The sequence below is a fragment of the Scatophagus argus genome, chromosome 21 (genome assembly GCF_020382885.2).
Source record: "Scatophagus argus isolate fScaArg1 chromosome 21, fScaArg1.pri, whole genome shotgun sequence".
Classification (NCBI taxonomy): Eukaryota; Metazoa; Chordata; class Actinopteri; family Scatophagidae; genus Scatophagus; species Scatophagus argus.
In genome coordinates, this window is record NC_058513.1 from 1,050,617 (window position 1) to 1,122,705 (window position 72,089).

General features: G+C 40.1%; 3 protein-coding genes across 3 annotated transcripts; 2 read left to right on the forward strand and 1 right to left on the reverse strand.

Annotated features, from left to right (window-relative positions):
• The first annotated feature begins 395 nt into the window (after positions 1-395).
• reep3b (receptor accessory protein 3b) lies at positions 396-36,740 on the forward strand. The gene is made up of 8 exons (XM_046377916.1): positions 396-776; positions 11,992-12,064; positions 18,937-19,013; positions 20,106-20,226; positions 20,361-20,474; positions 27,067-27,232; positions 33,888-34,021; positions 34,183-36,740. The coding sequence occupies exons 1-8, from the start codon at positions 745-747 to the stop codon at positions 34,252-34,254; spliced, it is 789 nt and encodes a 262-aa protein (XP_046233872.1). The 5' UTR covers positions 396-744; the 3' UTR covers positions 34,255-36,740.
• Positions 36,741-38,232: 1,492 nt separating this feature from the next.
• nrbf2b (nuclear receptor binding factor 2b) lies at positions 38,233-51,352 on the reverse strand. Its single transcript, XM_046377915.1, has 4 exons — positions 51,135-51,352; positions 49,619-49,703; positions 49,244-49,284; positions 38,233-47,036 (listed from the first exon to the last, which is right to left on the reverse strand). Exons 1-4 carry the CDS (start codon positions 51,225-51,227, stop codon positions 46,323-46,325), a joined length of 933 nt encoding a protein of 310 aa, XP_046233871.1. The 5' UTR covers positions 51,228-51,352; the 3' UTR covers positions 38,233-46,322.
• A 248-nt stretch (positions 51,353-51,600) lies between these two features.
• Positions 51,601-55,112, forward strand: LOC124053011 (NHL repeat-containing protein 3-like). The gene is made up of 3 exons (XM_046377914.1): positions 51,601-52,164; positions 52,853-53,055; positions 53,214-55,112. Exons 1-3 carry the CDS (start codon positions 51,906-51,908, stop codon positions 53,811-53,813), a joined length of 1,062 nt encoding a protein of 353 aa, XP_046233870.1. The 5' UTR covers positions 51,601-51,905; the 3' UTR covers positions 53,814-55,112.
• The last annotated feature ends 16,977 nt before the right edge of the window (positions 55,113-72,089 follow it).

Consider the following 72,089-nt stretch of genomic DNA (forward strand, 5'->3'; position numbering starts at 1 on the left):
CATGTAACAAAGGTGACTACTAAAAGGCTGGACTACTAAAGGTTGGACTACTGCGGCTGACAATGACTCAATGGATCATCTGTTTTGTCCGTCAAACATTGTAAGACCGAACTGGCCCGTAGTAAGTGACCTGGAACTTCCATTCCATTTCCGTGGTACAGGAAAATGCTCCCGTAACAACAACGCCTGGAAAATACATTGAATCCCTCCCGTTGGTTGGGACTCGCCACGAATTGAAAACAGACCAATTGGAGTTTAGATCGCTGAGTTTTAAATTCCACCGCTACCAGCGCCGTTAACGCAAAGGTCACATGGGCAAAGGCGGCCAATGAATGATAGTTTGAGTTTATTGTAAACACACCGAACTGGCCAATAGTAGCTTCGGGAAGTTGTTCTTTTCCTGTCGACGTCACAGGGTAAAGAAGCAACGTTCCAATGCCAGGAACTGAGTAAAGTAGAAAGCGAAGGAGGAAATCAGCAGGGAATAAGATTGCTACAAAACAATAGGCATAATTTTGAATATAAATTTCATGGCTTAGTTATGTTTACAAGGAGAGAACAGTGAGACATTTTTCAGACATGTTGCATGGCCGATGTACAGCGAGATAGCTAACATAGCTGTTGCTGGATTCGCTCATCGAAGTTTTGCCTAAAGAAGTTTATAGCGGCACGGCTAACCATTAACGTTGTCCCCGGGGCTGTCTTCTACTTCTCATACAGCCCTACACATCAAAAGAGAGAAACATGGTGTCCTGGATAATTTCGAGAAGCGTTGTGTAAGTATAAAGACAGTTGAGAGGAATGGATGTGAATTGAAATGGTATTTTTACCTCATGGAGAAAATTAGGGCATCTGATCGGATTGAGCTTTGTTAGCTTTCTTGGCTAACTCGTTGCTGTCCTTTGACTAAATTGCGACCTTAACGTTAATCCTTTGATTTTAACAATTAGAACATTTTCAACAAATAAAGACACCATTTGGGTTAGCGAATAGTTAGCAGGCGGACCAAATACACGGTATTGTCTCTTTTGTAGTATAAATAGTTGTTGGGCCTCAAACTAGCTTGGCTCGTGGCTTGTGATTTGCTCTTGAGTTTAATGCTAACTTGTTTATGAATCATTGTCATGCACAAGCCTGTGAGTCAACCGTTAGGTGAGGTGGAACTTTTTATGCCTCTACATGTTTGTCTGCTAAGGAGTGTCAGGTACAGATGTCATCTTGAAGATATTATTAGCTAGCCCTGCTCAATTTAACCTCAGCGCAACCACAACATACCAGGAAAACCTCCTGAAACGAATCTGGTGAATTTGTTTTTTTTTTATTAGATACCCACTTTGCCATTGCAGTGTTCTGAAATCCTGAAACTGAAATCCTTTCTGACTAAAGCCAAAGTAAGACGCTCGGATTTAATACACTGGAATTGTCACTTTTGGTAAAAATAACTGAACAGCATGCCTTTTTCTCATGCTCGCTCTTTTTCTCTCTATATACATTCAGGAACTGTAGTTGCATAACTCGGTGTAATGGAGGATAGGAATGTAGTGGAAAGGAGGGAGAAGGGAGTGGTGGAAAAATACAAAACTTGTGGTGTTTTTCTTAAACACAACTTCAAACCAAAAGCCCTCCAGCTGTGTGATCATAAACATTATTTTGTTAATTGTCACAGGTCAGTACATAGTTTACCGCTGTTCAGTTAAGACCAGGTTCTGAGTAAAGACGGCATTTGAGCATTTTTGGCTTTCATAGTTGTGGGCACTTCATCTCATAACCTCTCCAAAAATTTGTACACACCACCTCTACTTCAAAATGTTGCATTTTGCATAATACATACGAAGCGCAGAATGTACCACATTAACAAGGCATTTTAGAATTAAGAATAAAGTCATTGACAAATATAATCCCATTACTCCCTTGTGTGTCTGAGTGAGGGTGTGGTGTTTCATTCTTTTGTTAGTGCTGTCATTGTGTTTGTGTGTTTGAGAGTGTTAGTATAGAAAGCCGCCCTTGTTGTGTTCAGTAGGTGCTGTACAATAGCCATAAACATCGATGGTCTTACTCTGTCCTCTGTTTGTAGTTGTGATGATTAGAATCAGACTCAAAATACTACATTGATCCCTGGTAATAACTGGTGATTATCACACCGCTGAGATAAAGACTGCAATAATAATATCTCTGCATATGGACGTAGTGTTTCATATTGTCCCATTGTTGTTCCTGAAGTTCGCTGGTAGTCAGCCTAATGTTAGGGGGGCAGCCAGAGCAGGAGTGTTTGAGAGGAGTTGCTGAACAGCTCACCACTGAAATGCCAACATCGATCTTATGGGTTTCACCCAGATGTCAGTGGTGAATATACATAGTTTAATGTGTTTAATGCTTAAAGAAAAGCAGCAGCAGCTCAGGAGACAATCACTCCATTGAATCAGGTGTCTTTTCTTTCTAGTGTATCTCCTTTTCAGTGACCATCTGAACTGTCTGTTGACTTTAAATTGTCACAGATGATTTTCAACTCAGCACTTCATGACCAACAAAGTTTAGGCTGCAGCCTGTAGGGAATGGTTTCAGCTTCTATAAATCTCCCCTAGTCTGTATCTGTCCAGCTCTTTCCTACATCCTCCCATATGGTGTTGACAAAGACATTAGAATTTTCTGCCTAAGAGCTGAAGAGTCATAAAGAACCCCAATATTGTTACAATATAGATTGTCAATCTCAATGGAGGGACTTATCATTTTATAGGAGCAGAACTGTATTATCTTAACAACCCATCATCAATAGAACTTTATTGACATTGGAAACCACGCTGGTTGCATTTTCCAAAGTTGGAATGTTGTTTGCTGTCTGTTTGCTCTGGTTTGCTTGTATCTGTCAGCAGAGTGAAGAACAAGCCCTTCAGGTGGTTTTTGGTTTGCTTTCACTGCCTGTGGCACGTAGAAGCTGTTATTTATATTACTCTGTCTTTGAAAGGCCCTGATAACAGATAGTTATTATGAGTGATGCTCTCACACATCTTTTACCAAGTTAGAAACATTTCGGTTATTTTCTTTGACAGATTATGAATATGATTTGAGCATGACGACTGATCCAACCGAATTGACCAAGTCTATTCCAATCTGGGTCAACTGGTTTTGACAATCAGCAGATGGATTCATATAGCACTCAGTCGCTGCCAGTTGTTATCATTTTAAAAAGTTTGATATTTGTGGCTGACATCACTGATTAATGTCACTTGCCCAGGAAAGGCAATTAACAGCTATGTTATCCATGCCTCTCCATCAAGGATCTCATCCCAACCCTTGTTCCTCCTTCTTTTGCCTACTCAGCAGCAGCTTTTGGTTGTCATCCATGTTATTTTTGGTACAACTACATGCAACAGCTGCATCAGTTTGCACAATTTTCATGTGCAGTTGTGGATTATTAGCATCTTTCCATATGTGCTGGGTTTTCAGTTCAGTTCTGTTTTCAGTCTAAGCTCCAAATAAAATGGTTTAGATAATCTGCATAAACTGTTGGGTTGTTTTCAACTTGTGTGCTTGTCTGATGGCTTGTTTTTCTTGGCCCGTTTTGTATCTGTTAACATGTTGAGTACAAAGTTTTCCTGAGTGTTGGCAAACCAGAATGACCAGAATTAATGGAAAATTAAATTGACTTGAGCTTTCTGCAAGTCAGTTGCTCCGTTGATATTATTAAAAAGATACACTAGGATATCTAATTTTTTAGATATCCTAGTGATATCCTCCAGAACTGTGCAAAACCATTGAGCTAAAGTTCAAACTTGTTTATGATGTGTTCAGTGTTTTAATATAGGGAGAATCAGAAAACTGTGGGACCAGTCTTAATGATATATGTCATTTATTTCCAGTGAGGAAATACTCAGGGGACGTACAGACCTGGAGTATAACCAGTCTCATTTGCTGTAGCAGCAGTTCTCTCAACAATCCTGCCTCTGTGTTTGTAGGGGAAAAGTCATGTAATCAAATTCTTATTCCTGAAGCTCAAACCAGATGGTGAAAGCTCAAATCTTGGAGATCTCAGGTTTTTTCCTCTCTCCTCTGTTTCTCCCTCTCGGTATGTCTCCTGTGTTTTATTGCTCTTGTTCTCTCTTTTTCTCTGCTCCCTCTCATGTCATCCAGTCGTCCCCCCTCCCTCCATCTGGTTGTTGGTGGTGTATGGTGTCAGGAAACCAGGGAAATTGACCTGGAGCCCAGAGTCAAGGCCCATCTAAAAGCAACAGGGCTATTTTCTCAGCTGCAAGCAGAGAGAGGGGGAGAAGGTGCTGAAATAGGAAGAAGGGGAATGAGGAGGGAGAGAAGGGAAACAGAGATGGTAGTTCTGGTATGAAGAAGGGGCCCTGCTTTTCACTTAATTGTTTCAAGAACATTTCCGTGCTCGTACAATGTCTTTTGTGTGTGCTTGCTTCATCGAGAGACTTGTGTCTCTGACATTACTCTTAGAGAAGTCATTGTACATTTAAGACAATTAAAATGTCTTTGATACAGCAATTTGAAAGGAAGATTAGCCAAAGTTTAGACTTTTTTGGCAGGATTTTTTGTTAATAGATAGCACCTAGCGGGCCACAATCCTTCATGTGAATGGTAGAGGTTGTGATATTTAATGTCTTCTTATATCTGTTTCCACTTCACACAACCTTGTTGACCAGCAGGTCTGCAGTAAATTAGCATACCAGCAGAGTGATTTAGCCAGCTAAATGGCTTTGCAGACTGGACAGATCAATTCACATGGTCTATCCTTGGCTGACGCATTGTAAGTAATGCAGCATAGCTAGCATCATGGCAAATATTGTGTATCATTGTATTTTTTTTTTTTTTTTTTTAAAGCTATTATTTCCAGCCTGTGCCCATACAATGCTTTAAATTTGTAGATAAAATTAAGTTCTGAAATAACAGCAATAGATCTGGCCTATCCAGGAGAATACTGAACCTGAATGGTCTAACTTGATTGAAAACATACACCTCTTATTTTAAAGTTATAACTCAGTTTGACAGACATCACACATACTGCAGGAATTGACAGCAGTTCTTCATTAATACGGGGGGGGGGCTTAACTCGATCAGCGCTCTGGGTGGGTGGCGTGCCGTGGCGGGTGGAGCGGCCACCCGATCGAAACATTGTTTCCCAGCGTTACGCCACGCAATCTTTCTAATGTAAAAGATGTGCCGTGGCAAAAGAAAGCTTGGGAAACACTGCTCTAGTCAGGCCCGCAAGATATAAACATAGTCTGCTATGCGTGATAATATTTTTTAGTATTTCGATAACAATATGACTTGTGATAAATAAGTATTTAAGTGTGCATATTAGCCATACAGCTCCTGTGTCTTGCTGCTTTAATAGATACAGTGCATCCGGAAAGTATTCACACCGCTTCGCTTTTTCCGCATTTTGTTATGTTACAGTCTCATTCCAAAATGGATTCAATTAAATTTCTCCCTCAAAATTCTACACAAAATACCTCATAATGACAAAGTGAAACAAGTTTGCTTGAAGTTTTTGCAAATTTGTTAAAAATGAAAAACAAATGTAACAATGTAACACAAGCATAAGTATTCACACCTTTTGCCATGATACTCAAAATTGAGCTCAGGTGCATCCTGTTTAGTTTACACAACTGATGCACTGTATATTGTCATTATCAAGACTCCATCATTATGGTTGTTATATCCCTGGAACACTGGAAGTCTGCTCTAACCATTCATTTACAGACAGTGGTGGTGTATGGGACACCTGTGGGCCTAAAGCCAAAAATCAGTTTCTAATGTTTTTTATTTTTTTTACACAAAAGCTGTTCTTTTGGCGCATATGATCAAGTATATTGCAGAATGTGCACATTTGCATTGAGTGCAGCCCATGAAATGACTGTCAGATGATTTGTCCACTCCAGAGGGTTATTATTGCTGTCCTTGATTGTCCTGCTGTTCCAGAGGAACCCGCCACACCCACACACCCCCCATTTCCTGTATAACAAAACATCCTGCAAGTAGACTAGACTGACTAGACTCTCACTGCAGTCAAAGCAAATTAGAAGCAACTGAGACACAAATACCTGCTATTATCACAGCATCAGCAATTGCCCCTCATTAGCATAACTAAGATCTGCTAGCCAAACACAAGGCCTTCACATTATACTGCAAGAGAAGAACTGCTTGAATGTGATTGTTCTACAGTGCTGTTTGTTCTGGAATACTGAGTGACATTTAGAGACAGTCCTGACACTCATGTTTCTATGACAGCATGTTAACACCCCCCCCCACCAGACTGCTGTTCGTGTGTGCTTGGACAGGACAGTGGAGGGTCTGGATTGTTGTGCAACCAGTTTTTCCACTACAAAAATGCACACACACAAACACACACATACCAATATAAGAGATGAAAGGGATGCACTTAAAAATGTTTCATTTTCTGGACAGATGTTTGAGCAGTATTGTTCTCTGCCTTCCTGCAAATAAAGCAGTTAGTTAAAATTACAGAGTGTGACAGAGATGTAGAAGTGAAGAGCGAGTATAGAAGCTTTGGCAGCCTGGCTGTTTCTATGGCAACAGCAGGAAAAATAAACTGCTGTGGTTGTTGGCGGCTCTCTTGTTGCCAAGACTGTAGACAGTCTGTCAGTATGTATTTGTAGGTTGATGTTGTTGTGAAATTCTCCACACTTGTATCATTTAACTTCAGCTGTTAAATTCTGTGTTCTTTTACAATCTAAAGTACTCATTTTTAAGTTCTCATTCATTCATCTCATATATAGGTTCAAGGCGAGGGTGTGAGTGCCTCACCAGGTGCTCGGCGTCCTTTGAGGTTTCTACCACCATTGGAAATTGAAATCAAAACCATATGGTGGCCAGGCTAAGGCTGTCTTTGTTCCTCAACCAGACAGGGTATTCCTGACTGTTCAAATGGCCACTGTTGCAGATAAGATGATGATAGAACCTTAGATTCCTGCTGTGACATGGCAGATTACACTCTGGGCAGTCATCGAGAAGCAGACACATCTGTACATTTTTTTGGAGGAACTAGATAACACAAAACGTTTTCCCAGTTCTTTAATTTTGCATGGACTTGACCACAAACGTCTTCTCTTGACTAAACTTGGAAATTGTCAAACAGGATAACAAAAATCTGACATGACTCTTTTCGTCATGATGTCATCAGCTGTCTAAGACGATGTCTAGATTGTCCTACAATTTGACACACTAGATGTGTCACATTTGTCTCATTGGGCTGCTGTTGATATTGTCAAGTGTGAAGCAGGATTTATTCATGGAAAGGATGTAAGTAAGAGGAAGAATGAAAGAGAGATGACTGGAAAGAGAGTGAAAAAGATCATATTGCATGAACTGTGCAATCGCACGAAAAGTTCTATGAGCAGCAAAACTGGCCAGTAGTCATTCATTTTTATTAAAAGTTGATGACCTTTGACAGCTGTTGTCTTGCCAGAACTGGTGTCATTTCTTTGATCATGTATCAGCGCTATGGATTTTATGCATTTAAGTGTGTTTCCACTTTATTGGTGAGTGCTTGGTTGTATAAAGCCTTTTGTGTCTGCAGAAGCGACTGTGTGCTGTCTACTGTATGTCCTCTAGTCAGAGTCCATTGGGTCTGAACACTACAAGTTTGAAAATGGAAAAAAAAATAGGAAGAATTGAGCTTCCCTAAGCTGTATAGTGCATTATTCCTCTATGCTTAAGGCTCCAGCCTACATGGGCCACTACTAACATCAAACATTAAGTCTCTGGCTGCATTGTCTGTTTTTTATTTTTATTTTTTGTGTTTGTGTTGAGGGCAGAAAGGTTTTCACAAGGAAGAAAGTGTGAAGTGAAAAATAACACCTGATTATGCAGTATTTTTTTTTCTTTTAAACTGTCCATTGTGAGTCCAATAATGTTGTGGGAGTGCATGACAAAAGTCTATGTTATCTAGGTTGCTGTGTTTGGTATCTAAGAGCAGATCATAAACAGTTATGATTTATTGTTTTGGGTCAGCACCACCACCAAAAATTAAAAGAAATCACTATTTGATGTGGGACAACAGCGCCATGACAGTATGTCACTTGAAATTAGATCACACATTGTTCCAGAAATGTGTCACTGGACATCAGTAGTGAGAGATCCGTTCCGTTGAAACCAACCTTATTTGTCTCTATATCCCAGACCTCACGGACAATAAACTGAGCAAAGATAAAATAGGAGCATCTGAAGCGCTGGAAAAGCTATAAAGCATTGATAACAAAGGGGACTTGGAACTTTTATAAGCCGGTAAGGTGCCCTGATAATGGCAGCAGTGGACTTTTATGCAGTAGGTCGTATGAAGACTGACTCTGTTTGCTTCTTGATTTCCCTTCTGATCTGTTGGTAACATACCAGGCTGAAACCCTGGTGTAATCTTTTGAACAGAACTTGACATGAACAGTAGTTCAAGCTGTTCCTGTCTTTCACTGATAAGTTGTGAAATCCTAAAAAAAGAAAAGAAAAACTGAAGTTACTCACTGAACAAGAATTGAGTTCCTGCACAAGATGCACTCATTCTTCTGTCCTGGTCTGCGGCTGGCCACACATCCCCGCTTTTTGCAGTCATCATTGCCATCGTTGTTGGCACGAGCTGGTGGCCAAGTGACTGTTGGATCATGTTGAATATCGAACCATGTTCAGCCAAGTAAATCAGTGTTTCAGCTGCTGTTGTTTCCACTGATTTTTGTGTTTGTGCTTACTGTTTCAACAAGCTTAAGACCTTGGAGTGGTAGCGACTGTGCAGAGCTACACAGAATTTTCCAGCGCCTGTTTTTGCATCTGTTTGGTGGGTCAGGGCCCTTTACAGGAGCAGTCATGGTTCTTCTCTTCTTCCTTATGCCTATTTAAATACTGGGTCGGTTTAAATTCAGCAGCTCACGTCTGCCAGTCCATGTTGCCAGCCAAGTAAAATCATGCCTCCTTCGATTTCTTTTTTTTTTTCTTTCCCTCTCTCCCTCAGTCCTTTTTCTCTTGACCCTGTTCACAATGACAATGTTATTACCAGCTGAAACGTTTAAGGTTTAATCTGATTTTACCATCGTGCAGTTTTTCAGTCAGTTAAGTTATTTTTAACAGAAACTGTTGTAGTTTAAATCTCTCTCTCTCTTTCTCCCTCTCGATATCTGGTAGATGGATAGGTACATATGTAAACTGTGTATTTCTTCACCACAGCTTTTAGCTTTGTGTATGTACATATGTACCAGGCTTTTATAAGGAGCAGGCTTGTATTAGAAGCAGACCTTTATTTCTGATTCCCTCTGTTGGTATCATATAATTAGTTCAAAGCCTGATTTTGATTCCTGTTACTCTGTTAGTACAAATGCTACACCTCCCGTATCTATTTCAAATTAAAAGTCATCCATGCCACTATTATGTCTGTTTGAACTCTGTAAAACAACAAAAAAATTGTGAACCTGTAAATTTGTAACAAATCAAGGTACTAAAAACTCAGTTTTTCAAAACAGTTTTGCCCTTCTATTTGCAAACTTATCCACAATGGCCTCCCACAAGCAGAGGTGAATGGATAGCTATCACAGTATCAATGGAATGGCACAATGTCTGACAGAAGGCAAATTTATATTGTCTTGCAGTGTCTTGTCATATCGCACACTTCAAGCCTCGCCTGCATTGAGTCTTACCATTCTTTTTTAAAATTATTTCTCTCCTGGTTTCCTGATAACTGATTAGCCTCTAAACTTGACAAAGCTCTTGAAATGCACCAGTTAGTGTCAGCTGTAATGGCTGAGTGTGCAGTCGCTCTGTATTCCAGCTGAACAGGTCCAGATCTTGCATGCATTCTAGGCAGATCTGCAAAGAACACACTGTGCTGTAGACATGGCAAGCTCAGTGTGTGGGGGGAGGAGAAAGGAGGAGCACAAGAATGTTAAAGAGAGGGATTGGAGGGAAGGAGTGTCATGCTATAAATTGATCTAGTTGTTTTTCTTGCTCCCTCTCTTTCTCTCTTTCTCTCATACACACACAGGGAGAGTTCTGTCAGGAAGAAAATATAGTGTGTAGCTGAGAGCAGAGAGGTTGAACAAACTGCCCTTGTTACTCTGTGTGTTTGAGTGAGGGTGTGGATATTCATTCTTTTGTTTGTGCTTTCACTGTTGTGCATGTGTGTGTGTGTGTGTGTGTGTGTGAGTGAGAGGGAGAGATAGTAATGAAAGCTAGCTCTGTTGATTTCAGTAGGTGCTGCACAGTAGCCATAAACATCAATAGGATCGTTGTGACGATTACCGCTCTCCATTGAGATGAAGTGACTGCAATAATAATATCTCCGCATATGGACACAGGGTTTGAGTTGGAGAGGAGTTACTTAACAGCTCACCACTGAAATGCCAGCATTGATATTATGGGTTTCACCAAGATGTCAATGGTGAACCTAATGATATTACACAGCCTGTCTAAACGCTACATTATATAGTATCTTTGTCCATTCATGCAGTAGAACGTTTGTGAAGTCAGGCACTGATATTGGATGAAAAGTCCTGGCTTGCAGTCTCCATTCCTGTTCATCCCGAAGGTTTTGGATGGGGCTGAGGTCAGGGCTCTGTGCAGGCCAGTCAAGTTCTTCCACACCAAACTCATCCAACCATGTGTTTATGGACCTTGCTTTGTGCACTGGAGTACAGTCATGTTGATATAGGAGAGGACCTTCCCCAAACTGTTGCCACAAAGTTGGAAGCATAGCATTGTCCAAAAAGGTCTTGGTATGCTTTAGCATTAAGATTTCCCTTCAGTGGAAGCAAGAGCCTTCACCCAAGCCCTGAAAAACATCCCCTGTCCAAATACTTTTGTCTGTATAATGCGTGTAAAAGATGGGCACCAGTGAAGGACATGCTCAGCATCTGACAAAAAGCTTTGAAATAAATAAGCTTTCTGCAAGCAGTATAGTTAAAATTACGTGAATAAATATTTATAACAGAGGGTAAATAACTTAAAATATTCAAACATTAAAAAATATATTTTATAGTGTATTCAAACTATGTTTCCCTTTTAAAAGTGCAGTGTCTCTGTTTTTTTGTGCAGCAATTCAAACTGAAACTCAACCTTTGCTAAGACAAAATAAGTAATGTAGACTCATTGACATTTAGCAAACAGAACCATCTACAAAAACTGTAAGTTCCTCAACAGTGCAAAAGCACCCTATCTCGAAGACACTCAAATTCAAACAATGGCTACATTATTACATAGCAAAGGCTGTGTATCTAAGTGCAAAAGAGCAAAAAAGATTGCAGTACTGAGGTAGTGTTGAAGCCTGCAGTGGACCAGACATGAAACCAAACCCCACATTACCCCTAACCACTGCTGCTACAGAAGATTACGGAGGAAACATTGAGTCATTGTCTTGTGTTCCAGTGGTTTTCAGTTTGTGGGTCAGGACCCATCACCCCATCATAGCAGGATATAAATATCCTAGTCCCCAGATTGTTCTGCTGAAACAGATGATGGCCTTTAACTGGAAAATCACAATTTTATATGTAAGCCTCAGTTTGCATTTAGGATTATACTGTAGTGGCATGTTGGTGTGAGTGTAAAATCCCCTTTGCAAGTGTGTGGGGAAACTGTTGTGGTTGTAGAAATCAGACAGTGAAGGTGGAGTTAGAATATAGACTGTGGTTTGTATCTATCAGTGTTTCTTCTACCATTTGAAAACCCCACAAGACGATTTCAGCTTTCAGTGCAAACAGGCTGGTGTAGTTTGCTGTAAACTTAAAAATAAGCTGCACAGTGTGTAAGCGTGTAATGTAGATCCATCTGATAAGTCTATATTCAAATAGCATATGTATGGCTGTTTACAGTGCACATTTAGCCAGGTCTGTCATTGTTGTCAAAATGTTGAGGGCATTTCAGCAATGTGTTTTTTGTTTCCAGGTTTGCAAGTTTGTGAGAAATAATAGTAAAGGGCTAATTGTGGTTATTAAACATAATTGTAAATGCAATGAACTTCATGTTGTGTGTTCTTTGTCCATACAGGCTGGTGTTTGGGACTCTGTATCCTGCATACTACTCTTACAAAGCTGTCAAGACCAAAAATGTCAAGGAATATGTAAGTTCATGAGCATCAGTCAGCATGTTTGGATTAGCTGCTTGATTTTTATGTGATAATTTAATTTTTTTTAAATTTCAGTTACTTTATTAATTAATTAATCCCAAGCTGGGAAATTACTTCTCTGCATTTAACCCATCACTGATTGAAACACACACACATGCAACATGCAGTGAAACACACACAGGAGCAGTGGGCAGCATCAAGCGCCCGGGGAGCATATATTGGGGGTTAAGTGCCTTGCTCAAGGGCACATCAGTCGGCTAATTGGGGGTGGGGACATTATCACTCCACCACACTCAAATTTTTCCTGCCCATGCGGTGGGGGAATCAAACCAGCAACCTTCCGATCACAAGCTGCTTCTCCAACCTCTAGGCCACGGCTGCCCCATAAGTTCATACACGGATACTAAACCCTAAATGTGTACAGGTGAAGGGTTTGAGGCTTTGAAGTAGCTAGCCAAATTTACCAGCTGAATTCTCACTATAACAAACACAGAATGCATCGTAGCTTTAAAATGAATCCACTGGTCTCGTTATGCAAGGAAAACGCAGTGTGCAAAACTTTATTATCTTTGTAAACAAAATTCCAAATTAAGCATCACAAGATCCATGTTGGTTTGCAAGCTGTGTTGTCAAGAGTTTTAAGTGTAGTGTGAAGTATTGATACGTTTTCAGTACCTTGTGTTTAAAACAATACAACATCTGCAGATTTTCAACCCAAGGCTGCTTAACGTTGTTACAGATGTGTTGGTGTTCAGTCAGGTTTTCTGTACCGGCATTGTGTGCATGTTGTTAATAAATTTACAAAAAAATTTGCTCATTTTGTATGCAAAGCACTTTTTTTTAATTGTTGTGGTATTGAAAGAGGTATCAAATACAGTTTTTTTATACTGTTATTATATCAAAGTTTAAGTTTTAATTTGGTATTGTGGCAGCCTTATGCTGTATAAATTAACACTACAAATTTTATTTTTCTAAAAACGGAAGCTGTGGTGATGCACATTGTCATTTCATTTGTGCATGTGATCTTGTGATTAGATTTAGCACTTGAGAAGTTGATGACACCTACTGCTGCATGTGGTATGTCCACATCAATTGGCAGGTCAAGCCTTATGCTGTATTAACTTCACATGTGAAGTAAAGTTTATTTGAAATTGGCTCCATACTTTATGTGTGTGTGTGTGTGTCTGTGTGTGTTGACCAGGTTCTAACAAAGCCCAACACAGTGTGTGCAAGCAGCAGCATGTGGAAGTGAGATGTGGCTGCTTCTCCTCTTTTTCCATTCTTTCTAAGTTGTTGATCACTCCTAAAACCAAACAGCACTGATAGGTCCCTCCTTCTGTAATAGCTGTCTTGCAGCCAACAAAACCCATGTGTTTATGGACTGCTTTAATGAGCAACGGTATTCCAAAACTATTTACAAATTTCATTGGCTTCAAGTGAAGCCTTTCCTCTCCCCCACCCACCTTACATACTCCTGGTTGAAGATGAAGTTATGAAATATCTGTCTGATGTGCTTCCAGGAGGAATTTATTAGTACTGTCTCTTACTTTTTTCTTGTTTTACCTCGGGTAGATATGTTACCGATTTTCTGCGTGACCCAGCATGCCTCCAACCACCCTGACAGAAAGAGCATGAAGTTGTTGCTTTTAATCACAGGTCTACCTGTGGCCAGTGGCTAGTTAGTAAACTTAATTACCTTGTCTAGATTGTTAAATGTGTCAGGTATTCATTTTTTTTCCTTCTTGTCACTTAAAAGCCCTGAAGTATTGGACATATTCAGATCCTGCAGTGACAAATTTGTGAGCTAGCTGAATAATGAGGGAGATGTTTAGGTCCAGAATAAGGCTCCCAGTTAAAGGTCCAGTGTATAGGATTCAGATGAATCTATTGGCTGAAAAGGAATTCATGATAAGTATATGTTTTTATTACAAATGTCTGAAACTCAAATCATGGTATTTTCATTACCTTAGAATGAGCTTTTTATTTCTACAGAGGAAACAGGTCCTCTTCTATGGAGTTTACCATGTTTCTACAGTAGCCAAGAATGGACAACAGAAACAGTGGCTGTAGAGAGGTCCACTGACGTTTTTCACATATTTAGTGGCCTGGAAAGGGAGGGCAGGGTGAGGCAGCCTCACTGCCTAGTTGGCACTAAATCTTACACACTGGACCTTTTTAAGTTTAAACACAAGAGCAAATCTTCTCCACAGGCTTTAAGAAACACTATTTCAAGAACTCACTTTGGAAGAGTTAGGTTGCTGTATATATACAGTATTATGCATTACCTAAGCCTTGGTACCAATAGTTCTGCAAGTGATATATGTAAATACAGTTTGGAAAGGAAAAGATTAGACATGGCCCTCTTAATATTCGGTATGAAGTTTTATGTCGACGATAATCACTTTGTCAAATTAATTCTTCTCAAGATGAATATCTCTCTAAATGCATTTCAGTTCAGAAGTTATTTGAGTGCACAGTTCAGTTTTAAGTGTATATTTACAAATCTCCTCCAGCCATAAGCAGAGGGACAGACTTAAATCTGGAGCCCATATACATTTAATAGAGTTATCTTGCTGCAAAATTTGTGCACTTTTAAATCAGCAGCTGAAGTCCTGCCATTTCAGTGACACCCATCTCTATTAAAATATCTCCAGAGTGTCACCTGATGATGACAGTATGCAGTTTAGCTGTCTGTATTTGTAGACATTGAGTGTACTTTCTAAAATCATTGGAGCACAGTGTGAGTTGTTTCTCAGCACTGATTTCCATTTTAAGCAAGGATATGATGGGAACGTATACATGCATATAGATTTAAAGTCTTCTTGGTGGAGTTGGATGATGTAACTAATGTCAGTGAGAATGAAATCTGCTCAGTAAGTAGCACATTCACACACATCTTTAACACATCAGCTCACAGGTTCAGACACAGTAAGCTGTGACTCCACTTTGAGCTTCACTTAGTTTCTCCTTGTCTTTATCCACAAGGAAAGAATGCATGGAAATGAAAAACAGAAAATTATCAAGGCTTGTTTGTGCTAAACTGCTAAACTATGATAGTAATGTGCACTCCTTAGCCAGTTTATTAGATTCACCTGGTGCAGTCTAATTCATCAGACCTGTAGGAGACAGTCTCTTCTTAAAGGTTCTCATGTTAATGTTTTAGAAAGGCGTTGATTCAAATATGTGATCATTTTGGAGGATGTAGTGCTGTTTAATTATATTGTGAGTGATATACAGGGTGTGTTTCTGTCCTCATCAAATGGCATAGAGTGTAGGGGCAGTGTATCTGCAAGAACCTGGATACATATCACGTTAAAAGGATAAAAATCATTATATAAAGATACTGTGGGCAGTAGCAGTGTGTGCTGACTTTCTTTGTCTGAACTGATGTCACACAAAATGACCCATGGCCATGAATTTTGCATGTGAACTATTTATAACTAGTTTAAAAACTGATACTCAACTGCATTGTTTTTTTGGGTTTTTTTTTACACTCCTAATGAAGTGAGGTGCATGCCACAATATGGCAGATGTTTTTCAAAATTACATGTAAAATAATAAAAGGTACATTCAATGCTGTGAGCTGTGTTGTTAAAAATTGTTAGTTTTGCATTTTTTCTTTTTTTAAAAATCATGCTTTGGACATCAAAATGCTCTAACACTATAACAAATTTGAATCATGATTGTCACGATACACGCACCAAATGCCTGTTTATCATTATATTGTATTTTTGTTGAACGTCTTCGTAGCCAAATGGTTACGACACACACCTGTGCAGTTGTAGTCCAGTCATTTTGCACCCCACTCTCTCTCCACTCTTATCTCGGCGTCTCAGTCTCATGCATTTTAAACTGACATTTTTTTTCGGTTAATTGTTGAGCACGTTTAGATGTAAAATATAACCAGTGCTTAGCACTGTTGCGTCACAGTAAGAAGGTTCTGGGTTCGGAGTTGCTAGCTGGCCGTGTCCTTTCTGTGTGGAGGTTGTATGTTCTCATGCCTCTGTGGGTTCCCTCTGAGTGTTCTGGGTTATTCCGCCAGTCCAAAGACATGTAGGTTAGGTTGATCGGTGACTCAAAAACTGCCCATAGGTGTAAATGTGAGTATGACTGATTGTTTGTCTCTATGTGTCACCCCTGTGATCGACTGGTGACCTGCTTCAACCACCTGCAACCCTGCAAAGGATAAGCAGTGATAGAATATGGATGGATGGATAGCTTTGTTAACTGACAAAAAATAAATAAATTTCAATCTCACCATTTGGCAGGTACACTACCCCCACTGTTCTAAAGCCTACATACATATAGTTTCTCCTGCTCAGCATGTACAATTGATGTCCAGATTTTACCTTTTATTTATTTAGTGAATGGAAGGAAGACCTCAGCTGCACACTTTGTATTTTGTGGCACCTTCAGAAAATGTCAAGAGGAGAGCTGAAGCAGTGAATGAAGGTCTCACGAGAGGATGAACCTGAAGGATCATACACTGCTCTTTGTAAAGCCATCAGCTTTTCGTGATCACTTTATCAATCTAACAAATTCACAAAATTGAATTTGTTCTTTCCTAATATTCTTACCCTTACTCCCAACTCCCAAATCAGTACCACGGTAAAACAAAACAATAAACCCTGTGTACATTAACATAAGATGGTATATTTTGATGAGAGATGATAACCTACTACAAATAGGGTAGTAAACACAGTAGCCTTTAGCCATTGTAAACATTGAATTTATTTTTTACCATCTTCCACATGTTGCTGATGCTCTTTGTGCTGGTAGGTGTTTAATGGCGTACTAGAACATTTGTGGGCATATATTCTGCCCCTTCTTAGGTCTGCAAGAACTGAATTCCAGGTACTGTAGAAAAACAAGCACAGTCACAATTTTACAATTTTGCCATCAATTTGTTACTGTGGCGTTTTCCTCTCCCCGTGGCAGTATTTTACCCATTCAGTTCACAATTCATCTTTTAAAGCAAATCCAACTTAACAATATTTACTCATTTCAATTATTTATTAGTCACTTAACTAAATGAAACTTGCTGCCCAGCTATGTCTTCGTACTCTGTCTACCAAGCTTCGCATTACCAGTGGGCCCAGTGGCTTTAAAGAGCTGATGTCAGGTGTTTTTTTTTTTTTTTCCTCCTCTCTTTTAATGGAAGGCAGTTATTCACAGACGGGGCCAGTAAATGTCTGCTATTGCCTCAGGAAGGCAAAATGGCTGCTGTATATTTCACTGAGGTCACATCTTAATGTCCTCTCTACTGATGAGATGAAGAAAGGAGGGAAAGAGGAAAGACAAGAGAAGATACAGAGATGGAAAGTGGCACAAAGTAGGAGATGAAAGTGAGGGGGGAAAAAGAGAGGCAGAAGCAGTGGAGGCAGAAGTAGATTGAAACATATAAATTAATGTCCTCTCCATCTCATTGCCTCTGTTTCACTCTCTCTCTCTCCTTTACATGTATCATTCCCATGAGCCTCTTTGTGCGTGTGTGAGTGTAGAAGTGTAGAGCGAGTTCACTATGAGGTCACCAATTAACCAGTCCAGTAGTAATGTGTAGTGTGTCTGTCTGTGTGTATGTGTGTGTGTGTTCATTGTCTGCCTGAGGACTTCAGATGTGTGTGTGTGTGTGTTTGTTATTGTGAGAGTTTGTGCTTGTGAGACAGGTGAATGTGTGTGTTTGTGTTCTTTCTCCATCTATCTTGTTCTCCTTTTTTCAAACACATACTTTACTCCCTCACTTCTCCACCCACACACACACACACACTGACATTTCATTAGCCAGTGTCAGTGTGTGTTCAGTCATGCGGCAGCGACCGGGTCTGGCTAATACCTCAGCCTGCCATGTGACTGTCTGCCCGCCTGCCACCGTGTACCACTGGCTTTGATATGGAAATCCAGCCACAAGAGCCTGGAAAGCCCTTAAAGAGGGACAGAGAGCGCAGGGAGGACAGCAGAAAGCATAAAAGCAAAGAAAGAAAGAAAAAAAAAATCCTAAACCCCTGTTTGCCCTTCACTACTACTTGCTTGAGAGAGAAAGAGTTGAAGGAAAAAAGGAAAGGGAAAAGGCAGAATACCATCTAAGCCTCAAATTCTTACCAAGTATTAAAGTCGCTTAAATCCACTTATTAAAGTTTTGATCATAATTACCATTTTCACCTGTTCAGAAATTCACAACAGGGTTAGTAGATCAATAGGCAGTGAATCAGCTTCACTAGTCAGACCTCACATCTCTTTCTGTTCTTTTTCATTTCCCGTTTTATTTCTTCTTAGCTTGCGATAGCTCTACTCTATCAGAATACCTGTTTCCCTGTTTTAGTGATGAAGATCAGAATAGTATGGTGGTTCAAATGTCTGTCATTTGATTTTCTTACCACAATCGTATCAGGTGATGCAGAAGTCAAATAAACTGGTATTTTTTGTAGTTTCTGTCATCAAACTGTAGGTCAGGTGTAGAAATTGAAAATGGAATCAAGTTCTTTTGTACAACCCCACGATACAGAATTTTTTTTAGGCTGATATTGATTTTGAAAATTCAGTGATCATATATTGGCACATTTTTAAAAACAGATGGTTTTTAACGGTTAAATCGTGACAAAGATGTATAGTGAGCTAACATTTTCCGGTGTAGATTTGTCAGTGCTCTCTAGTGGACAGATTATGTGATCTTTAGAAACAACCTCAAGTCTTGTTTTGAGAAATCTTTCATTTCCACATTACAATTTCTTGTAGTTGCTTATCAGCTCATGTATATACCAGTGCCAATGTGCTGCAATAAGCTTGTATTGGTTGATATATCACCCTGATCAGTTTATTGGTGTATCTTTCTTTCTCAGTGTTCTTTCTGTTTGTGTGTGTTTGTGTAGGTGCGATGGATGATGTACTGGATTGTGTTTGCCCTCTACACTGTGGTAGAGACCATTACCGACTTGACACTGGCATGGTGAGTGACACACACACACACACACATGCTCGTATCTTAGTTAACATCTACACAAAATGGTGTCACTAACGGATATTCCATTGCATTGTATTGACATATGGAGTTAACCCCAACCACTTGTGTGAGACTGCTTCATTCATATATTAAAAGTCAAGCAATGGTAATTCAGCAGAATCCCATTCATTGCTAACTGAACCTCACCTACTTAGAGATGTAGAAAATGCCCTTTGGCTTGATGTGGGGAGTGTGAGATGTCCTCTGAGTGGTCTGTTCTGCACGGCACTCATCTTTCTACCTGTAAATGTGAACGCACCACTAAGCCTTTACTCCGACCACAGGTGATGGTACTGTGGGAAATCGGTGGCATTTGGTGGCCCAAAGTGGCATCCTACTTACTTCTGTTTTTTTTTTTCCAGTTTGCTCCTCTGCACGCATTGGGACGCTCATTTAGAAATCCAAAAACACATTTTTTCTGTTTATTTGTCACTGCATTATTTGACCATTTGCTATGACTCATTTCTGACGCTGAGAAATCTTCTTGTCGATGTCTCGTGTTGTAAATGTTGACTCCATGTCCTAGTGATTTGTGATCTTCTCCACAAATCCTGAGTGCTTTCTCCGCTGCTGTTCTTTTTAAAGAATTGGTTTTCCTGGTCAATACAGATGCATTAGCAAAACGATGATTGCCGCTGTTGTTTGTTGTAGCTAAAGTCGTCGTTGTCATCTGCCTGACCAGTCATCATCAGCAGTACTGCTGACTAGCAGTAATGCAGAGTGGGAGATTGACAGCAGCTGTATGTTAGAAGTGAAGAAGAAGAAAGTTTATTTGGCAGTATATGTTTATACACAGTGAATTTTTCAGTCTCCATTTAACCAATCCCTGGTTGAACACACAGGTAACACAGCACACTACATGCAGTGAGCACACACGGGAGCAGTGGGCTGCCATGTCAGGTGCCTGGGGAGCATTTAGAGGGTTAGGTGCCTTGCTCAAGTTCCTGCTGTGAAAAGCCCCTCTTAATGTTGGGATGTTTTTTTGTGTGTGTGTGTGTGTCTGTCTGTCTGTATGTGCGTGCATATGTACATATCCAGGTTTCCTCTGTACTATGAGTTGAAGATAGCCATTGTAATCTGGCTTCTGTCCCCCTACACTAGAGGAGCAAGTCTCATTTACAGGAAGTGTCTGCACCCTCTGCTGTCCTCCAGGGAGAAGGTAAGATCATCCATCCATCCATCCAAGGCTGCCTCTGTATACATGGACTGTTTGTTGTCGAGGATATTATTATATCACCGTTTTTACTTAGTAAAACTGTCTACTGGAGAAGTCTTATTGATGTCTCCCTACAGGAAATAGATGAGTATATTGTGCAGGCCAAAGAGAGGAGCTATGAGACCATGGTCAACTTCGGAAAACAGGGGCTGAGCATTGCAGCCACTGCTGCTGTCACTGCTGCTGTCAAGGCAAGTGGGCACCAAGTATTCTGTTCTGACGTCTTTTTCAAGCTGCTGCTTTATATGTGTGATTTGCATCATTAATGTACTTTAATTGTCATTTTACTTCAAGTGCCTTTATCGACCAAAAATTACACAGTATCATGACAGAGACACTTTGTACCTTAAACTCACTCTTGAACACCTTCGGATTTGCCGAGAAGGATGAATATTTAGAAGTATTTTTTGCTCTTATTTCCCTTTGTAAGAGTATTGTAATTCACTTTGCTCAGCTGCAGTAGTGCCCTCTACCTCTTTTGAGAAATAAAGCAATCCAGCAGATTGTTCCGCCAAATTCAACCTGTTGGCTTAAAATGCACTGACTTGTATAAATGAATGCGAAAGAGTTGCATAGAATGAAAAGCCCATGCTGAATAACATCTTCAAATAGTGTATGAAAGACTTGCAATGGATGTTTGCATGAGCACAGCAGATAGTATGTGAAACACTGTGCTCATGTAAACATATCCATTGTCAGTGTGTTTCTAAAGCACCTTGATGTCCCTCAGATACAACTCACTCTGTGTGTGTGTGTGTGTGTGTGTGTGTGTGTGTGTGTGTGTGTGTGTGTGTGTGTGTGTTTGTGTGTGAGTGAACGAACTGGTTTCATCAGCATTGCATGAATACCTGAGTGTATCAGATAATCCCTGCTGATCTCCTGTCTAAGGCTTCACTGCACTGAGGTAATCCCAGGCAGTGGGAATCTAGTACTAAACACAGTCAAGTTGTTAGATCCACAATCACAGCAGCAGCAATCTCTCATAGATGTAATTTGCCCTGATACATGATACTGATTCTTGAGTCACTCTTATTACTTTATGTTGAGCAAAATCTGAATGAGGACAACCAAGACGGAAAAATAAATTCCCTCTCCGGAGGGAAAAAAAAAGAAAAAGAAAAATCAATTGAAGCTGCTCTTTTTGAGTTAGAGAGTTGAGAAGAGAGACTAATCAGAAAAATGTTCAGGCTTTCTCATATCATTTTGAATCATCTTTTACCTTTCTGGACCTTATGTCTCAGTTCTGCAACACCACCCTTTCATACTTGTGAAGGTAAATGTTGAAATTGAATGAGCTCAAACTAAGCCTTCTTCTTTTAAAATAAATAGGAGCCATGATATTTAAGTGTCTGTCAGACTATGTGTGATGAACATATGATATGATATATGATATATGATATAGGTATGATATTGACATGGAGCCCACCTGGTTTAAAACCAGTTAAACATCATAGATAGCACTGTTAAATAAAAAATGCTTATTATACATGGCTTTCCATGAATGAATCCAAATGTTAAAAGTCCTGTATTTTGTCTGCCAACACTTAAAAGCTGTGAAAATATTATTTCAATTTCTCCACTTACTGTTACTCTTTGATTATCAATGCAGCATCTATTCAAGTCCCTGTCCTTGTTGCTATGTAACAACTAGCAGACAGACACCAAATACAGCACAGTCAAAGGAAAAACCCAGTTGTTCATTTCAATATATATATATAATCTGAACATTTAGCAAATGGGTCTCTGTTAACATTCTGGCAACTGTTTCTCCTTTCAGTACTGACTGAGATACCTTTGAGGATGAGCTCACTTTAGTTTTTGGTTCTTCTGTAAGCTGTTAGTAGCAGCAATACATTTTTCAGTACATCACCAGTGTCGGTTTAACTTACATGTCAGCATGTCAGTGTTTCCTTTGCCAGACAGTGATCAGAAACCTGGATCAGATGTTTACATGCTACAGTATCCCAGAAGGCATCCTAACCAGGTGCCCAAACCACCTCAACTGACTCCTCTCGATGCGAGGGAGCAGTGGCTCTACTCTGAGCCCCTCCCAGATGTCCGAGCTGCTCACCCTGTCTCTACGACTGAGCCCGGCCACCCTGCAGAGGGACTCATTTCTGCTGCTTGTATCTGTGATCTTGTTTTTTGGTCACCCACACCTCATGACCATAGGTGAGGGTTGGAACGTAGATTGACCGGTAAATCGAGAGCTTCGCCAGTGTCCGCAGCACAGCAGACACTGCTCTGATCCTCCAGTCAATCTCTCGTTCAATTTTACCCGTAAACAAGAATTCGAGATACTTAAACTCCTCCACTTGGGGCAGTAATTCTCCTCCAATCCGAAGTGGGCAATCCACCCGGAGTGGGCAATACAGATACTGGATGGTCTGTAACAACTGACCCCCCCCCTACAGGATGCCCTGAGGGACTCTGTCGTAAGCCTTCTCCAAGTCCACAAAACATATGTGGACTGGTGGGGCAAACTCCCGCAACCCCTTCAGCACCCTTGTGAGTCTGTAGAGCCAGACCAGTGTTCCACCAACAGGGATGAAAACCACATTGTTCTTCTTGGATCTGAGTTCCTGCTAATTGACGGACTCTCCTTTCCAGCACCCTGGCATAGGCTTTCCCAGGGAGGCTGAGGAGTGTGATCCCTTTATAGTTTGAACACACCACCACCACCACCCCAGTTTGCCACTCCAAGGGCACTGTCCCTGATGACCATGCAGTGTTGAAGAGGTGTGTCAGCCATGAGAGCCCCACAGCATCCAGAGCCTTGAGGTACTCTCAACATTGCCTATGCAGAGTTGTTTAAGTTCCTCAACGACTTCTGTCCCAGTGATGGGAGAGCCCTCCCCCAAGCCCCCCGGCTTTGTTTCCTCCAAAGAATGCGTGTTGGTGGAATTAAAGAGATCCTCGAAGTATTCCTTCCACCGCCCGACTATATCCTCAGTCAAGGTCAGCAGCTTTGCATTCCCACTGTAAACGATGTGAGCAAAGTGCCTGACGGTTTGCCAGAATTTCTTCGAGGCCGCCTGAAAGTCTTTCTTCATGGTCTGACCGAACTCCTCCCACACCAGGGTTTTTTGCTTCAGAGATCTTCTGCCCACAGCTGTGAACAGCTGCCTCTGTAATGGCAGCATGGAACGTGGTCCACCCCCCAGCCACGGGATGCAGTTGAAGGTCTGCCTTAGGTGGGAGTTGAAGACCATTCTGACTGAGTCCTCAGCCAGACGTTCCCAGCAGACCCTCACTGTTCGTTTAGGTTCGGCTGTCTCTGCTTACATTAAACATGCCATTAATCACTGTTTCAAAGCTATGACGCGCTCTCTCATTTCTCTGTTACCTGCCTTTTCTCTGCCTGAAAACCTTTGTCATCTCTTCCCCTTTATTTTTATCTTCTTATTTTTGTCTTATTTCCTCCCCTATATTTCTTTTATTTCTGTTGCTTTTCCTTGTCTTTACTCTTTCTTACTCTTTACTCTTTTTCTATCTCCGTCTTCCACCATGCTTTATCAGCAGCTTTTTAGGCTACTACAGGTAACTCATGCAAGATTCAAAACCTGCAAAATTTGTTAGTCAGCTGACTTTCCAAAAAGGAAAGCAACTGATTTTTATCACAGCATCCATGCTTTCACAAAAACTACTTCTGTTTTTACCTTCACGTGGAAGAGTTCACCACTCTTAAACAAGCCGTCATAGTATACTTTGACAAATGGTCAGCAGCAGTAATTTAGAGTACATACAAATTGTAGGTCATGGGCTAAAATATACCTTTTAAGATGCATGACTAAGTAAATTCCAGTGCTACTTCATTTTTGGTTTTCACTGTATTTCAAACTCACACACTTATATTGCTATCCCAAACAGACCAGTGAGCAGTCTCTAGCCGTTTCTGTCTGTGGGGCTTGCAATACCCTGGACACTCTGCAGCAAGTCTTTGGAGACAGTATTAGCAGGCACAGAATAACATGCCTCTGCCAGCGCCAATAACAGGTTTTAAAAGGGCCACAGGTAGTCAGGAGCCAGTTGTACTGGCTCTTTGTAAGTTCAAACATATCATGCATCACAATTTTAAACAGGATTCACCTCACAAACTAGTTTTTATGTAACCTTTAACTGTCAGGTGCAACTGTTGTGAAGCTAACTGAACCAACTGACAAAACACATGTCAGTAAGCTTGTTCCTATATAAGCAGTTTTGAGTATCTGTTAGATAATAATGTGAATTTTTACATTTGTATGTTTCACAACAATAATACAACATATCTCAAATTATAAAATGTTAAATGGTATGATATGAGGGGAGGGTGGTCCTTCACAGCACACAAATGAAATTGCATAGTTATACTTTGCTAAGAGCAGCAACCATGTTCAGCAAACTCTCTTAGACTTTTTTTTTTTAGTCTTATAAGTGTTATGAATACATAATTAGTGTTAACTGGGTTAGCCACTGACACTTCTGTTGCAAACAACCAACGCAAAACTAACTTCACAGTGGTTGTGAAAGTACAGCATATCGTTGTCATCACTAACCATATCCAGTGATATCATGTCTCATTCACATGCAAAAACAACCAATGCTATAATAAACATAAACACTTACTAAAGGCCTGTAACAGCCACATACATCAGATTTTCCTTTCTGAGCATTTAATTTAACGATTACTGTTGGGATGATAACTGATTTTCAACAAATATAACAAAAAAATCCTTCAGAAACACATTACCAACCATGTCTTGGTAGAACGTCTGAAAGCAACGGTGAATGGATTCTACAGGTTTAGTGAAGATAATGTTATGTGTCTCTACCCAACTTGCCTTTGAGCTGACCCTCTTGTTTCTTCTCTCTCTGTACTGACATCCTTCTTTCTTCAGGGTTTCTGTGCTTCAGCAAGCTACTCTGGGAGGTAAAAACAAGTCAGTATAAGCAGCATGGACAGAACGTTCACTTTCCATTTCATACCAGCATTGTTCTCCTGTGACACCGTGGTCCCCATCCTTGATTTTAATACATTTCCATTATTTCACCAGACCTTAGTTGTTTTTTTTTTATACCCTTAGTTTTGTTCATTCATTTGTTTTTTTGGCCTGTGCTTAAATCTTTCATGCATTAGAGGATTTGACATAGTTTTCTTGTATGTTTCTTCACAGAGATTGCTCTCGTTTTCTCCTTTTATCCTGTTTCTGTATTTCATTGTGTGAACTGTGACATCAGTGACAATGACGTCATCATTGAATTTGGGCCTGTGTCTCCACTGCATGCCTCTGAGTGAACACACAGCAGTTTGAAAGTATTAGAAAAAGTGACATTTTTATGTCTAAGTGATATGTGATAAGCTGCCATCTCTGGGTTGCTACCTTATCAAGGTAATTCTGCTCCTCAGTTGTTGAATTTTGTGTCATTCTATTGTTAGTTATTTTTGCAGGATAAAATGTTGTCTGGCCAAAAGCAAATTAAGAGCTCACTTTTGTTAAGAATAAACCCCCATATATAGTCTTCATCAGGGATGGTAGCTGCCGCAGGCTAACGGAGAGTAAGCTTGGAGGGAAGCTTTTTAATTTGCCTCATGTATTTTGTGACCACTGGTTAAGATACAGTATATGTTAAGTAAAGGGACAGATCTGATCTGAGCATTCCTCCAAAATGGTGCAAGGTTCAGGCTGTTGCTTTTGGGAAGTGTGCCTGAAAAAAAGCCTGCACACCTTCAGCTAAAGTAAACTAATAAACACATCATACAGATTTTAATGTATCATCAAGGTTGATGATTTACAATAATCATTATATCCTTAAGGAATAATTGCAGTCCAAGTGCTTATTTTTATGACACCTGACCCCAGCATTTCCTATATCAATATTAAAATACATTTTTTTAAACACAAGAAAGTCACAGTTAGAGTTGAAATATCAATTGTAAAATTGTAGGAGATTTTGCTAATCTCATCATGGACAGGTAGGAGTCTGAGCTTATGGGTCAAATGAGGGATGTGGATAGCCTCAGCGGTAAGCCTTGTGTGAGGAGGTACTTAAGGATGTTGATGTTAAAGTGGCTCCGTTCATTTTTAAGCAGCTGGGACACAGTGGGGACTTACTCCAGACCGCTGAGCCCAAACAAAGTTCAGCACATTTAAATATCGATGGACTTTATGACTGGGTTTGAAAGGCAGCCAGAGCTAACTGTTACAGCAGCTGTGCTCTGGATGAATGGATCAATGCCCTGCTGGTATCTTGCTAACTAAGCTCTCTCATAACGGAAAGTGAGAGGTGCCAGACCTGCAGACACGGGCAACAAAGCTGTTGGGCAGTTGTAGGAAAGTGAAAAGATAAGTATGATGGGTTTTCAGAGACTACTACATATTGCTTGGCCCAGGCTTAAGTTGTCCCTTACAGCTCCAAAGTTCCTAGTTTGGTACAGCTGCCTATAGCATTTAAACAGAAGAGTCCGTAGTTAAAGTGTGTGACAGTACTCCCTGATTTAGAAAATGACCACGCACATTAAGGCAAAACTGACTCACTGACAATCACATATGTCTCCTTAACAGTACCAAGCCAAGATTTCTGTCTGACAGCAACAAAAATGCCACCTCATGCTAAACAGCCTCAGTTTGTAACAGCACACTTTGACTGTGTGTAGATGGGGAGGAGAGTGATTTCAAGTTGTGTTTAACGGTCTGTTGAAGCTCGCTCACCTTATTTGTGTGTTGGATTGTGTCTCTTGGTCCCTGAGAGGTCTGAAGTGCTGTTTGCTTGTAAGCCTGATGTGTGTTTGTGTGTGTGTCACAGGGTCAGGGTGCCATCACAGAGAAGCTGCGTAGCCTGAGTATGCACGACCTCACACAGATAAGCCAGCAGGATGACAGAGGAGGGAACCAGCTCTACCAGTACAGCTCCCACTCAGCCAATCCTGCCGTCAGGAGATCTAAGAGTACTGACGATGCCGACGACGCTGGTACACACACACACACACACACACACACACCCACCCATCCCACATGCACACAGCAGATTTGTTTTCCTGACATGTAAAAGTACACATGAAATAAGATTTCTGGACAGTTTCTAGCACTTTCCTTTGGACTTCCTCATTGGATGGTGTTTGGTCAGTCATCACGTTTGTCTTAAGATAACTGAGGAACATCCCTCTGCTGAGACCTGTCTACACAGTAATGAAACTTATATAGACCATTTGAGAGCCTTCTGTCAGTAACTAAAGCTATACTTCATCACTCAAAGCATAATGGGAACTATGGAACAAAAACTCTGAACTTGAATATCCTTAATAGAAATAGAAAAAAGAAGAACATGAATTCTAACATATCTTTTGACATTACTCCAGCTAAGAATGTCTCATCAACGTGGTTCTTATACACCTGGAACACTGATACTCTCCTCTATGTATTCATAACAGACATGTGCCATGCGCTGAAATCCTGTGGACATGCACGTCGCATTTGGGAAAACATGTTTAGTACCACTCATTTGCCAATTCACAACATAGCCTTTTCTGACTATAACAATATAGGATATGCTGGGCTATTGTCTTCACAATTAGGAGGAAATGAGGGGAAAAACGTCACTGATGATGAGGTCATGACATGCGCTCCAGAAGGTTCTATCTGTGGGAGTACAGACTGTAACACCGTCTGAGTGAAATTGATTTCACCCTAAATTGCACAGGTGGACTTAGGTTTTTTTTTGGTCTGTATCTTGGTTTGGAAAAACAGTGCAAATTTCCACTGACTGGCTTCACCTGGAAGTGTGTGTGTGCGTATGAGAGAGAGAGAGACAAAGAGAGAGGGAGAGAGATAAAGAGATGAGATGACTTCCCAGCAGACAGAGGGGATAAGATGAGGTTGGTTGGGATGCTGGTGGAATGTCAAACACACACACACACACTCTCGCTTTCCCTCTCTCTGTTCTGTCTGTCCCTCTTGCTCAAACACACACACACACACACACACACACACACACAGAAAGTCAGTGAGGCATGGGGATGGAGAGTGTGGGGGGTGGGAGTTGAGTAGGGGGAAGAGAGGGCCGAGATGAATTTATAGCAGGAGAGTGGAGATGTAAGGGATGGATGGATGGAGGGTGTGAATTGGAAGCAGAGATGGATGGATAGATGGAGGGAGGGAAGGTGGGCACCATTAGCATGCTGAGGACAGGAAGGACTATATTATGTATTCAGCTCAGCTAGCTAACAGAGACACAGAGAGATGAAGGGAAGAAGAGAGGTAAAGGAAGAGAGGTGTTCTCCCCCTCCAACTGCTCTCTTTCATGTGCTTCTCACTGCTGTAGAGGGACATCACAAATCCTCTGGTGGCCATATTCCTCAGCTCTCAGGAAACAGTGGTTTTCTACAGATGACTGTCCTGTTCAACGTATAACTCAAAGGGTAACCCTAGTGGTATATTTATCTTACTGTCAGCAAGTCCCATGCGCTGAGGCAAACCATCAAGGGAATGTATCTACCAACAAGTATTGTGTCTGCCGTGTCCTCCAAAAACTAATAAAATACATCAGTTGTTTTGAATCAAAGTGTATATTTCTAATCTGTTTTTATAGATTTATGTCCTCAGTAGGAGTCAGTGGACCTGAGGCTGAGATCACAGACAGGAAGCGAAGTCAGAAAGTGTTTAGAGATGGATTAACACATTGTTGGCGTTTGTCCTTTTGAGGATGTGGTGTCTGCTAGAAAATAAAAAGTAGAATATTTGCAAAGACTCACAAAATTGAGTCTGCCATTGTTGAATATGCATGAACAATTGCAGCAATTTTACAACATGTTTTTGGTTCAGTCACTTTTTTAAGTCATTTTGGCTTTATTAAAGTACATCAGAGAGATGATGGGAAAGGACCAGTGAAAGAGGGGATGACATGCAGGAAAGGTCTCTTGCAGGATGTTCCAGTTCCTTGGTCTTAAGTTCACCAGGATCTTACATTTTTAGCATTGGATCACTGATTGATCGAGTTCACCAAGCCCAGAGTGAGGTCCACACATTGCCTGATTTACAAAAAACAAGAAAGTCCTGTGCTGTTTATTTTCAGGTCTGGCTCCATTCACGCAATCTGGATCACTGCAGATTTGCTTCTGATTTTGTAAACATTCAGGGAAAAAGTGTGACTACTGCTTGATAAATGAGCAAAAGGACTATTATAACAGCTGCTTGTGTTATTTCACTCATCTGGTTGATTTAATTGACTTATGTCAGTAGAAAAGTACAGATTTTTTCCACAAATTGTGCACTGCATTGATTGTATTGATCTCAATGTATTGATATCAATCAAATATTATAGGACATTAGATTCTTCTGTATTTACTTAGCTCTGCTAAGCTAAGTAAACACATCATGCACCCTTATGTTGTCCAAAAATACACTGGGTGTACTTTGAGTGTGCCTTGAGAAGACAGAATGCTTTTTGAGAGGAAAAGTAAAGCTTAACAGCAGGTTAAGACAATGTAAATGGGAACATCCACGAAAGGAAAAACTGAATTGTGCTTTTTTTCTGTAGAAACATGGAAGGGTTCCACAATCATGGCTGAACAAGCTGCTCCTGGTCTTTGCTTTTAGCTGAGCTAGACTGGGCTTTGTTTAATAAAGCCCTCTGCTCTCTACATGACAGGAAATTACCACAGAATAGAACTGTGAGACCTGGAATGACTGGTATTTGTTCTCCACAGTCCAGACAAGTTAGGTTTATGTATTAAAAAGAAATAAAATTCCACCCTGGAACATTACTGTAAAATGTTGTCTGTGCAGATGATCAGTATAACCTCAGAGGACTTAGAACTGTCTGCTTTGTAGACGATGTTCGTTTTATCTGCAAGGTTAAACACTGTTCAAGTAGCAGGACTGATATTCTTTTATCACTACCTGACCTCCAAACAACAGGTCTGTAGTGCTTTCATCTCTTTGTCACAGAGGCTGATTAATATCCAACCAACACGTGCACAGTTCACACGGTATTTTTGATGGAATGTGATATCTCACATGGGGGGAGGCTGCTTCCAAATATGGAGAGTGGGAGGTTCTCTTTTATAGACTCCAGATGTGAGACCAACAGCAGAAACAGGAGGAGGAGCTAGAACCAGAACAAATAGAAAACACATCCCTGTTCACACACTAACTTGGCTTTTTAAAAAAAAAACACTAATGGATATTTGCTTAAGCATTTTTGACATAATCAGGTGATATGGAAACTATATTTAAAAAATGTATCACTGACATTTACCGGTAGGAATAGTGTTTTCACTTGTGGAATAAAATTCGTTATGACTATGAAATGTGTCATTTAAATTTTCCATGAACTAATTTTGACTTATTTAACATATTTTCACATGAAAAATTTCAGTTCAACTAGTCAAGAATGATTGTATTTCAGATCTCTGAAATACAACTCTTGGTATCTGGAACATCCTCCACGAGGAAGAAATTAAATATTGGCTTCAAGAATTAGCATCTTGACATATCTTTTATTAGAATTTCTATTCGTCAAAATTAACAACAAAAGAAAAGAACAACAAGAAAACATGACAACTCTCGTTGATTAATCTGTAATCAGATAAAATTAGTAGCTGCTGTCAAAAGATCCAAGGACCATAGTTTTATAATCACTGGTTGTGTAAAGTAAGATATGAATATTGAAGTTCTGCTTTCACTGTTCTTTTATTATTCACGTGATTGGGGTTTTGGCCACAATGCTGGAGTGCTTAACTGCATTTTCCTTGCTTTCTAACTGTTGGAAAAAAGCAAACATGGATGCAGCCGTGAGTGTGAGAGTCTGGTGACCTCTGCTGGAGAACTTTGGTATCCCACCCACAGTCGGCGTTCCTTTCAGCTCTCCGTGATACCACCTAAACACAAACTTAACTCAGGCCTCTAATTAGAATCTGTAATCATCAGTAGCCACAGGCAACCATCAGTCTTCTTTCAACAGAAAAGTTCCCATGATTTGGTATCTTGCTCACAGTTCGTTTTGGCTCCCACAAGGTCTTTTTCTGCATAATGTCCACTTACAATTTCTTTTTTTTTTAACGTAGTCTTAAACGTAGGCTCGTCACCTGTATTGGTCTGGCTCACACTTGGGGATTTGTGGACAAGAAGAAAATATAGAATATCACTACACTTATCCATTATGCAACCATAAGTTTGATTTCGAATTTATGAATTCAAGTGAATGACATTGAGAAGCTGATGTTTACATATGAAAAAAATAATTAGATTAATTAAAAAATGTATGGATGACATGGACCAGAACCATCCTACCGGTGTGTAACTAAGTCTGTTTATTCCGGTTTATGGACACCTATGCCATGGTCACTTACCAGACGAACACAAATGTAGGACTATTAATTATTTTCATGCCTTTTGCAGTCCAAATTTATGAGTTTTTCAGAAGCAATAATTGTTTTCCTGGTAACACCTGAGGGTTAGAGTAATAAGTGTAACAGTCATTCCCATCCCATAGGTTTCCAGTAAATAGGATGAACCTTAGATGTGACTTGGCAACAGGAGATTGCATAGTTTGCAAAGGGTTGACAAACAGCATGTTTAACAACCAGACTATCAGTCTCCAGATCAACCTCAAGAGTTGCCTCAGCAAATGATAAATTGATCATATAGTCTTCGTTTTGTTGCAGCAGTGAGCATTGTTTTTGCTAATATGTAATGTCTCATTGTGTCCACTGATATACACTCTGCATGTGAGGAGCTTAGTCCCTCCCTCATGCAAAGAGAGAGCAGAGGGGCAAAAATCACTTTCATGCCCTTTGGTTCAACTCAGAATTTTTCCTCTTTTGCAGAGGACATCCACTTTCACATTCACTCTATCCAATTCAATTCAATTCAGTTTATTTATATAGCGCCAATTCACAACAAAAGTTATCTCATGACACTTTCCAATTTGAGCAGGTCTAGACCAAACTCTTTAATTAAATTGTAATACAGAGAGCCTAACATCTCTCCTTGAGCAAGTACTTGGTGACAGTGGTGAGGAAAAACTGCCTTTTAGAAGGCAGAAACCTCGGAGCAGACCCCGGCTCAAGATGGGCGGCCATCTGCCTTGACCGGTTGGGTTGAGAAAGAGAGAGAGAGAGGGGGAGAGAGGGAGAGGGGGTGGGGCGTGAGAGAAGGAGCACACAAGCAGAGATGCATAGCAGCAGTAATAATACCAGACGTATTGGAACTGTAGATAATGATGATGAAGTATACAGGAGGTACCACGGTGATTATGGTAGCAGTATTAGTAACAGTAATAATGGTAGTAGCTGTACAGAGTAGTAACAGAATTAAAATAGATTATGACTAAACAGTAGTAATCGCAGTAAGTTTCGAGCAGGACCGCAGCAGGAGGTCCAACCACGATCCAGGGGAACCTGCGAGACGAGAAAGCACAAGGACTCCAGGGAAGAAGTTGGGTTAGTGATATGCATTAATGGGACATAAATGCGTGCAGAAGGAGAGGAAGAGGAAGTGTGGTATAATTTCTAAGTAAGTTGTGATGAGCTGAAGTTGTAGTGTTCAATGCTATAAGATAGCATGAAGTAGTCATGTTATATCCCGATTGTGATTGAAAGAAAAGCAAGATGCAGCTGTATTAAATCAGTACAACTATGTAAGGGCCTGTAAGCTATGGATTGTCAAATTGTCAAACTGTTATTTTAGTGAAACATTGTCTATGGTAGCAAAACACTGTTTATGTAACCTCATTGTAATCACTGTAAGTCTTAAAAGAATATCTCATTGTAATCTTGCACAAAACAATTATTTTTAAAAAAAACATTATACAAAGAGGCCTGGAAATAATGGTGTCTCAGGCCATCTGAAACTTAGGCCAAAACTGGCAGCCAGCCCAGAGAAGAGAAACATATGTGTAAAGTAAACAAAAAAATAAGCAAATCAGCAAAAGGCTCCCTGGAAGATGACAAGCAGGTGCAAAATAAATCAAAATAATGACCTGTGGAAAGCCCCCAACAAACCCAGGGCTAAGCTGACATAATGGTGTAAAAAGTCCCCAACAAACCCAGGGCGAGAAGAAGATCTAATGGTGTAAGAAACAAAGATGGTAAAGGGATGGACAATAGGCGTGGAAAGGTCCAGATCCTAAGGTATATAATGTGAAGCCACCAGTCATTTTATTTGAGACCCTTCATGTGTGCTTTTTTGCCAGCATTAAAGTCTTTGCTGCTCAGAATCCTGTCTCCTGTACATGATTCTACTGGACTTCGAGGGAAGATTTTCCTGAACAATTGGACACAGCTAAAACTTAGAATTTAAGAATTGTTGTGTGTTGTGCTTTGAGCCTCTTCTCTGAGTCCACACGGCAGAAGAAAGAGCTCAGTGCGTCATGGGAGGTCCCCCAACAGTCTAAGCCTATAGCAGCATAACTAGGCCAGCCCTAACTATAAATATATATATATAAATGCATTTATCCACCACTCACAAACAATGCTTTGAGGTAGGATATACATCTGTGCCTTGACATGCAAGCCAAAACTGCAGACTGACTGGCTGTTGTAGCATTTACGCTTATGTTGTGTAAAGACCAAAATTGTCATTGTGAGTGTTTCAGTGTTTCCTGATATGCGGATATATGTTTTTCAGAATACTTTTATGACCAGGAGGAGAGGACAGATGAAGAGGCCGAGCCAACCTTCTCTGAGGACGAGGCTGTTAGTCAGAAAGGACTGAGACGATCACAGAGCGTCAAGATCTCAAGATCCAGAGTCCGTAAAGATGTAAGTGTCCAGTCATTGCTGTGGCCTCTGTCGGAGGCTGTCATTTCAGAAAGGGAAAATCTGTTTTGTACGTATAGTGTGTATTTATTTTGGAATCATTGAGCATCACGACAAACGGGTATAGTTTGAACGCATTCAAAGCTGCGTTGTTTTGTCGCCAGGCTCGTTATGGATCCCTGAAGATTAAAGGCAAGAAGAGACCAGCGCTGAGCTCTGTTAACTACGGAATGTGAAGAAAAAAAGAACTACTGCTGACACACACACATTAACACGGAGCAGACCAGTCTGCTGATTGGTGGATGGTATTGTCAGCTTATATTACATTTCTTCTCAGTTTGGCTTTTCACTTGTTGAGCTCTTCTATCACTTTGACGATCCTTCTCACGTATTTATTACCTAATTCAACCAAAACCAGTGACTCTTAGGAGCCTACAGTCAACCAACTTAGATGTTTTTCTTAAGGTTGGCGTACATCATGTTATTGCATGGACTTGTGTGTTTTTCACCTGTTGTTAATTGTAGCTTAGTTTTAAGGTGTGATGTTATGTATGTGTAGTCTTTTAAATTTTAGCTTTATCTGTCAACTTGAGTCTTGTTTCGTTTCATTTTCTATGTGTTTTGTTTTACCAGTTTTTTGATAAGGCATCCTTTATATAGATTTTATAAAGAGGGTACAGGCCAATCATTTACTGAATAATCATTGGTAAGAACATCTTTTTGGTTTGTGTCCTCCAACACTGGCTTTTTAGCTCTTTAATTCCTGGAGACTCTTCCCAGTAGACTGCTGGACCATTTAGATTCTACAGAAGGCGACCTGGCATTTGGAACAGAAAAGGTTTAATTATGTCACAACTTATTAACATTTACAACTGTTGATTTGATAGATAAGGAAAAAGTGAAATGTATGATTTATTAAAGCTGCATTCATTTACATGTTGGCACCTGTGGACAGCACAGAAAGCTTTTTCCGTGGTTATATCACAATTGAATAAATTGTGTGCACCACTTTTGGTCACTGTGAAGTGAAAAGTATTATCTCGCTCAAACTACCCGACATAAGATCAGAGGTGTTCCTCGTACTGATTTATCACCAACACTGCAGTTTCCTCCAGCTTCCAGCATTTTGCTGTTTTGCTTCAGTCTCTCTGCTCTCATAGCGTCCGTTTTAGCCACAACAGGCAGTTGTTTTTCAGCATTTGCTAAGCAGAAGACAGCTAGCAACTACCTGAAAGTAGAATATTGAATATCAGCTTTAAAGATGTACCATTTATGGTTAACATCATACCTACCAAAAGAGATGTTGTACCAGTTTATCAACACAAAACCTTTTTACATTAATGGATTATAAAGTGACGTAGAAAGCCTACGAAAGCTTCATCTTAAATACTCTCTATAAAGATTACCTTATTAAAACATGGTACCAGCTTTGCTGCCTTTACTGCCTTTCAGGTATTTTCTGAGTGAGGACTTTGTTCCTAGTTGAACCTCTGACCTTTGTGTCAGAGTGTCTTCATTTCATTATGACTCATTATACTCATGGAGATAGGAAGGTTCACACACACACACACACACGCAACATTCCCTGTCACTGTGGTGACAAGATGAGAACCGCTACAGGGTCATTTCAGTTCCATCATGAACATTCAAACTTTTTGAACACTATTGAACACCAGCAGATGAACGCTGTCCCTTTTCCCTGTCAGAGGAGGGAGCGGTGAGCACTGATGAAAAGAAAGGGATAAGAAAACACTGATTCTTCCAGGTTTCTGTGTGACGTTTTCAGCTTTCACAGAGGTCCGAACTCCTTCTTAATATTAATGATGATGTTTTATTCTTTCTTTTTTTGTCACACCCTGGGTTGTATATATTACTAGCTGAGGATTAGCTTTTTAAGTTCTCTTTGTGTGTATGTGTCTCTGTGTGTGTGTTATCTTGGGATGAAAAGGAGTCTTTTATATGGTAATCGCCTCTTTTTGCACATATACCTCCTCACAAAACTTTTTTTTTTTATCAATGCTGTTGTTGCTTGTCATCTCATTTTATAATGTACTATTGCTGTGGGGGGATGCCACACACCGTGAACGCTAACGGCCTCTCGTGACATTTTAAAGTTTGGCTCGTTTTTGGTCTGTGGTACAGCACTCAGTGCTACGTTGCTGTAGAAAAGTTCTGCAGCTGCTGCTGTGGAACATTTATCAGAGATAGAACAGTGAAATTTTATATGATTTCTGTCTCAGTGCGCCACTGATTCAGCAGTACATCTGGCTAAAGCAAAATGATTTTTTATGATCATTCCTAGAAACTAAAAAATTGATACAGATGGGTAACAAATTCAAGAAAGAAGAAATAAAGAAAAGAATGGAGGTGATCTCTTCTGCAATGACAGTGCTGGGGCATTCGTGGGATAGAAGGGTTTGATGAATTAACTACTAATTTGCATTATGTGACATGGTTGATTTACCAGCATTCCAAACATGAACAATCATTACCTGTTTGGTTTTTGCAGAGGTGTGAAAACAAGCCGAACTTTCTCATGTCACGATGTCCATTTAATACTCCTAACTGACTAATGATACCAAAGCTTCATGCACTCACCTGGAGCTGTGTGGCTGGGGTTTTGTGTGGGGAACATGTCTGATGTGTACATTGCTGGATTGTAAATGCAATACAATAAAAGTTGTCCAGTTGCAGTAAGGACAGCAATAAAAGTGTCCCTGTGGCCTGTTGCATTTTTATTCTCCATGGCTTCAAGTGTGTGATTGTGTGATTAAGATTGGGTTTTTGTGTTGGTGGGGACCATTGGCATGTATAAAGATGGACAACATATCTCAACTTTCTTTAAAAATATACAGTCAAAATGTTCCAGATACAACTGCTGCCATCCTGCACTGGTAACATCATTTTGACCCAGACACACCTGCCCAATCCAATCATAAACAGTGCTCAGCTGTAATCATGATGTTTCAAACCTTTTTTTTAACATCAAATTAATTAAAACCAAACTTAAAAAAAAATGAACACTTGAACATACACCAAAAATGACAGAAACCAAACTGAGAAAAATTATCAGAAGCGTCGTCTTCAGTTTGGATTGAATGTCCCATCTATTAACATGGGTGGGGAGGAGTTTATGACCTATACTGGACCCAGCCACCAGGGGGCATTTCAGATCTTTTGGCTTCACTTACAGGGAGATTTCATGTCGTCCATCTTCATATACCGTCAAAGGAGTGGACCTTCAGTGGGTTCTGACATACCCACTGTTAAATTTAATGAGTAAAACTTAATTCATTTTAATTCATTTTCCATTAGATTAATCCACAACATTTCAAAATGTTACACATTTTGTGTATTCAAATCAGTATTTCATAATGTTCTCATTATTTAACATTCATCATTTTGAATCTGTGGAATCTCATATTGTTCAATGTGAAATAAAACCATTTTTAAATAGGTCATATATGAATATTAATTAAATGTGTAAATTATATCCAAACCTTCATTTTTTAAAATTGCTTCACCAGTCATTATTCTGAAATAATTCTGAAATGTTACTACATCATATATTTGAATTTATATTTTATAATTTTTTATTGAATTATTTACATTGTGCTTCCAATTGCCTTTTTGTCTGCTTGTATTTAATAATGGTTTTTTTCCAGTAGCATTTTGTTTCATGCCACTTTACATAATAGCAGTCTTTACATTGACTGTGGCATTTTCAATGGTCTCCGCCCTCTCACCTTTCAGCCAATCACAAACTCTCTGACCCTCTTCAGCTAGCAAGCTCAACAACTGCTACCATATTTAACCTATTAGCTCTTCTTAGCTAGAACACCAACAAAGGTATTCTGAATTAACCAACTAGCTGACTTTACCACCTTGTGGAGGGCATCCCAAGCTCAAAAACCCCTCTTTAAGATAGTTAACATTAGCTACATGCTGACACTCTTTATGATTGTTTGGCATAAAATTTGATGAAACAATCTGCAAAATGTGATGCAGTGCTGTCCTAAGAGAAAAAGCATCACTTTGTAGGCATGAAAATTCCTTCTATTTGTTTGCATTTGGGTAGAAAGTTTAGAATACCTAAAAAAAAGAATTTTGTATCCTTCCAGATACAATAGCCCTGAAAATGAAAGTGAGTATATGAATAGTTGAGTGAAATCTTGACAGAATTAAACTGAGAGACGCAGACACATAACACACACTCCAAGTAAATTAGTTTATTAGTTATGATCATCCATGCATCATCATCAGAGAATAACAGATTCATCATCATCTTTGTTTATATGAGATTCAAAAGCACATTTTGATTTCAATATCACACTCACATGATATACAAAATCTGTGTATCATACTATGAATTTGAACATTAAATAAAATATATTATTAGAAACATAACAAACGACAGACAGGTCTGGTTCCCTCATCAACACACAGGTGAGTCTGAAAATGGCATGGGGTCGCTTCATTTTCCTCAAGTGACTGGCACAAGGCTCAATATCACATCATAATGTAAATCTGTGTGGCATTTTTCAGATGTTATTGTTAGATTAGCGCTAGCAGCTAGCCCTGGTAGCCCCATATTCACTATGTGGAAACTGGGTTTGCGGTTATAAGCTTTCCAATAGCACAATATCAACTTACACAATAAGGACAGTCCTGTTTTATCAGAAATCCTGAGGCCCTACCTTAAACGGTATTTGTCGGTATCTGGGCTGCACGGTGGTGCAGTGGTTAGCACTGTTGCCTCACAGCAAAGGATTCTCTTAATTGGCTACTCTACATTGCCCCTTCTGTTCTGTGTGTTGGCCCTGCGATTGACTGGCGACCAGTCCAGGGTGTACCGCAGCTCTTGCCGGTTGTCAACCAAATACAGTCAAAATTGCAGTAACGGGTAGGGTTCTCCATATACAACTGCTTATGTCAGCCAGACAGTGAATGGTAAAGTTTGCCAAACAACTACAACAAATGCTTCCTGCAGGTTTTAACCACCCATAACTCATATAACAATGATCTATGTTCCCTCACCTGTCCATGAGCTTTAAGTAGCAACTTAAAGAATGAGAATGTAACCAAACACACTCAACAATAGGCCATACTATATTAAAGACTATGGTCGAAACCTGCTCTATTTAGAAAGATGATGAGATAACTTTTGTTGTGATTTGTTGCTATATAAACTGAATTGGACTGACTGATTAGATACCCCACCTGGCCTAGAACACTCTGAGATCCCAAAGAAGAGCTGAAGGATGCGGCCAGAGAGACCTGGTTTAATCTGGTGCCACCACAACCCTGACCTGGATAAGCAGGAGAAATTATGAATGAATCAACAGATTACCATCAACTACCACTATTTGGACATAATGCAGAGGAGCCAACATCACAAGAGAACACAAAGTAAATTTGTCCGACTTGTTGTTGTCATTGCTGAAAGTAAACATTGCCATCAGTGAACTCCAGCAAAGTAAACCATGGACTCCCAAGTTGTATAACTAGTCCCAAAAAATCAGTTTGAATTCCAAAAGATTTTGCAGGCGCTAATATTCTGAGGGGAGATTCATCATCTGCCCATCTACCACAGATGATGTGCACAATTAATATTTCCAGTGGTGGACGTCCAGTGGCACATGAACACCACTGAGAAGCTCAGACCAAACTCAGATTCCTCCTTTATAAGGCAAAACATGACTACGTTACAGAACTAGCCTGCTGCAGAATAACAACAGCTTACCGCATTGCATTGTAAAACAAGCAAATACATTTAATGTTTAGTTTCATTCAAATTAACAAAATAAAATAAAAAAAGAAAACATTTCTGCCTTCATGGGCTGCTGGGAAGATGGGAGCAAGATAGAGAAAAGAGAGGAAAGCGAACAGTACAAGGTCTGTCAGAGTTAACAAGAATTAGACTGATAGGAAACATTTTCTTCTGATAAAAGAATCTACTTATCTAAGAAAGGAATCTAAGAAAGGAAGCGGCAATCTGTGGGAAAACTCTGGATCTCATTCATTAGACACAAGTCTGCATATGTTTCATTATCAAGGAGTTTTATTTGAATATTTCAGTTAGCTTTAGTTTCTCCATAGCACCATGTTTGAACTGAAAATCTTGAATAATTAATTTAGAGAGATCATAATATAAATTATATATATATATATATATATATATATATATAGTTTTTTACAATGTTAGACTATTTTATTTTTGCAAAGTTCATGTAAGGATGTTTCTGTCTGGATAACATTTACCATTTGACAATTTAAGCTTCTTCTGTTGAATGAAAAAAAAAGAAGAGAAAAAAAGAAAAACTCTTATATATATATTTTAGGATTTTAGGATTTCTAATTTTTTAAAAGTAGCTTCCATCTGCTGATGAAGACCATGATGTGGTTGATTGCTCAAAAAGCTAGTAGGACAAAAATTAAGATTTTTTTTCTTTTTGTCCAACAATAATAGCACTGCTTCAGTTTTGTGATATTGTTTGGCCATTGTTTCAGCACTGTTATTAAAAAAAAAGTAAATATGTTCTCAGGCCTATTGGTGAGAGTACAATTCAGGAGGAAAACACTGACTTCTTCTGATTTTGAGGCTATCAAATTATTTTATTATAATTTTAGGATTGCAATGGATACCATCATAATAACTATGAGCCAAAACGCAGGTAACTGTTAAGTAAAGATACCTGAACTGGCCTTCAAACTCCATATGCACCAAACCCTAACAAACCCTCACACTCATACAACACACACACTTAGTAACACAACCAGCATTCTGTCTTGGAACACAAACACATTGTGCAGTCTTCAGAATGACTACTCCAAATCACATAATATCACATAACAACACACACATGTCATTAAAGTCAACAAGTGCTCATCTGAAGAGAGAGGGAAAAAACAGGACCGGGTGGAAGGAGGGACAACGTCTGCAGGTCTAAAACCACCTGAGCTCACACCTTCTCGTGGTCTGAAGTCGACTTCAGAGGCCTTGTGGCACAAAATGAGTCTGCAAACTAGGGACAGACAAATTATCAGAAGCAGTATTCAGCATTTTTCTGATGATCATTATTTTTGTCTGTTTGTTTGTTCTATTGCCAATAAAATAAACGTGCAAAGTAACTGAAGGTATCTAATAATGGTAGTGGAGTAAAAACACAACATTTGCCTGCACAGTAGAATGGTGGAGTTACGCAGAAAATGGAAACAAGCAAGTGAAGTACAGTACTTGAGTAGTACTTAATTAGTCAAACTAGTTGCATTTGTTACATTCCATCACTGGATATTCTACATTTTGACACACTGATCCCTATTGCATACTGCTCAAAAATAAGTCTGTATGAACTACTTTTATACCATTTCTCAATCGGGGATGGTGACTTTCACTGAGCTAAGCTGTGGCCATGTCATAAGACAACTGCTTCTCAACAGACATTTCTTATGACGAACTGGAAGTGCTACCATCTTGTGTTGTCTCTCATAAGCCTGTGTGTCATGATAAAGGGAAACGTCACCAATTACACAAAGTGTCTTTCCAGTTGTTACTGTATGTGTGAAAAATGTTTTATAAAGTCAGTTGTGGCTCCAGAGGGAGTTGCAGAAGACTACAGCTTTGAAAATTAAACAAGGAAGAAGAATATGGGGAATAATAAATATATATATACCTTTTATTCTACTGCATCAATTTTGATTCTATTTAAATGTCCATGAGTCTGACAACAGAACAGGAGTGTAATGCTGAATCTTAAAAGCATGTTATACACAGTCAGATGGGATCTGGACAGTTCATTTGTCCTGCCAACACTATTCTGCCACAGAACACAGTAGTGCTCCCTGAGTGACTTGTTTCCCTGTAGTGTCTATTTCTGCTGTCTCATGATATCATATCGAACTGGGAAACAAGGTTGGGTTGGGTTGATTGTAATTCTGTTTCCCAGGGGACTCAAACAGTTACACATGGCCGTGAGAAGACATGTCAGGAAGAACTTGCATAAATTCAAACCTTTCTCATCATTCTAAGGTCATGTCAAGGTGACTTGAATGTTGTGCTCTGTATATGTGAACAGGGCATAGCAGTGCACTGTGGGCATTTCTGCTTGTACTATTCCTTTCTGCAATATTTAAAACAAAAGAAAAAGTGCAGAACCTGACCATGTTTAAATTTCTACTCGCAATGGTGGTTGTTTAACAATAAAGACAACTGCCATGAGCCCACATTAATTGTCTTTTGTTTTGTTTTGACTGGGAGAGCCCTAGCAGCAGACACTACATGCCGTATGTTTAACACAGCTCTGATAGTAAACAGCCAGGCTGATATCTGTTGTATGTAAGAACAGAGCTGCAGAGCTCATCAGCATAGCCAGGTTTTGAGTTCACCACTGTGGCTTTGGTCACAGCTTGGCTTTTGTCAGCTCTGCAACAGGCAACAGAACTGATAGGTAACCCCCCCCCCTCCTGTGAGGCAACAGTGGAAACACATGACTGTTACTTGGCACAGTGTAGTTACAGCAGGCTATGGTGGCCCCGTGGTAAAACTCAATTAGATACCTATTATGACAAACGAGTGTGTAACATATACAGATGTGGGCTTTCATGAGGAGTCAGGAGCACTCAGGAGAGCTGAAATGACTTCAGAACTGCTCTTTTCAGTCAGTGTCAGGTTGACAGTTTGATTAACCATCATGTTATTCATTCAGTTAAAAGACTACTGCTTCTGCCCATCTGAAGATCCAAAGACATGACTGCCACCTCAGTACAGAAAGTTGTCCAAGGCACGGGTTGGGTGTGTTGAGAAGGTACAGAGTGTTGGAGAGCTATTGAAGCTGTTTCAGCTACTTTGATTTATGCTAGCCGGCCAGCCGGCTTTCATTTTCTACTCCATCCATCCATTACAAGTGAGAAGTGACTCCCTTTAGCTGTATGAAGTGTCTAAGTTTTCACGGTAATGCTGCATTCACGTCCTATGACAATGATAACTAAACTGACATTCTCATATTCAAGAGTCAATGAGAGTAATTTCTGAGAGCTCATCTACCTTTTCACATTTAACAAACATTGATTATGTAAGTTAAATATTCCACAGCAAGTCAAACACTGTTATGTCAATGATAAAACAAACATGCAGCAAGACATTGTGTCCCGCCATAGTTTTCAAGAGCTGGGATTGTAAAGAACGGAAATCATTTACTCAATTAGTTTTGTTTAAAAAGAAAATATTATGTTCCACAGTTGTTCGTGTCGGCATTAGGGTCAGTCCTAACGCTAACCCTTACTAAGAAACGAAGAAACTTGTATTTTAGCATTCAACGGCTGAAAGCTGAAACAGCAACTGAGTATTTTAATGTGAAAAATGTGGATCAGTCATGTTTTGCATAGGCTGTGAATGCAGCACAATGTCCTGTTTGCAGACAGTTCTGCTTATTGTTCCAGTAAGGAAATACACAGTTCTAAGTGAGCCCATGAGTTTGTACAAATGCCTCGAAGTACATCATAGTGAGTGTACACACATGCCACCTGCATTCAGACTGCAAGCAATACAGCCAACAAGGTGCCTCAAGTCCTTTTTCTTCCTTTGTGCCGACAGCTTCGGCATCTAATCACGTCCTCACTGGACAAGCTGCTGATTACAGCTATTCACAGTTTCACAGTTGTCACCGCTACAGATTGAATGCATACTCAGTTTAGTTAAAGCTGCATTAATTAATAGCTGTTTTTATATTTATACCAAATCAGATGTCTACATAATGTGGAAGGGGAGGCTGAGACAAACCCACACAAAATTATCACCAATCCAGTAGGCCTGCAAAGTCATTTAGCCTCTTTTAGTTCACTGTTTTGGTTTCACAGCTCATTGACTGTATTGTCCAGTCAATGTGCTCTCAGCATGCCTAACTGCAGGAAGCTGCTGGCAGCAAACAAGCTCTGATGAATCTCTCACCTGCCCACCTGTACACAGACACAGTTAGAAACTGGCTGCCTTTCTTTAGCAGCTAAACAGGAAGAGATTTCCCTCAGGGGTTGAGGGGAAAACCAACAACAGAGGTAAAAGTGAGTGGACTAACATTCATCAGGCCACAAATAAAAGCTACTGCTGCTCTGTGTTCGCTGGACACGTAAATATTCATCTGTTTGTTTATGTGTTAGTTACAACAGAATTCTAAGTTCATAATAGATTCAGACTTGGATCTTATTTAGGAACTTTTTTTTATCCTCCCAGTGAACAGAAATTAATTACTGCAGCTTTAAAAGGACCTCAGCATGTTTTTGCATTTTCACTCCTGTTGAACATCTTCCACGTGAAAGTTTCTCTTGGCTTCCTGGCAGCCATTTTCAATCATGTATGAACTTTGCACAACATGCTTGATATGTTACCACTGCATGGCAATGCAGTTAAAATCAGCATGTCGTGACTACTTTATTATCAATTCATCTGCCAATTATTTCTCGATTAATAATTTTTTGGTCTCGGAACAGAAAAAATGCACCTCAAAAGTTCCTAAAACCCAAGATGACATCAAATTACTGGTTACAATCCAAAAACAGGTCAGCTGTTGAGAATACATCAACTCATCATCCTAGTTGCTTGCAGTGGGTCCAAGCAGTGACTTGATGTGCCTGATTCAGCCTTCATTTCCATTAAGCTTAAGTTTTAATTCATGCCATCAGTGTGTGTGTGTGTGTGTGTATTGCTGCTGTTGCACAAAAACACCAAACTGCAAGAAAATCAGAAAGAGCGCTTATCCTCTCATTGGCAGTCGTATGATCGTTGAAGTCTTTAATTCAAGTAGACAAACAGAAAATAACAAATGCAGAAATGTAGTTTTTCCTCAACAACAGCAATATGCTTTTCTGTGTCTGAATCACGCTACACGTTCCCTAACTAAAACAGCGTGTGTGTGAGAGCAATACCTCTGACGCCATTAAAAAGTGGTGTTGAGCACTTCCAATGGTGCCCTTAGGAGCAGTTCATCCACAAATTCTGCATTTAGCCACTACCCACTCACCCTCATGGAAGGTGAAACAGCGTGAGTTTGTATGTCAGCGTAACATCGAGTGAGTGTTTCGGTGTTGCTTCATTTCAGTCTTCTCCACAACAACTGAGGTTGCTGGGAATATGTTTTGCTAGAGCACCAAAACACAAAAAAACAACCAGAAATGTACTCTAAACATCTGGGGCAGCATAATAAGTGTTCTCAAATAGAACTATTTTGGGTTGTTGTTGTTGTTGTTTATGGGTACGTGGCCACACCAATAATGCCAAATGGGTTTAAACAAAGGAAAAATGTTATGGCTAATTTCAGTGTTTTCATCCATTGTTTTTACACATGCACAAACACACACACCTTCCTGCCTAACAAAATATTGTGTGTTGGTTATTGACATTTCAAGGGAATGCAAAACATTATGTGAACAATTAAAAAGCATTGTATTTGGCTTCAGAGCACTTAAATTACACTGCCCAAGCTGTTCAGCGTTAATGGCTATTGCTAGACACTAAGCCTGGGTATCAGAAACTATTTGTATGGTTTTGCTCGCTTTACTGCAAGCTATCTTCAGTAATGCAACTTCTGATTGACCCATTACCACAATAGCTTTAACATATCAGTACCACTTTAAGGGTAATTGTGTTGTCATTTTTTTTATGTACATAATGTTTTGTTTGATTAACATTAACTTCCACTTGCTCACTATCAACTGCATCTCATGGTCTTCATTGAGTTGCCATAGAAAGTGTTCAGCTGTCATCAAATGACCCAAATATGGGTGTTCAGCGATGTGGCAATACAAAGGAAGATGGTGAGATGTGGCTGAAAGCTCTGAAAAAAGCTGGTAAGTGAATCTTTAGTTAGTTTTTTTAAGGTCAAGATTGAATATGTTCCTTAATTCTATCCCTGTTAAAACTGAACTTCCCCAGATGGGATTAATGACTAAGTGTCAAATTTCACTTCCGTTGTCCCCTAATGGCCGATTCACTGCTCACAACCTCACTGAAGGTCAAACCGGCATTATTTGTGGGTGAACTATTCCACCATCTTTGACTTGGATTGTATTATAGGTATAGGTGTCATCAGTTAAACTGATTAGACCTCTTCTCAAGACAGACTGTATAGGCTATGGATTGACATGTCCCTCACACTGCAGTTGGTTTAGTTAGGCCTGTCCATCTTCAGGTTCACGGAACATCCGTGATCCGTCCACCTTTAATTTGAGCAGAGGTCTGATCAGACACAGCTTATGTGAATATGTATGTGTGTGTGTGTGTGTGTGTGCATGTGTGTGTGTGTCTTGTCTCTCATCACAATTTATCCCTGTCCAGTAGCTCCTGTAGTTCGTGCTGGATGTCCTCTGGCAGCTCCAGAGGTGGCAGGTCATCCAGACACAGATCTTCCTGAGCTGGCATCTCCAGCGGTGGCAGCTGAGGGATTGCAATCTCTTTCCCCTTCCCCGTGCTTTTCCTCTCCTGCCCACCCCCTGCTCCCAGAGCGCTACCTGCTTGCGGGAGCACCCACAGCTCAGAACGTTCGACAAAGTCTGCCGCCTCAGCTGCCTCGGAACGAAGTCGAGCGTTTTCCGATTGTAGCCGCTCATTGTCGGCCACCAGACGCTGGTTTTCGTCCATCAGGTGGTCAACCAGGCGCCGCAGGTCCTCGATGGTGGTTTGTTGTTCTTCCAGGCGGGTTTTGTCATCTTTGGTGGTCTTAGATCCAGGGCACGGTGTAGTCAAAGGCTGGCAGCCTCCAGTCTGCCGTGTATGAAGCTGGTAGAGCAAGGTGTCATACTCCCTCTCTCTAATTCCTCCACACTCTGCAGCTGACAGGCCTCTGGAACCTTGGGGCTGGAACTGGCCTGTGGGAGGGGTCTGGGTTTGGAAGGTGGGGACGCTGGAGGCCTGCACTGGGCCAGATCGGGCCTTAGTTGCCTCACGACGAGCCTCTCTCTTCCAGCGCTCTTGGATCAGTCGCTGTTGTTTCATATGACTGTCCCTCTGCAGCTCCATGGACAAACGTGCCTAAAGACACAGAGTATCAACAAGCAATGCGAACAGTAACACCGACATCTCAAACTGATACAAGGCAAAATCTAAATGGCTGTCAGTACGGTAGCCTTGTCTCTAAAGTGTAAGTAAACAGGTAAGGATGCTTTCCAAAACCCAGCTCTGAATTAGAACTAAGTTTTTTCACTCTAAATTTCTACCAAGAGATTTTTTTAAGAGCAATTCTATTATCAAACACCAGGGAGTGGAATCTGGTTTTTGGTGGCATTTGTGGTCACACATACAAGCATCCTCTGTCTTTGTCTCCTGCGTGTCAGAGTTTAGGTTAAGTTACTCTTAGGGCTACTTGTTAATGCAAGCACAACCAAACAAGTAAAAAGCCAAAAGAGAAAGATATGACAATACCTTTTGAGCAAGCATATGACTGCATAAAAAGGATGTTTTTAAACACTTTGACCTCAGTCTCCCATTCACCACCCGTTTGTTTTGCAAAGCCAGAGCCAGCTCTTTATACTGACAGCAAAATGTTATGAACAAGCTAAAATGCAACACGACAATATGTAGCCTAGCTAGCATAATTTTCCATGCATCTTATATTATTTTCATGTATATTTTGACAAAATAAAAATCAAAAATTCTTTCAGCCCTTGGTATTTTTTGAGCTTCTCTTGCTGTCACTTGGGATTGCTACATCTATCACCACTGCCTTCTTCCATTATTTGTCAACCATCACGATATCTGGTTGGTGTGCCATCACCATCTTGTCAGGGGACTTCCGACAGAATCTTAGCTTGGTCATTCTCAAACCACCTTGGGAGGTGTCTTCCATTCTGACCTTGGGACTTCCAGCCAATACTCAGCACAGATGTTAATGCAAACTCTGCCAGCAACTTGGTTATGGCGTCCCATGAACGCTGTTCCTGCCTGCATCTTACACCCTGCTGTTGCTGAATTGTCTCAGGAGCATCTTTGCACAGGAGAACATCTTGTTTGTTCTCCTAACTTCTGCTTCTCATGTGTATCTCTTCAAGCAGGCAGCCACAGCCGTGAGTCTTTGTTTAGCAGTATACCATGGAAGTGTAGACTTCAATGGTAGCCCTTCCTGCTGCTCAGAGTTGACTGACTTCTCTGTTTTGCCCTAATATTGGCCTCCAGCTCCTCCCTCCCATGGGGGACAGTGATCCTTGCTCTTTGTTATGGTGCTAACCTTGTAGCCAAGCATCTCAAGGATTACTGTTGCTGTGGTTTACATTAGCTCATCGGTCTCGGTTACTGACTCAGTAGGGATGGTCTGTAGTGCTGCATTCACATCTTCTAGCAGACTTTCAGAAGTTACTTTGTCACTTAGACCTGGTAATCAACCACGGGGGTGCCGGGTATCCAGCTTTGTCATTATCTTCATTCTCACGTCGGCAGCACTAGTGTTCAGGGACTCTGTGTCAGTTATTCGGCCTTGGTACCCAATCTCGGAGTGTGGGGATGATGATATCTCCCCCGGACCCGTCGTCCTGGCTCCCCCTTGCCGTAGCGTTGTTGTTGTACCTTATCAATCATTAGTTGTGATAGCAGTTGCCATTTGTGGATGCTGGAACACTGTGCTAGTAGTTGCTTCTTTGTTACACAGATATTGGCTTTTCAAAGCATCCATATATCCCAGAGCCTCTGCGTGTATGTTCTCTCTCTCTCTGGGACTGCTTGTGTAGTAGCATTCCAACAGTTCCCTATTCTCTGCCCTTGTCCACGAATGCCCAGTCAACGTGGACCTTGTTGACCCAGTCGACGTCCAAGCCGGCATGACTCTTGTTTGTTTGGTTTTGCTCATGCTTGAGGTAGGCCCATAGCATTAAGGACCCTGCCTAAGGGTCCACACTGGACATGTAGCCCCACCCTAACCGGGGTTTGAACCTCGTCTTCCTGTACCGAACTCAGTGTTTTTGTTTTACATTTCAAATCAAGACTCCAGCTTATTCAATTGTTTAACAGAATGCTGCAACGCTGTTTTGCAGTGAAGCTCCAGAAATGGACTAAATTTTCATTTCTGGGCAAATTGTTCCTTTAAGGCCTGTCTATCAGTGCTGCTTTAGGCTTCATATGATCTGACTGGTGGCTATATTAAACAGTGCTTTAATCTCAGAAAAGATAAATGCAAGAATGGTGGCGAACCAATAGAGCTGCAACAGTAAATGCATATACACATGCACACATATGAGGGAGTTTCTTACCTGCTCACACTCCGTTGTCTTCATTGCATCTGTCAAAAGATCTGGGAGAAAGACAGGTAACCAATAAAGGCTCTCAATACAAACTTTATAACTCACACAATGAATGCTGTAGCGATTTACATTTATTCTATGATACATGCAGCTTAATGCGTATACTGCAGCCCAATATTAGGACTGTGACACATTGTTATGTTGGTTCTGTACTCCAGCATTAGACTGGATCATAAATGGCTGATGTAACCCTCAGCGTCACTGTGCCACTTAAAAAGTAAAAGTAAAAACCTCAATACAAATATGTGTTAAATTTACTCTATAAGAACAACTCTGTGTGTGATGTTGTCCACCGTATCATACTGCATGTGTCACTGAACCTACCTGCTGCTTTTCCATGGCAGGAGATAGCATCCTCATACTTTCCTGCTGCTAGCAAACGGTCTGCTTTCCTGCACTGCTGATGAGCCTGAGGAAAGGTAGAAGATAAAGAGAAAATGGATAAGACAGATTTAGAATTATCTGTTATCTAAACATATATAGATATTTTTGAAAACACATATTTTCCTCTCGGTTTTAGCCTCAATATTAAGTCATTCAATATTAGGTCACCAAAAATGAGATTTTTTTAAAAATGCCTTCTAAGATGCAGATTTTTTTTCACCAGTTTCTGTGTATCTGTGTTCATGTGAACAGTGTGTTTGGGAATTATCTGATCATTATGTCAGCGTGCACACAAGAGCACGGCCTGAAACAACAACAATGCTAGGTCATGCAAGAGAAAGGTGCCAAATAAACTAAAATATTTTCAAAATATTATAATATGTTGTAAAATGAAGACAGTCTGGGCAGATTTTTTTAAACATAAGGGGAAAATGTCAGTTTTCAAAAATATCTGTATACATGTGGACAAGACCTTAAATTAGATGAGGAAGGAAGGAGCTGTACAGATATATTCGATGTCACAGAAGTCAAGGGAATTTTTACTTATTTATAGTTTAGAAAGACACAACTAGAGCTGAAACAACTGCTGATTAACATATTAGCTTATCCACAGAAAATTAACCAACAAGAATTTTGATAATCTTTTTTTAAGTCATTTTCTTATCCATTAATACCCATTTTTCTATGATAAATACACAAATCAAGTTTATGTAAATTACATTTTCAGTCAGCAGTTTCTGGGATAATATATTGATATGGGAATTCTTAAATTAACTAAAATCTATAGGATAGGTGAATCTATGCACAGGTGAAAAGTCAAAGGGAAAACCTGAATAAATCCTTGGAGAAACGTGAGGGATGTGCACGGTTCCATACTGGTGACACAGAGCTAAACATATTGCTTTCCATCCATCCATCCATTGCCTACACCAGCTTATCATTTTGCAGGGTTGCATGGAAAGCAAAGCTTTAGACTCTGCTAATCATCTTAATAAAAGTGTATATTGTGGGACATTTTAGAGATTAAACAATACTTAGGTAACACTGTTTCACTGGTAACCTGTATAACTGAGGCCAGGGACAATGTACCCACATGGCATTTAAAAATAACCTGCTAACAGTATGTTACGACCAAGTGCCCTTGCAATCAAATGAACTATGAAGACATTCGCCTCTCGCTGTTAACAATAACACTTGACATTATATAGCCGTAACAGTACAATCAAATCTGACAGAACTATATTCCAACGTTAAACGCCTTCTTCGTTGTCGAAGACAAAACCAAAATTTGTTATGTGTGGCATGTCCAAGCTACAAGACAACAACACGAAAAAGGCAAACAACAGAGCGGGCAGCTGCTAACTTACTAAGGGAGTTAGCTAATGTAGCTTACCTATGCAGTCTTCTGGCTACAGTAACGTTAGCCTGTTATTGCAACATCAAGACCGAAACTTACAAGATTGAGCGGGCTATCCACAACCTCCATGGAGTCGATTCTTCGATGGCTTACACTACATGAAATGTGTCTCTGTCCCTCTCGGACTGTCATTCGCACCTGGATAAAATAAATACTGAAAAAAATAATAAGTAAATTAATGTTAGGGAAGCACAGTCGCTTCCACAGCCAACGTAGCGTCAACGTGTCGTGACGTCACAGCCGTTCTACAGTACGTTTTGGTCAGATGTTTTGGTGCGTCAAGTGACTGTGGATAGATAAGGAGTGACCTAAAAATAAAAGCTTTATAACAATACTGTGTTTTCGCCAACGTCTTTGTAAAACACGAGCAACCATGTATCGGATTTGCTCGAACATATCTACATTTCTGTAATGTTTGTTCACACATTGAGTCTGACCTCTTGCTGGCCCCATAACCTTGTGTGTTCCTGTAGTTCAGTAATGGTTTTATTGCGATACCTTAAACGGAAATGCTACATGTTATTCCGTCTCACTTGCCAACCTGTTTTGTTTTTGTTCAGGACTATAGAGGAAGCGAATTCTACATTCAGTGTGGTCAGTGGCTTTCGAATTACGTATAAAACACCACGGCAAGGTAAAAAGTATAGCGTCTGAACAGGATATTTACGGTTTGCTAGTGTAGCTAACGTTAGATTAACGCTTCTCCAGTCAGTGCCCTGTCAAGCGGTGTTGAAAATATTCAAACAGATCCAGGGCCAGCGTTACAGAACCAGGATATTGAACTTACCTTCACCAGCAGAGAAACCACTGATGCTGGTGAAAAAGAGAGGCCATACCTGTCTGATAGCGTCCAGCATGGTCTCACTAGTTGTGCTCATGATGTTGCTGTACGGCACCTTTAGCTCCCAGCAGCCAGGCAGCCACGGCCTCAGACATGACTACCAGCTGCTGGGCAGACCCCTGTACAAGCTGGACCTCAGCTGGCCCAGGAACCCGGAGCTCTTCACCGGGGAAGCGTTTGGAGTGGCTGTCAACCAGTATGCTGGTGTGGTGTATGTAGCACAGAGAGGTAAACACATGCATTAACTCCATCTCAGTGCATCCAGTCAGAGCGTTTTTGCTTTATTTCGCTGGTGTACTGAAATTGTAGCTTATCTGGTTATAATTGTTATGTTATTAGTAAAAGCACGCGTGTTTTGTACATAAAAACACAACTTTCATTGCAATAGCTCAAATAAATTGGAAAAAAAAATAGCATTTGTGAATATAATTCCAGAAGTGGAAATGCAGGTGTACATATATTCTAATCTGACTGCATTGTGAATGTTCACCTGTACTCGAGAATGTATGCTGAGCTTTGTGAACAAGCAAATGCATTGTGAGGGTTGTGATTGTGTATCCCAAAACGAAATGTTTCGTATAGCTTTTCACTTCTTTAAAAGTACTAAATCTGCATGTAGCTGAAGTGCATCATGAAGCGACACAGTTTTTGTTTGAGATTTAAAGCTGACTTAACTGATTTGAAGCAGTCATGTGCTCGCTATACTGATTAAATGGTTGTCAATTGCCTCATGGTGTGTTTAGAGTCACTAATATTGTTTATTCATATTTTATTAGTTTTTTCCCCCGCTCTTCCCTTATTATTCCTCCAGGTAACAACAATAGGAATCCAGAAAAGAAATGACTAACTGAACAAATGAAATTCAAATCAGTACATAATGTGCTGCCTGGTTTGGTTGTCTGTGCTTTGCTCCCAGGTGACAATGTTCCAAAAGTGCTGGTGTTCACCACAGATGGAGATTTCCTCATGTCCTGGAATACAACCACCCTGGAGATGCCTCATGGAATATTTTTAGCAGATGCTGCCTCGTCAAATCCCACTGTGTGGATCACAGATGTGGGGAATGGGCCATATGGCCACTGCATCAAACAGTACTCTCCGTCTGGGAAGCTCCTGCAGGTGACAGCTTTATCTTGGATATGATTTGTCTCTAGAAGTTCTTGGTTCAGGTTTTATTAGCTTGGTTCCCATTTAAGTACCTAGTGTGATATACGAAATTAGAAAAGCCCTAATGAAGCCAGATCTAGCTTGGTTTGAGTATTTCTTGTATTTGCCAGGTGCTTGGTACACCAGGGAAGCCAGGCTCTGGGTTGAACCCTCTGCAATTCGACCAGCCAGCTGAGATCTTCATCCACGATTCTGGAGAGATGTACATCGTGGATGGTGATGGCGGGATGAACAACCGTCTCATCAAGCTGTCCAAAGAGCAGGAGGTGGTGTGGATGCATGGAGAGAAAGGACAAGGCTTGGCTCAGTTCTATATCCCCCACAGTGTGGCCGTGGACAACGCCCAGAGGGTGTGGGTGGCCGACAGGGGGAATAAGAGGATCCAAGTCTTTGATTCAGTCACTGGAGACTGGCTGGGGACATGGGGAAGCTGCTTCACTGAAGATGCTCCTTACTCCGTCCGCCTGACCCCGGACAAGAAATACTTTGTTGTTGTCCAGCTCAACACCAACCAGATTTCTCTGCTGGATGCTCCACCGGTGGGTTTGATTGGCCAGTGCAGAGTGGTCAGTGTGATCCAGTTGGCTGAAGAAGTGAAACCCCATCTGGTAGACCTGGACCTGAAGACAGGGGCCCTGTATGTGGCTGAGATTGGAGCTCAGCAGGCCCAGAAGTTCACCCCCTTCAGTCTGGGTGGGAGTTTCCTGTAGAAACACACTGCACTTTAACTAATCTGAAGACCTGAAATGGCATGATAGATCACAAGTTAACATAAGGAATTACCAATTATGAAATGTGCCCACTGTTCACATGTGTTACATGCATGTGTCAGGTGATCGGCCTCAAATTCAAGCAGTCAGGTTCTAGTTTAGGCAACACACAGGTACCGGTACTTAGTTAGAGGTTAAGGAAAGCTTGTGGGCTTGTTTTCATACAAAATGGTCAACGGCAGGATGTGTTTTTTTTTTTTTCCTTTTTGATTAATTGATCAAAACCTCCATCTATTCAAAGTATTGTAGAAGCCTAATCCCAGCCTGGCTTGAGCGGCACACCTTCATTGCGTCCCTTAACTAAAACTAACATATATAATGGAAATACACAATCAGAGCATTCTCTGTATCACCAGGCTCTCAATATTAAAGGATCGGGATCAGGAAATATGATCGGGACATCCCATACTTTTAACTGAGATATTTGATGTCCAAATGAGAAATGGATCTACAACAGTCACTTCGGACAGATGCTCTGGCTTCTAGTGAACAAAGTTAAAGATACATTTGACTGGCAGCGTTATTATTTCAGTTTTCTATAGATATTGTGGTAATATTGTTATTTGGAATTCTTCAGAATTTTGCCTACAGTAATTGTATAGTGAAAACCTGTTATTGTGACAGCCCTAAGCACTGGACAGATCACCCATTTCTGAGTTTGTTAAAACATAAAATAATATGCAGTGAAAGAAAAACCAGGTTTCTTCACAATAGGTAAAGGTATCATGTTGTTGCCTGTTTGTCGTCAATATTTGCTAAGTTAAAATGAACAAATAGGTTCTATTTTTTTCATTGTTATTTGCTGTCATGTTATGTGCCATTTGTATTTTTTTTGACGTTGCACTGCTTGTTTCCTTTCTATACTGCAGACATTTATTTTAAATGCTTTGTGGTTTTTACCCGTTCAGCCTTTAGCCAGTTTACGGCTTTCTTTAAATACGATTTAATTACACATGTATGCATGTGTGAAAGGCTGGAACCGAAACGTTTTGCACAGTATTTGATCTGATGTGTTTATAAATATCAGTGGGTCTGAAAACACTTGATAATGCACTGAATAAATACAGTGTGTGAATGATGAATTCTTTCTGAAAAGTGATTTGGCTATTTGTACGTGTAAAGTTTCCTCTTGAGGCAAGCTTGATATTTCCTGTGTTACAGCATCATCTGTATTTAAATATTATTATTGCTGAAAATTGTCATGTTCACATGAAGCTCAGTTTACTGTTCTTGAGCAGCGACAACAAAATTCCAGTTTGGGCTTAGAGGTTACAAAAAACAGAAGGCATTATCTACTAACAGGATGTGGGTTTTAAAATGATTTGGGATGGTATCATGAAAAGATGTTACTGCATTATGGAAAGTGTAGAAATCAGTCTTTTATGAGTATTATCCATACTCGCTTCTGCTGCTTTTTATACCCTTTGTGTTTTTAAGGAGTCTTAATTAGTCCTCTCACTTTATGGAGGCACAGTACTACATCACTGGAGTACTCCACTAACCTTCACATGATTATTAATTATTGTTCAAATACATTTGTTGAGGCTTTTTCTGGGAAACATTTTGTGATTATAAGCATCTGTGACTGTTCTTTTTTCCTTTTTAATATATGTTATACACTATATAGACAAAAGTGATCATCACACAAACAGGGACTACTTAATGACTTAATGACATTGCATTCTAAACACACAGACAGCTTTGCAGCTGTAACAGCTTCCACTCTTCTGTGAAGGCTTTGCATAAGATTTTGAAGTGTTTCTATAGGATTTTTTGCCCATTCATGCAGTAGAGCATTTGTGAGGTCACACACTGATGTTGGACCAAAAGGCCTGGCTCACAGTCTCTGTTCCAGTTCACCCCAAAGGTGTTCAGTGGGGTTGAGGTCAGGGTTCTGTGTGGGCCAGTCAAGTTGTTCTACATCAGACTCATCCAGCCATGTCTTTATGGACCTTGCTTGGTGCACTGGGGCACAGTCATGCTGGAACAGAGAAGGGCCTTCAACAAACTGTTGCCAAAAAATTGGAATCGTAGCCCAGCCGAAAAACAGCCCCATATGAATACTTTTGTCTATATAGTGTAGTGATCTTCAAAAGTATTTGCAATCTACAACAGTCTGTCTGATATAATTTCAGAAACAGTTTTATATTGTATATGAAACAGGCAGTGTTACCACTGAATTTAAATGATGACATGAATGAGGCGTAATTGATGTTTGATTTAATTGGTGTCATTTCCATAATTTTCCACGTGTATGTTGTACAATGAAATGCCGATGCACAGTTGGCAGTACATCCTGCCTGTCTGTATTGACAGTATGTACTTGCACATGTAGGCTTAAAAAATTAATTGTGTGTGTTTTGTGGGCTGTATATGTATAATTTGTCGAAAAAGTCAAATTTGTTGTGGATACATTTTATTTTTCATTCTTTTTTTAATGCTGTATTTCTCTCTTAAGTCCATACTGGCTGAAAACTCAAAGGTGGATTATACTAAATTAATGAAATCACAGTGGTGCATCTCATTTTTGCTCTGTAGTATTACAGTATTCCATGCTATGATGGATAATAATGGAGGCCTAACATGTAACAGTAAAAGCAGAAAAACCGCATTTTACACACAGTTCTTACTGTTTGTACAGACCCAAACTTTTAGTGCCATCAGCTTCACTTCTGTTTTCTTTTTGCCTCAGAGCGCCTGTCTTAGTATGACTTACAGCAATACATCTGCAGAGTGATTTAAACATAAGTGTTGGTTGCAGTCTTCTGACATGATCGAGCTAAGGATTTTATCCACTGAATGATGATAATTGTTCTTGATGCACTTTACAGAACTGAAGATAACTGTTAACAGTCCTTTCCTTTGCAAATAAAATGAACCTACATTAAGTCTATGTCATAGACCACTACCACTAGGTGGCGCTCGGTTCATACTGTTTATTCTTCCCACCCGGATAGCCCTCCAAGATGCATTACAAGTTTGTTGATTCATTCTTTGATTGAATTTTGAAACCTTATTCTGTCTTGCAGCACAAATTATTTTGAATGTTCAAATGTTGCATTACTTACACTTTTGCTGTACTCTTCAGTTAGTTTGCAATTCAGTGAAGTATTGGCTTTATTATGGGTAAGTCTCATAAAACTTTATATAAATTCCAAGCTCTGATTTCCACACCACTAAAATAATATTCATTTATTTGTTTAATACCTAACAAACCAGACTACTGGGTTATACATTTGTTTTCTTTTCAATGTCTCTACAAAGGTATGTGGGGAACTGTGGGGATGTGGGGATTTGTCAGAGGCTTCCCAGCAAGAAGGGGAATTTAGTCACAAATCTCATCAGATTTTAATACTTAAGAAAGTCTTCTGATTTCATCATGTATGCGACGCAGTGCAATTATTCTGTCTAATATAAGAAACTCCTCTAAACTAAGTTTATTTGTGTAAACTTAAATCATTGAAATGTTATGTTAAATGGCTAACAAAATAGCCCCATAAAAAGTACAACCATGTGTTTTATCATTGTGTTATCTATCATCTTAATTCCGATGTATGCAAAGAAGGAACACTTTGTAATTAGCACTTACAGTTTGTGTATATTTAGAGGTTAACCTAAGAACATCAGTTCAGCCTACATGCATATAGAACAGAGTTTCCAGCTGCCCTGCACTGCTCTGCCCTCACCGCTGTCTGAGAGGAACTCTGTAGGCGTCCATGCAAACAACAGACAAATGCGAATTGAGTCATGGCTCACTGAATAAATGATAGAACTGGAGAGAGAGAGACACAGAGGGAAAGAACACACAGACAGAGAGAGAGAGAGAGAAAGAGATGGGAGGTCTTGGGGAAGAAAGGGGGGTCTATAGCAAGAAGCTGCCAGAGAGGCACAAGGCTGTGAATGAGAGGGAACAGGGTCAGATGAAGAGGGAGATGAAGGAGGGCAAATGAATTAAGTACGACGCAAAGCTTAATAACACAGTGGAGTCATTGTCACAGGCCTGTAGTGGCCTCTCAGCACAGGGACACTAATGAAATAAAAGAAGGGCAGTGAAAAGAGCATGCTTATAAATAAAAGGACAAGCAATAATAATTACAATAATAATCTGGCAAATTTTCATTATTCCCCATTAAATATTAATGTAGCCTATAGGCTCAGCATATGTCTGGAAAGGCCTTAGTCCTTGCATTGTGTGTTGTACACTATTGTCAGAGCAGTCTAACCAGCAGGGGAGGCCACTTGACAAACTCTGGCTCGGAGAACCCCGCTGCACTCCACACGCTGCGCTCTCACATGAACAATAAGGTTTAGAATTCAGTATTTTCCTGTGGAATTTGTTGCCTGTTCCTGATAACTTGTGCTATTTAATGTTACTGATGTTTACTGTGATGTGATATTCATTGATGCTTAGAGAGAAGTGGAACTTTTGATATTAAGTCAGACATTTTCACATGAGGTATTGCGGCTTGTCTTGGTCACAAGCAGCAGCTGCAGTAGAACCCTAAATAACAAGGCTCTTTAAGCACTCAGAGGTACCTCTTAGGTTTCTGGCTCTGCCTTTGTGTAATGAATAATTTGGACGCCTTACCCACAGTGCTCAAAGTGGATCATAAATGACATAAGTGTAAGCTGAAACAGGTTTTATAGACAGATTACCTATATAATTAAGGGTGATCAGGTGCCCTTCTTTCTTGTGGCTTCGAATACGCAACTGTCCACCTGCAACGGACCCAGATGTACCCAGATGTTTGCAACTGCAAATTTTTACCAGTAGCACCTTAGTCTGGCAATTTTTATTGCAGTATTCTCCATGTTTTATGTTTGCTTTCTAGTTCAGCTATGTCACAGAGTTCTATCCAAGGACGGGTGTTAGAAAGTTTGACCATAATGCAGTGGTGGAAGATTAACACAATGCATTTTAAGTCTGAAAATTAAAAGTACTGGTTGTGCAGGGTAGCCCATGTCAGTGTTATGGACCATATTATTCAGGATTAATGTAAGAAGTGCTGTAATGTTGCATTTTATCTGGTCTCAATGCACACAAATAATGTAGCTGTATGCAGATACAAGGACAGTCTATTCAATTCTTAACATGGAAGATTAAAGTTAAGTGGTAAAGTCAGTGTGTATAATTATGCTCACTCTCTGTTATGTCTTATGCACATAAATGAGTATCAGTCAGTTTTTTGGAAAAACCCCATCCTCGCAAGTGGGGTCCCAGACTTCTGAGTAAGTCCAGACTTGCCGAACAGAAAACCATGAATGGCTGATTCTGAGGATTCAGACTGAGGAAAAGAAGCATCACCTCCCACACACACACACACACACACATATTTCCTGCTGCAGGTACTTCTGTGCTCCTGCTCACTGTGCAGCTGTCAAGGATGTGCGTGTCCACACTGTCATTCCCGTTGACTTCCATATAATACAGAGGAATGCGAGTGTAGGAGTGGACCTATTCTACACACCAGGATGGTCACACCGACACACACTTTTTGCTTCCCCGTTCACCTCACACTTTCTCTATCACACTTTTCTTCCTTTCTTCACATTCTCACTCTCACACAGCCTTTGTTCTCCTTCGGTCTTCTTGTTGTCTTCTTCCTCTATGGTTTCTGCCTTGCTGGCTGTTTTGCTGACAGACTCCAGCTGGATGTCCTGACTGGGATAGTGGCGGGATCCTGAGTGTGTAGGCTGCTCTTTAGAGTCCCTCTGTATGGGGAAAGCCTACACAACACTCCCACACACCTTCCTCACACACCCAGAAGAGATTCCAGACTCTACAAAGGGCAGTTCCTTGTTAAATGTACACATTTGTTAAAAAATATCAGCTTCTTCTTCTTTCAGGGTTCTCTTTCTTCTTCTTCTTTTTTTTCGGTTGAGTAGGCTGTGGGATAAGAAATGCTGTTGTAGCCTGAAATGGGCATCAGCACACCTTTATGCTGTTTAACATTGGTGATATTCTATGGTTATTGTGTTATATATGTTGACAACAAATCCTGTTATTCAATTTCTCTGTCCTGTCTGTGGAATTCAACTCCAAGCCCATATGTTCCTCTGAGCAACTGAAAACACTGAAATGTTCTCCTCCTTATGTTTTTTTTCCCCCAAGATTGGGGTTGTTAACCGCAAAAAGGAATCTGTGATTTTGAGACAGTTCTAATGCTTTGTGGCAATTTTTCCACCAGGATTCAATATTTGTTCACCAAAATTTTAAACCTTTTAGACTTTCATCAGACATCTAATGAGTTGTGTTGAGTTTCTAAGCAGCTGTCGATTTTTCCCACGGCTTTACTATGCGAGGCTCCATACCTTTTCTGTGTTCCCTTCTGCCAGCCACTGACTGACTTCCTGCTGCAGCAGAAAACTACAGGCATGGACATTATTGCTGTTGTGTTGTCATTCCTTGCTTGTCCTTTCAAAGAGACAAAGACACCCTGAGATGGACGATGCGATGCTGTCTCTGTGATGACACACTGACTGTCAGACAGCTCCTTATATTATAGTCATTCTTACACATCCTCAAACATTATTAAGCACAGAATTTGGGACTAAGTGTAACTAGGTACATACATGTGAAATTTCTACTTGATCATGTCAGCTAACCTAGAAAGGGAAGCAGAAATATAGCTTACTATAGCTTTGCATATGCACATTTAAGTTACAGAGAGATTTTGGAGCAAAGAACTAAACCCCAAAGTGACTTTCACTAATATGGATAGATTAGCTGATTTACTTTGTATGGCCTGGTGAATAGCAGCCCTGAGGGATAAGGAGAAAAAGCAGGAGGGGGCTAACGCAGCACACTGGCAACTGCAAAGACAAAGGACACACACACACACACACACACACACACACACACACACATACACTCTAAACAAGGTCCAAAACATTAATTTTCATCCAACTGTGATTATCCAATGTATCCAGTAGATGTGGAGATATGCTGCTCTGGACTAAAGTGTAAGCCAGTAGAGTGGCTGGACAGAGGACGGAGAGAGCAGCAGGGGGCAACAGAACATGTGGAGCTGCAAGCCTGGAGGAGGGCTGGTGGAGTAGTACTGACTGTCACCTGGAAGACGGATGGGTTCTCTGAGTTCTACCAGCACTTTCATACTCGAGTACTGAGATGCCAGTGTCAGTTTAGTGTGTATTCACTGTATGCCTTTTAGGTGTCATAGCAAGTCTGTCTATGCATGCACATGTATTATGTTAATGTTAGTATTTAAAGCTAGTAATTACAGGGCCTTTTATATGAAGTTGATAAAACAGGTACATGTGTACTGTATTATATAGGTTATGTCTTATAGACTGATCAGAAATCAGTGTATATACATAATCAATAAGAATAATATACCCCTGTTGATATTATATATTATACATATTCTACCTCGTTCCAACCAATGAAAAGAGGATAAATAAGTACAGATGAAGTGGGGTAATGGTGGGGTGCATCATTCCCTGGCAGAAGCACTGCATCAGTTCCTGTATGTGGTTGAACATTAACAGGCTTTCCATCACAGGCTGCCACTGTGAATGGAAGTGAATGTAGCTCATGCTCTCTGCTGCATCCTGAGGCCCTGCTGAGGCAGACAGGAGACTGCCAGTGTCTCATCATCACAGAGCCATTCAACAGGATCCTCTGTCTTTGTTTGTCTGGACGGGGACAAGACGGGGATGACGACACATCAGCCATAATAGCCTTGTCTGTAGTTTTCTGTTGCAGCAGGAACTCAGTCAGCGGGCAGCAGAGGGGAAGGCAGAGGAAGTAGGCAAGTGGACGAGAAGGATTATGCTGACCTTTCAGGCACTTTTCATCAAGTTACCTTTATTGGGGCTTTAAAACACACCAGAATCTCTCCAGTGTTCGCGCATGTTGTGTTCCCTTACTAAAAATTTCATATACTGTATAGTGCACCTGGCTTGTACACAGTAGAATAAATCGAGAATTGAGTGTATTCTTCCTATTGGGAAACTTTTTAATTTCATTTTTGATTTTTACTTATTGCATACAGAATATTCTGCATATTGCCATTTTGTTTCTCCATACTGCAATTCTACGACTTCTGTCTTCTCTCCAACGGCTATTTCACAGCTATTCCAGGGCAAAAAGAAAACTAATCTTTGCTTGTTTTAAAAGATCACACTCACCAACAACAAAGCTGCTCACTGGAGTCGGTGGTCATTACTGATGCAAAAATTAATTATCCATTTCACTCGTGTCACGAGCATGATTAAAAACACAAAACAAACAAAAAATTTCAATATTAAAGTTTAAGATTGGTCAAATCCTGTCTTGAAAATTAGAATCTTTGTTGTTCATTGATGGTGATGGTCTTGTAGTCTCTGTCTCATCACAGACACACAGAGGTCATCCATCTCTAGGTGTCTTTGTTCTCTGGACAAGACAAGACAGGAGCGACAACACATCAGCCATAACGGCCACATGTGTAGTTTTTTACTCAACCAAGGAAGGAAGCTGCAGAGAAAGGAGGGGTATAGAGGTGGAAGGCAAATGAAAAGTTATGTGGAGTACAGTGCAGTGCAGATGTTCTTTAAAGAAATTGATCAACACATTGAAAAGTAAAATAACTCTCTTTTCTTCTGAGTGTCAATATCACTAGTATAGTGCTGGAATTAGGTCATGATTAGCCTAGCTTAGCATAAACAAACAACAACCAGCTAGGTTGTTGTGTCCAAAATTTAACAATACACAACACCTTTAAAATTTCTTAATTAGCACATTGTCTCTTTTTTTCTCTACACACGCATGAGTGGGTTTAATTATACCAAAACCTAACAAAATGTCAAGCTGCGTTTCTTTCTGTGTATAAATAAACAAGATGCAACATGCTGATTATTTAGCAAGATTTATTTATATATCAGTAGCCCAAAATTGCAATTACATGTCATAATTTGCTTCAGAGGGCTGTACAATCTGTACAATTTGTCCTTAGAACCTCAATTTGGATGTGAATAAGGATATTTTGACTACTGAAAAAGAATGATCAAACCCAGAGTAAAATAAATGTTGCCAAAAGCCCTGTTATAAAGCTCTTAGATATTGATTGCTTATAATTTATGACCAGAGTGTATTGATCAAGCGGGACATATGCCCACAGCAGTAAGATGAAGAGGCACGCCTCAGCCCTGACTATGAATATTTCAGAAAAGAACAAAGAAATTATAAAAAGTGAAAGCTTTTTTTTCCTGCAAATCGCCTTTGTAAAAAAATTTATAAGAAAACAGTCTTTGCTGATGCAGATTTATACCCACGAAGAACCCAGAATTTTTTGAAATGCATGACCAGTGTTTTGTAGTAATAAGTTATGGGAAATAGGTATTGATCGAGCTTTGTTTGTGACCACGGGAAAACATCACACTGCTGATGTGCCACACTGTAATTAACTGCTTGGAGGCTCACATGCAGAAGAACAGGGTAACACTGTGTCTCTAAGTCATTAGATTGCATATTATTGAGGAATCTAAAGTGAAAATGATGAAAATTCACACAATGAACATAGAAAATCCACTGTATAGCCAATTCTCAAGGTGGAGGGATCAAATGAGACAACAATATTTGTAGAAAAAAATGAATACATTTTCTCAGCAGCCTCTATGAGGAGAAAATGTATTGTCACTCTGACTAGATGTGTCAAGGAGACAGATAAGTGAATTTGAATTCAATGGAGTCACAGCCACTTGTGAATATAACTAAATCTATAAAAATGACACAGGACTGCTGGTAGATAAGAAAAGGTTCATAAGACACAGTCAGGGACTCTGAAAGATGGGAAGCCGCTGATAGATCTTGACCTGATAAACTAATGGTTAGTAAGGGCATGTTGACATGTACTGAAAGGACAATCTGGTGAAAGGCTTCTCCCTTGTCTATCATATGCCATCTAGACAGGTCAGTCTTATCTTTTTAAAGCAAAACTGAAACCGTTCTGTGGGCCATTTCATTAAAATACTGCATGCACATAATATTACTGTAGGTATGGTATGGTAAATTGAATTTCCTTTTCTATTTCATACAGGATTTCTTAATTAACAGAGTGTCAGAGCTGGTAGACAGGTATGGTGGAGCTTATACACACAAGCTCACATAGTGGCTATACTTATATTTAATATTTATATTTTGCATCATAAAAAAAGAATTGATTTGCAGCTTAAACTTCCCAGACATGAAAACTTCCTTCCATCTTCTCCCAGAGATTTTACATTACTGAGTTAAAAGTTTCTCCATTACTCCCTCAGTAAAATTACAGCCTAAATGTTTCTTTGGATGCAGATTAAAGAATATTATGTGCAAGAAAAAGGGATGGAGATTGAATAACTACAAAACTAATAAGGGAAATGGTTGCCGGAGTTTCTGTACATTCCTTTGTTCTGAAGACAGGGAGAGATTTTGCTATTTTTAGTGCCCATCAACCTCAGATCACATCATCTGCACCAATATAACAGTAAATACATCAGCATCAGCTCCGAGGCCTCTCTACAGGAGACACACGACACACACAAAGAGTATAAGCAGAGACGGAGGGATTCTTGATGATTTTCTAATAGGGTTTATTCCTCCTTCCTGTCATTAGTCAAACGATGACAAATCCATTTGATCTCTGTGTGATGTTATATGAACTTCACTAGGGAAACTCTCTCCTCTCCTGCCCAGATGAGCCCGAAACCTGAACCCTCACATTCCCTTTTTTGCGTAATTGAAGCATTGAGAGGAAAATTAAAAAATAGCCCAGTGTAATTAAATCTCAGCAATACCCTGTTGTGGTAGTTTAAGCCAGTAATGATGTTTTTGCTGCGCTCCTCTCTCCTGTTCCCCACCAATTAAAACCTGCTAAATAGCATGAAGACAGCTGGATCAAGTTCTGCTTAATGCTAGTGTTATGGTTTTGCAGTCATCCTCCAGTGGCACTGAAATCCAATAAATGTGTAATGGTGGTTTCTTAATGACAAGACGCAGGTGCAGTGTGATTTGTTTTTCTTGATTTGGTGTGCAGGATAGGATTTACACAAGAAAAAAAAGTTGAAGACACTTTAATTGCCACAGAAACAGCCAATGATCTGATACTTGTGTGTGAAGGTTTCTACTTTTAAATAAAGAACAATAGCAGTATTTTTGACTTTTAGTTAAAAAAAAACATACCTGGAGCAGATTTTTACTAAATATTCCCCAGCATAATATGCTGAAACTGGGATTTTTTTTTTTAACAACATGCTACATTTTTCTAAGGTAGATCTCAGTATTTTTACATAAATGTTGATGTACATTGATTTGAGCTAATATTTCCTTTTTTTTAGCTTAAAATGAAAATTGGGAGAATTTATGGTCAACTTCAAGGATTCAAGGATTCAAGGAGCTTTATTGTCATTTCACACACGTAAAACATGAGTGGAACGAAATTAGTTTCCCCGGTCCCAGTATCAGCCCAGTTTCTTAACAAAATAAATATAAATATAAACAATGCTTAGGGTGATGCCAGTCCAGTATGTCAACATGAGGCAGGTGCAGTTATACATCTTGTACATCACATCTCTACATCTGAGCTTCAGACATCTGACAGGCGGGAAGAGCATACTAACTCTCAGAAGCTAAACATAAACCACATGGGCTAAACCAGACCTGATGTATTTAACCTAAATGTTATTGACAAAAGTATCTAGACACACCTCTTTATGGGGTTGTTTTTCAGGAGTTGAATTTGGCCCCTTACACCAGTGAAAGGAAATCTTACTCCAACTTTGTGGCAACAGTTTAGGGAATGCCCTTTTCTCTTCCAGCATGATTGTGTCCCAGTGCACAGATCAAAGTTCATAAAGACATGACTGGATGAATTTGGTGAGGAGGAACTTGACTGCCCCGCACAGAACCCTGACCTCAACCCCATCAAACACCTTTGGGATAAACTGGAACAGAGATTGCAAGCCAGAACTGGCTTGCAATCTTTCATCCAACCTCAATGCCTTACCTCACAAATGCTCTACTGCATAAATGGGCAAAAATTCCCACGGAAACGCTCCAGAAGCTTGTGGAAAGTCTTTCCAGAAGAGTAGAAGCTGTTTCATATGTATATGCATTTAGAATGCAATTCAATTCATTTCAGTTTATTTATATAGCACCAAATCATAACAACAGTTGTCTCATGACACTTGACTCCAAAACCCAACAAAACCCCCATGAACAAGTATTTGCTGACAGTGGTGAGGAAAACTTCCTTTAAGAAGGCAGAAACCTCGGAGCAGAGCCCATCTCAATGTGGGAGGCTATCTGCATTGACCGGTTGGGTTGTGTGTGAGAGAGAGAGAAAGAGAGAGTACAAGAGAGTGGGGGTGTACACTGACAGTAGTCGTAATAATAATAATAATGCAGAAATATAACAGGTGGTAAAGCAGGACCACAGTATTTATGGACTTATTGGGGCGGTCTGATAACAGGGAGTTGCAATAGTCCAGCCTGGAGGAAATAAATGTGTGGACCAGTTTTTCTGCATGTTTTTGGTAAAGAATGTGCCTAATTTTTGCAATGTTGCAAAGGTGAAAAAACACAGTCCTTGGAATTTGAGCTATGTGAGTTAAAGGACATATCCTGATCAGAAATAACTCCCAGATTTCTTACAGTGAGGTAGGTAATTCCATCCAAGGTAGCTATATCACTATATAATTTGTTTCTGAGATGTTTTGGGCCCAGCACAATAACTTCAGTTTTGTCTGAGTTTAGAGGCAGAAAATTGCAAGTCATCCAGGTTTTTATGTCTTCAAGGCATGCCTGTAGTTTGGTTAGCTTATTGTCTTCATCTGGTATCATTGATAAATATAATTGTGTGTCATCTGCATAACAGTGAAAATGCATTAAGTGTTTCCTAATAATGTCACCAATGGAGAGCATATATCAGGTGAATAATATTGGTCCAAGCACAAAACATCTGGGGACTTCATGACTAACTATTGTGTATAAGGAGGATTCATCATTAACATGAATAAACTGATTTCAGTCTGATAAATAAGACTCAAAACAGTTTAATGCAGTCCCTATAATAATGCCAATTAAAGACTTTAATGCAATGTCATTAAAGTCCCTGTTGGTGTAATGGTAAGGCAACCCAATACTTTTGTCTATATCGTATACCTTTGCACAAAGACTAGATGCAGAAACTATCAAGCTTGGATCTTTGAGAAATTAATATGAAAAAGTAAAAATAGTTTCCCATCATGATCAGGTTAACGCTTAGTAAAATGTACATGCATTACATTAAAGGAACAGTCCAATTTTCAGGTGTGTCAGAGCTGCTTTTGCACCAATAAAGGCTGAAAATAATTATAATTACTATTTTGTCACCTACTTAGCCCTGGAGTTACAGTGAAGATCATCAAAGAAATCAAAGTTCTGTTAGCTTTGATGGGTTTACTGCCCCAACACAGACAGTGCCACAACCACCATCATTAACATTAGACTGGAAGCCCATCCAGAGTTTTGATAGTTCTGTACATTTATGTTATCATTTACAGAACTGCTGTGACTCAAGACAAAGAAAAAAGATCTACTTTTTGTGCATGCTGTAATAAATTACATTCACCACATACATATTGTGAAAAGGACAAAAAATTGCAACTGGTCCTTCAAGTTATTTGACAAAATACATATGTGAGAATGTTCCAAATAATGGTTTGGGTTTATATGACTACTTTCTGCATTTATTTGACTGCTTTGTTAAGGTGAGGGAAAAGTACAATAGGACACACATGCTTAAAGTTAGGGAACAACAGTGGCCATGCTTAGAAAACAATTCAATACTGACTGTGCATTGGAAATGAGAAATAAACATCGATCTCCTGTGTTTAAGTCTCATATTTCCTTGCTCTTAGCATCCACACTGACCTCCTACTTCCTCGTACTTCCATGGACTTCATTGCTCTATAATAACATCACCTGCTCTCATCCTTAGCTTGTATCATCATCACTTGTTTAGAATGTGTTGGAGCCCTTGCTGAAACAAAAAGAAGAGAAAAGTCTAAAAATTCTCTTCTCTTCTCTTCTCTTCTCTTCTCTTCTCTTCTCTTCTCTGACTGGGCTCGTTGTTTAACTAGTGTCTGTACAACTGAATGGCATTCAATTATGAGCGCTATTATCAGCCTAGAGGTTAGGGCCCTGTCTAATTCACTCCTACTCTGTTGTCACAACATTAAGACCCCCCATTCCACCCGCTCCTCCTTCGTTATCTAAACTACACACATTGGCATCTGATAATAATGCCTGATTATGATGTCTACACCCCCCCTCCATCACCACCATCCCTCCACAACTCATCCCCTGTGAAATGAAAGCAGGCTGTGGAAGAGGTTCTCCTATGCTGCTTTAACAGCATTAAAGGCGTTGGGGCAGGTACAGTTTCCTATCAATTTTATCCAGGAGGAAACACAAAACTCACCAGCATCATTAGTGAGCAGACATAATGTAATCACTCATAAACAGTGTGCATGTGTGTGTGTGTGTATGTGTGTGTGTGCTAGGCAGGGGGTTGGTAGGTCTATATTACATTCATCAGCAGCAGTACTTATTAAAAGTGAACTTTTTTGACTTTTTGTGTGGAATTATGTATCACTCTCTCTCTCAGTCTCTCTCTCTCTGTGTGTGTGTGTGTGTGTGTGTGTGTGTGTGCACATGGGTGTGGGTGTGTAGGTGTATGTGATTTGCATGTTAACATTACCAATGGTTATGAAAGGTGAACTTGTTTCAGGATTTGGGCAACAAGAGGACTGGAGGTCAGAAGTCACACATTCATCAAAGTTAGATGACAGATACTCTGAGTGGGTGGAATCCTGTGGTAGTATTTGCATGTCTTTGCAAATGTGTTTGTGTTAGGATATGAATTCTTGTAGTTACTGGGACAGCAATCTGTTTACACAGTCACATTGTGAGGACCCACCTTGCTTATGGAGACAAAATGCAAGGAAGATGAAGGAAGGAAAGAGCAACAGAGAGAAAAAATGAAAGGAGAAGAAGAGAAAATGGGAGGGAAAGAGGCAGCAACGAAATGGAGAAGGAAACAAAATAGAGAGGTGAAGAGGAAGGACATTGAAAGAAGGAAAGAAAGAGAAGGAGAGCATTTGCAGCAAGGTAGGAGAGAGGAGAAGATGAAAGGTGGCAAGAAAAAGGAAAAGAAACGAGAGGAAAGGGTAGGAGAAAATCTTGGTAAGGAGATGAGAAATGGCAGGAGCTGAGCAAAAGGTAGGAGAGAGGAGACGAGGAGAGGGGGAAAAAATGAGGGCACAAGAGAGGAGAAAAAAGGGGTGGAGAGGAAAGGAAAAAAGAGGGGAAGTAGGACGGGAAGTGGAGAGCCTCTTTATGTGTGACGCATTAGGTCATAATACATAAAACCTTTCCAATGCACCATTATGCTCCACAATACTCCACATTCTGTGTGTGTGTGTGTGTGTGTGTGCGTGCTGAAGAGGGCTGTTTGCATGTTCCTGCAGCAATTTTGTTCTTTGGTTTTTCTGTCCTGCGGTTGTGCGTCACTGATAACCTCTTAACTCATCATTGTTTATTTGCATTAAAGAGGACATCAGGTCAGGTTTTCACTCTACATGAGAGTGTCATGCATTGTTGATCCATACAACTGGCTTATTAATTAGACATTCAGATTGTTGGTTTGACTTAAATTTATACTATTCAAGACACCTTCAGCTGATCCTCTCAGTTCTTATGGAACTGCCCTCCACACTTCAATGCGATCACAGACAGCGGTCATCACATCGGTACACCTTACACTGCTTTCAACAGTGTTGCTCATGTATTCGTTATTATGGAAATTAATGTGTTTTTCGTGTTAAAACAGGAATGGCATGTTTTAACGGGAGGTTTAATGATTGTTTTCTTTACTGAACTACTTTGTATTGTACTTCTCTTTAGTTTTTACTCGTAAAACTGTCAAATAAATAACTGATAATTCACTAAAAGATAAAGTTCAGTGTTTGCGGTCATCTTCACAATGTTTCAACAAGGAAAGACAACTTTATTTTTAGATCACCTCTCAACCACAAGGCAATTCAGAGTACTGTACATAAGGCAAGAAAAAACAATAGAGGCAGTAGTTAGGCAGTGGTCATGCTGTCTTTTGTCTGTTGACAGCAGAGACAGGGAGTGATGAAAGGGGAAACATTTTAATGTCAAGGCAGGGTCAATATGGGTGAAATAATGGGTTTGAAGGAACAACAACTGCCTTAAATGTTGCCCATGTTTCATGACTTTAGTGATGGAGGATCAATGCAGCAAAACTGATCCTAGATCTGGTCTTTCCCAATACGGCTTATCCAGCCTTTGACATATGGTCACACACACACCCTTTCCTGGTCAGTTGTTACACTTAACATGCACTTAATATTGCTGTTGTGTCCTCTGAGAACATTATTCCTGCACTGCGTAAATGACTTGAGGCTTTTAGCAACATTGTTTTACATCTCTCTCTCTCTCTCTCTCTCCCTTTCCATGCACACACCACACACATCTCCTGCTTTCTTACACAGCATAATTAAAACATAGGATCAACTCAGGAAAGGTAATTGTGGTATGACATGCTCAGGGTGGCCCTGCTTTAGGCTATTGTTTTTCCTTTTAACACAAACCAAGTACTTTCTTTCCCCGACTTGTCCCCTATTAATTCACCCCCTCTCAGCTCTACCTTTTCTTTCTTTTCTCTCTCTTTCCATTGTTTCACATGCACTGAGTGAATGTTCTGTTGATGCGTATGTACATGCAACCAATCAGTGTAACGTCAGAGATCAGAAGTTAAAAGCAGGACTGTAGGTGTTGTGTTGATTTATCCATTTTATTTAACATTTTTGTCACTTCCCAGGCAGTCGGGTTGCCAGGCCACTGGGATCTCTCCAGGTGTCACTCTGGGCCTGTGGAAGGTCGTGTGACATGACAACAAATGACAAAGTTCACCTGCCATTGTTCTTTCCTGCATGTCTAAAATGACACACACAAAAGATTAAAACACTTCATACTTACGCAAAGAGCCACAGTCCGGTTGAAATACCCTGCAAATACAGATTTATTCGATTCTTCTTCAGCTTTTATTGTTTTCTTTTTGCTGATATTTGTCATTCATACTTCTGTTTATTTTATATTACATTTTTTTTAAATAGTTCAACTTTTTATTTTTCAAGTTTTTTCTTTGAATAATTTTAAGTGTGCTCAATTCAGCAAGCCTTCTCATTCAAAGGTAAGTCCGGTAATGTTGATGAGGAGAGAGGAAAATTCCGAGGTCGGACCAGACGCTGCTGAATGGGTTAGCTGAATGTCAGACACACACTCATAGCTGAAGTGAAAGAAAATACAGAGGGGATTTCCTTTCCCACCCACTACCGTATGTGTGTCTGTGTGTGTGCGCGCGGGCGCGCGTATGTGTGTGTGTGTAATTGCTTGTGTGGTTGCAGTGAGGTGCACTGTAAGCATCCACGCATTTCTGTGTGTCTTTAAAGTAACCTTTAATTTGGTTTGGGCCTTCAGTAATGTCAGCGGGTGAAATAAGTGTAAACTGTGGGTGGAGAATAAATATGCATAGTTTTCAAATTAATACTTACAAAATAGCTTACAAACTAAACATGTTAGCACAAGTTTTGTTAAGATAAGATAAAAGATTATCTTATCTTATCATAAAGATACAGAGTGCTGATCTGCAACTTTGCAAGAGCAGATGATTTGGAAATACTTTTAATTTTAAAATGTTATCTACTTCCATTATATTGGAGAGAGGGCAGACATCTCTACAGCCCATAACTTCCAAACTCAGCAACTCAAACAACAACCCCCCCCCCCCAAAAAAACAGATTCATCAGCAGTACAGTTGAGAGATATACAAAAAGATGTATTTTTGATTTTGTGGTGAACTGTCCACTTAAAGATAATGAATAAAGGATTAATAAGTGTTTCATTCATGTTTTGTACTGATTAAAAACCTCAGAACCCCACGTGTTGGTTGTGGGACATTGTAGCTGACAGCACGCTTCATGACAACCACCCAGAGGTCGGACCAGGAGGCTGAGCTGCCTTCTTACACGCCCCTCTGCAGGCTCCTTTCTACTGTCAACCCCCCCCCCCCCCCCCCCCCAACCCTCTTCACACCCCATAGAAACTGTGTCAGCCTTGAAGCTGTATAAGCCCACACCCATTTCTGGAGGAGGTGTTCATAAAAATCT

What these genes read in the sequence shown, in the direction of transcription:
- reep3b (XM_046377916.1), top strand. Translation starts at nt 745, where the DNA reads ATGGTGTCCTGGATAATTTCGAGAAGCGTTGT. An exon ending in ACCGACTTGACACTGGCATG is followed by an intron (nt 19,014 to 20,105) that starts GTGAGTGACACA and finishes GTACATATCCAG; the next exon opens with GTTTCCTCTGTACTATGAGT. An exon ending in TGACGATGCCGACGACGCTG is followed by an intron (nt 27,233 to 33,887) that starts GTACACACACAC and finishes TATGTTTTTCAG; the next exon opens with AATACTTTTATGACCAGGAG.
- nrbf2b (XM_046377915.1), bottom strand. Translation starts at nt 51,227, where the DNA reads ATGACAGTCCGAGAGGGACAGAGACACATTTCATGTAGTGTAAGCCAT. An exon ending in CTGCCATGGAAAAGCAGCAG is followed by an intron (nt 49,285 to 49,618) that starts GTAGGTTCAGTG and finishes TCTTTCTCCCAG; the next exon opens with ATCTTTTGACAGATGCAATG. An exon ending in AGACAACGGAGTGTGAGCAG is followed by an intron (nt 47,037 to 49,243) that starts GTAAGAAACTCC and finishes CTGTGTCTTTAG; the next exon opens with GCACGTTTGTCCATGGAGCT.
- LOC124053011 (XM_046377914.1), top strand. Translation starts at nt 51,906, where the DNA reads ATGCTGGTGAAAAAGAGAGGCCATACCTGTCTGATAGCGTCCAGCATG. An exon ending in GGTGTATGTAGCACAGAGAG is followed by an intron (nt 52,165 to 52,852) that starts GTAAACACATGC and finishes CTTTGCTCCCAG; the next exon opens with GTGACAATGTTCCAAAAGTG. An exon ending in CGTCTGGGAAGCTCCTGCAG is followed by an intron (nt 53,056 to 53,213) that starts GTGACAGCTTTA and finishes TGTATTTGCCAG; the next exon opens with GTGCTTGGTACACCAGGGAA.